The sequence below is a fragment of the Arachis hypogaea genome, chromosome 20 (assembly GCF_003086295.3).
Source record: "Arachis hypogaea cultivar Tifrunner chromosome 20, arahy.Tifrunner.gnm2.J5K5, whole genome shotgun sequence".
NCBI lineage: Eukaryota > Viridiplantae > Streptophyta > Magnoliopsida > Fabales > Fabaceae > Arachis > Arachis hypogaea.
The window spans coordinates 136,708,988-136,781,076 of record NC_092055.1 but is presented as its reverse complement, the minus strand read 5'-3'; the positions used below and the strand labels follow the sequence as shown (position 1 = coordinate 136,781,076).

At 33.3% G+C, this 72,089-nt stretch overlaps 4 protein-coding genes and 1 non-coding gene across 7 annotated transcripts; 2 read left to right on the top strand and 3 right to left on the bottom strand.

Moving 5' to 3' along the window:
* Nucleotides 1-43: 43 nt before the first annotated feature.
* On the bottom strand, nt 44-3,016 carry LOC112783158 (protein SPIRAL1-like 1). 2 transcript variants are annotated; one of them, XM_025825955.2, is made up of 3 exons: nt 2,721-3,016; nt 1,384-1,715; nt 44-403 (listed from the first exon to the last, which is right to left on the bottom strand). In XM_025825955.2, exons 2-3 carry the CDS (start codon nt 1,681-1,683, stop codon nt 314-316), a joined length of 390 nt encoding a protein of 129 aa, XP_025681740.1. In that variant the 5' UTR covers nt 1,684-1,715; nt 2,721-3,016; the 3' UTR covers nt 44-313. The 2 variants fall into 2 exon arrangements, with proteins under 2 accessions (XP_025681740.1, XP_072086849.1); XM_072230748.1 differs by having other exon boundaries at nt 1,384-1,884; nt 2,721-2,833.
* An 18,213-nt stretch (nt 3,017-21,229) lies between these two features.
* LOC112786738 (uncharacterized FCP1 homology domain-containing protein C1271.03c) lies at nt 21,230-26,629 on the top strand. 2 transcript variants are annotated; one of them, XM_072230243.1, is made up of 8 exons: nt 21,230-21,332; nt 23,177-23,250; nt 23,432-23,717; nt 23,818-23,899; nt 24,129-24,195; nt 24,852-25,037; nt 25,132-25,192; nt 26,241-26,555. In XM_072230243.1, exons 3-8 carry the CDS (start codon nt 23,453-23,455, stop codon nt 26,399-26,401), a joined length of 822 nt encoding a protein of 273 aa, XP_072086344.1. In that variant the 5' UTR covers nt 21,230-21,332; nt 23,177-23,250; nt 23,432-23,452; the 3' UTR covers nt 26,402-26,555. The 2 variants fall into 2 exon arrangements, with proteins under 2 accessions (XP_072086344.1, XP_025685894.1); XM_025830109.3 differs by having other exon boundaries at nt 21,239-21,332; nt 23,426-23,717; nt 26,241-26,629.
* Nucleotides 26,630-29,164: 2,535 nt separating this feature from the next.
* On the top strand, nt 29,165-29,238 carry TRNAI-AAU (transfer RNA isoleucine (anticodon AAU)). The gene has a single exon. It is a non-coding gene; the product is annotated as a tRNA-Ile (tRNA).
* A 13,639-nt stretch (nt 29,239-42,877) lies between these two features.
* LOC112784224 (receptor-like protein kinase FERONIA) lies at nt 42,878-45,998 on the bottom strand. The gene has a single exon (XM_025827363.3). It carries the CDS (start codon nt 45,508-45,510, stop codon nt 43,054-43,056), a length of 2,457 nt encoding a protein of 818 aa, XP_025683148.1. The 5' UTR covers nt 45,511-45,998; the 3' UTR covers nt 42,878-43,053.
* Nucleotides 45,999-59,869: 13,871 nt separating this feature from the next.
* On the bottom strand, nt 59,870-63,370 carry LOC112784222 (receptor-like protein kinase FERONIA). The gene has a single exon (XM_025827362.3). It carries the CDS (start codon nt 62,451-62,453, stop codon nt 59,988-59,990), a length of 2,466 nt encoding a protein of 821 aa, XP_025683147.1. The 5' UTR covers nt 62,454-63,370; the 3' UTR covers nt 59,870-59,987.
* Nucleotides 63,371-72,089: the final 8,719 nt, after the last annotated feature.

Genomic DNA, 72,089 nt, shown 5'->3' with positions numbered 1-72,089 from the left:
CATGAAACTTTAAGATAGCCAAATAAAGATGAAGTTATAGAAGTAGGACAACAATTAGGGGATACTATTTGCTCATAGGCAGAGTATTTTACATTAAATGACACACACATAATTGCACATCACAATAAACCTATGAATCACCATAGTTCGGGCCATTGGCCACTCCAACATTTTCAAGGAAATGGGTTTATTGTTGCACAAGAAACAACTCCATGAGTCTAAACATAGGGAAATACTATCTATTTCACAAAAGGGTAAGTCACATATGAAGGACTTTAACTCTTGAATGAAAAGCATTCTTCACAGTGATGAATTACTTGTTCTCAGGAGGAGGACCACCAAAGAGGTAATTCAAGGAAGACCCTCCACCTGGAGCCGCATGAACCTTGGTAGATGGTCGATCCTGCAACCAAAGGAATCCATGATTAACAATAGATGATAACTCAGCATATCGAACAAAGCTTATAACCAAGGAAGACAATGTTCACTGGTATGGAAATTATCAATCTTCACTCCTAAAGATAATAAAATGAGATGTAATATTACTCATTTTGGCCAAATTCACTGAGCTGACCTCCACCATTAGGTGGAATGTGAAACTTATATCGGTGTATGAGATAACCTATCTCATATATAACTTATTGCATAAAAATGAAGAAAGAATTGGGGACATGACAAGGCAGGAAGAATTGCTGTATGGTGCAAAAGTTACTACTAATATGTCAGTAATAGTGAAAACTATAATTGCAAATGCACCTTCAAACACATTGGCTGAGATCTTGAAACACATTAAGTGATAAAGTGTGTTTGAAGTCAGCAGACAGCATCATACACAAATAATTCAGTGAAATACCATAAAATTTTATGGAAATGATATAATATCAAGAAAAGCACCATATGAAATTGCTAGTACAAAGATATATCACTATCAGAAAACTTCTTTATCATGTGCCACAAAGTGTAAGATACAACTCAAGCTCATGTACTGAGAAAGAAAGTTAAAACAATGCCTTATCTTATGAGGTGGGGTCGACTATGAGAAAGAAAGTTAAAAATAAAATAAAGGAAACACAATACATATAAAGCTAAAGATGGTCAAGGATAGAGAGCAAGAAATGCCAATCCTTAATATGGATAATTCAGAATTGCATGATCAGATATCTGTCAATCGAAATCCCATAATTAGGATTAACGAAACAGCATAATTTTAAGAAAATTCTACAGCAGTTGGAAGTGAAACACCCCCCTCTTGGCCTTTGAAATACTAGAAAAGGCTAAAGGATATAGCAACAATATTGAGAGCATAAACAACAAGGAGCGCAAGTATGCAGTACAAATCAAATGACCACATCGACAACAAGAGATGTTAACATGGGTTAATACCGTGAGGAAGTTGCCACAGTTTTGTCCATCAGCACGATGGTAATTGTTTTTGAGATTCCCAGGAATTCCAGCTGGAATTTGCTTATCAATCGGTGATGTAACAGTAGCATTTTCGGTATGACCACCATCTGCAGGCTGACGTTCACGGCTTGCAGCTGGTGCAGCTGGTGCAGCTGGGGCATTGTTTACAGCCGGGGCATTGGCTGCAGCTGGAGCTGGGGCATTGTTGGCAGGTTCATTAGTGCCAAAGAGATAGCCCAAAGAACTCTGACCTCCACCGGCACTGACACCACGACCCATTATCTGTCAGTTTAGAACTTGTGCGGCTAAACCTACATTGCAGCATTGCATGTAGCTTTAGTGGAATGACAAGAAGATAACTTCAAAGCAAATTGGATAACAGAAACCAACAATAATAAACAACGGATTTGATAATCAAACCATTAGAATGTGTACGCAGTCCAATAAATAAGTTGATTACCTCTTAGTGCGTGCAGATAACTGTTTTAACATAAGAAAAATATGAAAAACATCAATCGTATATAGCTAACACCGACAATGGAATCTTTTGCGGGCCAGCAAATTCTTATTCATATTTATAGAGGCCACCATAAAAGTTTAAAAGCTTTTCACTCTCGTTAACTAGAACATAACCAACAGAAGTTCCTCTTCAATTATCATTTCTTATGCATGAATCTTATGAGCAATTTCTGGAAATATACTTTAATTATGTAAAGAAATCTATCAAAAATTCATCTCTTTTGCTACTATCTTTAGACACTGTTCACAATACAGATCTAAAGAAAACGAAACAATTTCAGAGCCTGTAAACCACATCACACTCAAAGTACTTGCAATCAATGATAAAAGGTATCAAATGGAATTAAAAAAAATCTAAAAGCAAGTGACCCCATGAACAAATCAAAGCTAAATAAACCAGTAGCCAGTAATTTTTTATATTTCCTTTTGTGAATCAGAAACCAAAAACACAGAAAATAGCAAGCCACGAGAGTAACTTTGCAATGTGATTTCAATAATAGTTAATCTAAATCTCCAACCCCACATTCACACAATTAACACCGATTGGCCATAACAAAAGCAAAAATTATAAGCAATGCCTTTTAATTATAAAAAAAATACTGATCAAGTAGAATTTTACAACATGTAATCAAGAAAAAAATAATAATCATGAACAATGTGAAACTTCACATCAAACTCAAAAACAACACATAAGATTCCATATTCGATTTGGAAACTCAGAAAGGGGAATTAAGCTCGTTCACTGTGCGGATCGAAATGGAGAAACAGAAACAAGTGAGATCAGAGATTTTGCTTACCTTTCTTTTTCCCGAGATCGCTTCACCGGAAGATGGTAACAGAGTCGGTGAGGTAGTAAGAACTAAGAAGAGAGGCACACACTGTGACTTGAAGATAAAATGAATATGGAAATGGAATATTTAAAATGGAGCCTTTTTTTTTTTTTAAACCTCCGAAAAATAATATAGTAAATATTAAGTTATTTCTTATTGTTATTTTGTTAACGTCTCAATTTATTTATGGATTCTAAATGGAGGAAAAAGGCCAAAAAAGGTCAGTGAAGGGAGCTGGCCAATGGGTCCCACATTGTGTATATGGATTCATTGGCCCATGCCGGCCAGTTACTAAATAATTGCGCTCACGTGCATATGCATCGCTTGTTGTTAACGCATTTTACATTTTTTTTTATTTAATATTCAAAGTGGTCTCTCAACTTGCAGTCGAACTTTAAAATCGTCTCTAAACTGATAGTGACCTCAATATTATCTCTGAATTTAACAAAAGTGATTTATAGTTGTCTCTAAAATATTTTTCAACGAAAAGATGATTTGAATTGACGGAAATCACGCTGAACTTCTAAAACGACGTCGTTTTTTATTTGGCATCCAAATAGGATAGAAACGTCGTCGTTTAGTATATATAGAGGGGATTTAACATGCTGAATAACTATTCTTCTCTCAATCCAACGCAATCTCTTTTTTTTTTCCTTATTTTCTTGAATGCACCACTTTGAGAGGAATTTTCTCTAGCGTTCTCTCTCAAAAAAAACAACCACATTGTAATTGTCTCATCTCTATTGCATACATAGTGGTCTAACGAAAAGCATTTTGGTTGTTAGAAGTAACTAAAATAAAAAGGAGAAACAAAATAGCCGCCGTCTACTTCTCTGTTTTTCTTGATCATGACTTTTTTCTATATTGTTAAGTCGATATTCATTCGTTCATCCCTTTTATAATGTTGTGTTTTTTCTAAAAATTTTTGTTAAGATTTTATTTGTATGTTGTTGTTTCATTTTTATTGTTTATTTTTGTCCGTATGATAGTAGTTATGGTTAGAATGTGCTGAAAATAGAAGTATGTATGTAGTTTATGTACGTAGTTTATGTGTTTTCATGGTGGGTTAAGGTTTGGATTTATTGTGCCTTCCTGGTTGACGATAATTTTAATGATCATTTGTTGTTTGCAGATGACTCTCATTACTATTGGTGTCACCATGGAGATCCTTTTGTGACGAGTGAAAACGGTATCGTCTCATACATCAAGAACCATATTTCAGAGATTCCGAAACTTGACCTAGATCGGTTAGATATATTTTTCATCAGGGAGTACTACAAAGAGTTTGGATATGATAAGGTGGAACACTATTAGTGGTTGGTTCCAAAGAGGCCCTTAGAGACTAGTCTAAGGGAACTAAATTCTGATGCTGAGCTCTTGGAAATGTACTTCTATGCTGAAAGAAACCACGGAAAGGTGCATGTGTACTAGGAGGATGGAATATCTGTTCCAACGTATTTGGACGAACTACCATCCAAAAAAAGTAAGGAGGTGGTGGTTGAAGTCTCTACCCAACCAGTTTTACTGAGAACAGGACCAAGCTCCAGGGCCATTCCTCCTAACCCAGTTCCAAACTCATGTATCAATCAACCTAAAACTACTGAAATTTTAAAACCTACCCAGCAGCCAACCTCTACCATTATGAACCCAATTTCTATGGCTGATACTCTTGCTCCACCCAACCAAGTTATGAACCATATTCATGTACCACCTCCAACCACCAATTCAACCCTAATTTCTAAATATACTCCAATATTAGTGCCTAATTCAATTATTGTTCTCTTTTTTTGTTGCTTTATATATTTTTTCCATCTAATTAAATATTGTCCTACAGGTTACAACAGCTGTTGTGCAACCCCAGGCAAGACCAGCAAAGCTCCCACAAAAAAGAAGATAACCTCATCCTTCAACTGTTTCACCATCACCAACTGTACAAGCTTCAATCCTCTACCAGCTAGGGCTGGCAATGGGTAGGGTATGGTAGGGTTTGGAGCCTACCCTAACCCTACCCGCAGGTTGAAAATTTTATTAAAACTCTACCATATCCTATCCACGGATTGAGAATCTCTCAACCCTAACCCTACCCGCACCCTAAAATTCTAAACCCTACCCTACCCGCAGAAATATCAAATTTTTTCAAAGTAAATATAAAATTCAATCATTTCGAATTTTATACATATTAATAACATAAAAAATAAAAAAATAATGCTCTAAATTACTAAATTAACTAACTAGTTTTAGTGGTTGTTTACTTATTGTAAGTCATTGCATAAGGGAGGTTGTGGGTTCAACTCTCACTTCTTTCACTATATACCTAATTTTTATAAAATATGTTTTATATATGAGGTACGAGTAGGGTAGGGTAGGGTACACCCTAAACTCGTACCCTACCCTACCCGCAGGCATACTCGGACTGTACCCTACCCTACCCGAACGGGTTGGACCGGGTTGGGTACCCGCGGGTAGGGTATGTTGGGAATAAGACACCATTCCCCCTTGAGAAAACACCTTTGACAGAGAAATAAAATAGACACAATCACAACACAAGAATTTAACGTGGAAACTCCAATTACCGGAGAAAAACCACGGCCGTTGTCAAATGACAACAAGAGAATATCACTATGTGAAAATTGTTACAACACATAGACTTCTTTCTCTCTAACACCGGCACCCCAGTACACCCACACTCTCTCAAAGCAAATATCTAACTACGCCTCACAACACTCTCTAATCAAAGAGTACAGAGGAAAAGAAAAATCAGATACAAGCTTAAAGTGTTTCTGACTGGTGTAAAAACAAATGGAGAACTTAGCCTCATATTTATAGCCTAGGCCACCCACTCCATTTTCTATCCTAAGCAATGTGGGACTAATTCAACCAAATCCTAACAATCTCCACCTTGATTGAAATAGTCACACATCTTCAGCTTCCATTGTCAACACTGACAATTCTTTGCTGCCATTGTCTATACCGACAATCATAGTTCAGAGAACTATCATACTCCACCATGAAAGTATACTCACTTGGAATTAGACCACTCCAAGCATTTCCCCTTGGTAGAGATCGAAACCTTGCTGAAAATTCATGGTGCAACTTCCAACTTGGCTTTTCCTGGAAGTTCTTCAGCCATCGACCTAACTCCGCCACACACCTTGCATCTCAACGCCAACCAATGCCCGTGTGCAATTGTGGACCTGATTGCCACAACTTATCCTTATCCATGGCAGTGCGGTAATACCATGAGGATACTTCTTGTCTTCTAGAGAACATCATCTTCCATACCAGAGATCTTCTCCTTCAATGCCTTGTGCAAACCTGATTGTATCAACACATCCTTGACTTGTATTTGTCACAAGCCAAAATTGATTCTTCCATCAAATTTCTCTATTTCAAGCTTCACAGCACTTGAATATCCTGACATTGTTGCAACCGTATACTGGAATAGTATAACTCAACTGTAGACCGTGCACTAGGAAGGGTCCCCAGGAAAAAGAGGTGGGTCACAATGGACACACTTAAATACCAGGTCTTTTCTTAGTCAGAACCTTTCCAAACTGCACTCTCACAGTGTCATACTGCCTTCCAGCAACAACAACAGCAACCAAAGATCAACCTCAAGCCACAGGACAAAATTCTTTTCTGATGTGGAAGGTCAGACTAGGCTGCAACCACAGAGCATACTAAGAATAAATCACACCGAACCGAAGCTCTGATACCACTTGTTGGGAATAAGACACCATTCTCCCTTGAGAAAACACCTTTGACAGAGAAATAAAATAGACACAATCACAACACAAGAATTTAACGTGGAAACTCCAATTACCGGAGAAAAAACCACGGCCGTTGTCAAATGACAACCAGAGAATATCACTATGTGAAAATTGTTACAACACATAGACTTCTTTCTCTCTAACACCGGCACCCCAGTACACCCACACTCTCTCAAAGCAAATATCTAACTACACCTCACAACACTCTCTAATCAAAGAGTACAGAGGAAAAGAAAAATCAGATACAAGCTTAAAGTGTTTCTGACTGGTGCAAAAATAAATGGAGAACTTAGCCTCATATTTATAGCCTAGGCCACCCACTCCATTTGCTATCCTAAACAATGTGGGACTAATTCAACCAAATCCTAACAGGGTATGAATTGCCAGCCCTACTACCAGCCACTAGTGCTCCTCCACGCTCCTCCACCACTCACTATTCCAGTTTCAAATACTCCACCACCAACAACTACTCGTATTGATCTAATGGTTGGTGCATCTGCAGCTATAGCTTCAAGGTTGCGTAACGTTCTGCGATTTGTACCAACCCTGGAGTTCAAACTACCAAGAAAATTCAATAATTGAACATTTAGATTTTTTCATTGAGATATTTTGGTTTTAAACATTGAACTTTATAATTTCTGAGTTCCATGTATCAGGATGTATGTGTTTTGGTTTGAGTTAAATACTTTATGTTGTTTTTTGATATTGTCTAGTTTGACACAGATAAATTTAAAAACAATTAACGTATGCTAAATGTTATAATTGAATGTTTAAAATTTTATTATTGTTCCTTACTTTCATATTCCTTCATTTCTAAATTACAATTAGCAACAACAATGACAAAATAAAATATTGTGTTATCATTTCTATTCATTTGTTCATAGGGTACAATAATCACAACCATCACATTTCTGTTTTTCTATTACACAATATCCAAATGGCCTTTACTACTTTCATGCTACACAAACAACAATCACAATTACTAACATAACAATAACCAACAATAAACAAAAAGCCAGTTTTAGTGTAAGACCCAAAAAATTTATAAAATGATTAATTAGATAATTAATCATTAAATTAAAATAGTTAAAATGCGGCCGGATAGGGTCAAAAATTAAAACTTAGGAATTTGAAAATTTAACGATGATAATTGGATTCGAAAAATTTTTCTGAGTGGGAACATATAATATATTTCGAAAAAATACGTAAAAACGCATATTGGTAATTTAACCGGCAGTACTAGCTCTTAAGTCTATCTAACACTACAATTGAGACAATTAATTATGAGTGAAGAAGGTTAAGAAACTAGAATTTATAATTTAGAAAGTAAAAATAATTGGAATACGAATTAAAGCGCCAATTTTAAAAATTTTGGCCCAAAATTAAGTCAATTGATTAAAACAAGTGAATCGGGCCCAAGGCCCACAAGCCAACCCTTATAACTCTCACCCAAAGAGTCATCAGCTCATTTTAGCAAGGAGAGAGAGAGAGAGAGAGAGAGAGAGAGAGAGAGAGAGAGAGAGAGAGAGAGAGAGAGAGAGAGAGAGAGCATGCGTTAGTGAGAAGAGAGTGAAAAGAAACAATTTTTACTATTCATCATCTTCTTCTTTGGCCCATAACTTTCTCTCTGAAACTTTGATTGATAAGTCGTTTGTGGCCACACGTTCATCTCAAAATCCTCTTCAATTTTATCTAAACAAAGTAGTAAGAAATTTCAAATTCTGTGCTCAGTTTCTTATTCTTTCTAATTTCGTATTTTTGGGGTTAAATATTAAAGGATTTGGTTTTTGGTGTTTAGGTCCAACCTTGAGTGCTATTGAGGTTTCAGCCCAAGGTTAAGTGAAGCAAGGTAAGAAATCTCAATTCCTCCTATTTTTTTCATTTTATGCGAAAATCTTAGGTTGAGACTATGTGAAATTATGTAATTAGATGGATTAGAACTTGTTGGATTGATTTTGGGCGTAAGGCAGAGCTTGCTCGGCGTGATATTGGTGCGGGAGTAATTACAAGGCTCCGAGAGTTTGGAAATTGCGGACATTAAGGTATGATTTAAATTTCATTTAAATACCATGTACTGTGATATGAAGTCCTAGGTTAGGTGCCCCTAGGATTAAGTTTCAATTGTGTAATTGGATGGAATTGATATGTTGTAATTGATGCATTATTGAAATTGACTTTGGATGGTGATTGTGTATTTATAATTTACGAGTTAAATTGATGAATGTTGGGTCGGAGGCCGTGAATTTTGGGCCTGAGACCATAACCGGGTAAGTGTGATAGATTGGAATGTGTGATTTATGTTTGGATTGGTAATTATTAAAATTGGTATTGAATATGTAAAAAGTTTTTGGAATTTTGAATTGTTGATTGAAATGGTTTGGAAGGAATGATTAGGCTTGGAATTGGATGAAAATGGGTGATTTAGGACATAAATTATTTTGATATAATTTGAGAATGATGATGGGTCATTCAGGAGGTTTAAAATGTGGTTTGAATTGATTTTTGAAATGAATAAGTTGATAAAATGCATTGAATAATAAGGCATGAAATTAAGGTGTGAAAATGATGATTTAGAGTTGTAATATGTAAATTAAGTAAGCTTGAACTTGGTTGATAGTAAAGGAGTGAATTGAAATATTTGAGAGGTATTATATTGATGAAGAAACTCATATGGCTTATGAACCTCTTGGAAATTGATAAATTCTACTTTTGGGTAAAAATTGGTTTTTGGCCAACTTCGGTGGGCCGTAATTCGATCCTCGGAGTTGAAAATTCAATGAAATAGATTTTTATAAAAATTATTTAATGATCTTTTCAATAGTTCAAGAATGGTTGAAAATGAGGTTTGTATAAAAAGTTATGAAAGTTCAAAGTTTGGATTGAAAAATTGAATTTCTGCATCATAGCAGCTTTTATGAAAAATCCGAATTTGTGTGTATGCGGCATGTCATGCGTACGCGAGCAACAGGTTCTGCCAAGTGCTCTCGCGTACATGAACGTGGTCCGCGTACGCGACAATGCCATTTTGAAACTCATGCTTACGCGGAAGGCATACGCATGACTACCTTAGCTTGTTTTGCTGAAAATAAATTTTTAAGTTCTCATCCATTCTTCTAACTTTCTAAACCTCTATAAACCGGTGTAATAAAGGGTGGATGAGTTAGGAATGAGATCTAATAAGGCGAGACAATAAATTAGAGAAAGATAGATTAAATGTAATGAGAGATATGATGAGGATGATTATGATAAGGCGAAATGATGATGATTGATTTTGATTGAGGATGATTATGATAATGGTAAAGCATTATGATTGATTTTGATTGAGGATGATGAGCATGATTAAGATAATAAGAGATAACGATGATTGAGTTTGAATATGATTTTGAATGAAGTGAAATGAGATTGAGGGTGAATTTGATAAAGAAATTGACTATGATTGAGATATACCTGCTTGGGTAGATGCAGTGGCATTGTTCTACTTGCTCTGGGTTAGGGTTTGAGCTCCCAGGATAAATGCAAGGGTGTGGTTCGCCCCACTTGCTCCTGGTTGAGAATGATACCTCTGAGGTAGAGGCAAGGAATTATGGTTTTCTCTCGCTTGTTCCCAGTTGGTAATTGAGATCCTAGGATAGATGCAAGGATTGTGATTTTGTCCCGCTTGCTCCCAATTGATGTTTGAGATCCTGGGATAGACGAATGATTGTGGTTTTATCCCGCTTGCTCTCAGTTGATGTTTGAGCTTCTGGAGTAGACGCAAGGATGGTGGTTTTGTCCCAATTGCTCCTAGTTGGAATGTTGACCCTCCGTCGTAAGATGTGGTCAGACACTTAGACCTTTCCGGATGTTTTTTCATGATATTGATATATGATTATGAGCTCGGGGAAGCGCACATGCAGGGACATCCAAGGTTAGCTACCAGACATGTTGGGTTTGACTGTATAACTGACAAATGATATCATTGGCCATAGGGCAGGCATACATCATTTGCATTTGATTAGATTGTTTGGATATGCTACTTGTCTTGGCTTGTTTAACTGTACAGATTATTTGACTAAGTGCTAATTACTTTACCTGAATTTACTTGTGGATTATTTGTTTGTCTTGTTTGTGTTTGAATATCTGAGAGGTGCGTCATGCTAGTGTCGGTTGACATCGAGGGTTGTTCTATTTGGAGTTTGGAGAATTGTGGAACTTTGAAAAAGATGAAGTAGATTAGAATCCCCTATGATAGCTACCTAATTACAGATTAATGAGAACTTAGGATGGAACGACTGATGTATGGGAGTTTAAGATTGTTTAGAGCATTCCTGTTAACTTATATTGTATATAATTGGCATTTGTACCGTACTGAGAACCCATGGGTCGGGGGTTCTCATTCCGTATATATTCCTTGTTTTTCAGATGCAAGTCCTGATATTCCGCAGTAAGCTGGAGTTCGTCTAGAGGATGGCAAAGTTTAGTTTGAATTTTGTTTTGTATTTTGCTTATAGGGACTTTGATGTATATTTGGGAGAGATAGGAAATGTTATCAACTATTTTTGTTGCTGTAACCCTAGTCGACCTAAACTTCGCAGGTCGTGACTAGTGGCTATATATATATATATATATATATATATATATATATATATATATATATGTATGTATGTATTGTCTTTACTCTATCTTCCTTTAAGTTTTAAGTTTTTATTTTATCTCGCTTTTCCGAACGCGCTATATTCGATACATATGTGTTTTTGCTCGTGATTTTCTTTAATTCCTTTTCAAGCTTCTCGTTTAATAATTTCTTCTAACTATGTATATATTACAACTCCACCTTGAGTCATACCACCTTATCATTGACTTATGACTCGAGCATAATAATATGAAGAGTAGGGTGTTACATTTAGAGCCCTAACTCCAGACTCCAAGCTTCCAATCTTTCAGGCAAATTTCATTCTCCACTCCTCTATTTCAAATCTAGGATTATCTCTGACATTTACTTCTTCTTCATCTGGAACTTTGTTAGCCCACATAAAGAGACTACATCACCTCTTGCCAACACTCTGCAAGCACATTTCATGCCCATGGAGATGAAATATTACAAATTGAATGAGCAATGACACCAGCTATATACATTAACAAAAATTACCTACATTACAGTTAGGACAACCATAAAATGGTCTTCCTGGATTCGCCTCTGTTCCTGACCATTTGAGGACGGGTTGGCTACCACACCCACACCTATCTAGAAGTTGTTCGTGACTACTTCTGGTGGTTCTCCTCCAACAGCTTCCCTTGGATCGTCGGTTACTGGAGCTACCAATAAGGTTGCTGCCTCCACCCATCATGACCCATTCAAACCACGCTTAACAACGGTAGATAAGTAGAAGGAGAGCAGAGAAGAAGAAAGAGAGTGGCTTCTAATGGTGGACACAACTATCTGGAACTCAAATTGGGAATTAGGTTATAAACCACTTTAGAGATTAAATTGAGTTAAATAGCGATAACAACCATGTCATATAGTCGTTACCTATCCACTATAGCGTCTCCCCATACATGTCATCACACCGTTAAGGAAAATACTTCAAGGACGACTGTGAGTCACGTTTGTTAAATTCAGGGACAATATTGGGGTCAATGTTAGTTTAGGGATGACTTTGAGGTTCGATTGCAAGTTCAGGAACCACTTTGAGTATTAAATCTATTTTTTTGCCCATGGTATCCCCGACCTGACAGGACAATGATTAATCCGTCGCAGATTTGAGCTCCATTTAAGGGTCTACCGTTGATCAATAAGTTACTCTATACACAAAGCGGAATTCGAAATCTCGACACTTGTTTAAACGAACAAGTGAGCTGACTATTCGACCAACCCAAATTACGCACTAACCCGCCCCATTTAAGCCCATTTGTTATGTATGTTTCCCGTTTGTCTTTGGGTTAGACTCTGCTTGGCCCAAACTCTGACAAAAAATAGGCGGGCCGATGCAGTAAGGCTTTCGTCTAATAGTGATTATTTTTGTCTTGCAATATGTGTATTCAAGTTTGAGATTCAGCTAAAGTTAAGTAGATGAAAATTCTTAGTGTTGTGTGTGTGAATGGGACTAATGGTTGGAGTTATCCAATTCGTTATTCTGACACAAAAAAAAAGGATGAACCAATTATATATTTATATATCTATTTTGTACTAGGTTCAAACCCATAAAATGAAGTCATAATCAATTTTGATCCCAAAAATATTTGAGAAACAATATTCGGAGATTTGCATTAGTATGCAAGAATCATGGAAAATATCATAACAACTACATAATGTCTATACGTATAACCGATATACGTTGATTGCTAGTAAAAGCCTCATTGAATATGACAAACTGTTAAGTGTTAACTATGAAATTGACCGTGTAAGAAGAAATAAAAAAATGACTAAGGGAGTATGCTTTCTTCTTTGAAATATTTTTACACTCTATTGATCTATTATTCCTCATTTAAGCATTAAAGTATCGTTGGAGAAGTCGGGATGTTCGGATAATGACGTTGACAGTGAGCCGTACCAAGTAGAGCAAGGTGGTAGTTGGGTTGCAGACTTGGAGGAAAATAGAGTAGCTTGGGATTTGGCGATGGAATCAGGAGCTGTTCCTTATGATGAAGAAGATGATATTATGGTTGCTCTTCAAACCCAGAATGAACTTATTGCACAGAAAAGAAAGCAAGCAAAACAAAAAGAGAAAGCAAGAAGGAGTCGTCCTAAAAATCGGAACAAGGTGTGTAATACAATTTTTAAATGATTTTAGTTTTTGAATGTGAGGGGCTTAGGGGGTGTTGGAAGCTTGAGTATGGTAAAAAATTTAAGACAAAATATAGTTTGAACATGTTAGGATTAATAGAGACGAAAAAGCAGGTGGATACAAAGTTGATGCAGTGTAATTTTGGAAAAATGATGCAGTGGGTTGGGTTCTTGTGAGTTCTGGACGGTGCTTTTAGAGATTTTTTGTTGTTGTGGGACATACTGATATTTGACTTGTGTAACTGCTATAAAGGGGATAGATGGTTGTGTGTGGAAGGGGTGTTGACGAACAAGAATTTTAATTTTGCGTCCTGCTGGTTGAGTTTTATCTATGGTTTGTTTCAAGTCCCTATTTGCTACATGGGTGACTTTAATAAGGTTGTGCAAGTGGAAGAAAAGAAATGAGCTAGTATGTTTGCAGTATCAGCAGTAGTTTTTAAAACATGGATACAAGATATGGAGCTGGTGGTTCTAGAGCTGAATGATCGGAAGTTTACGTGGTTCCGAGGTCAATCGTGCAGTCGCTTTGATCGGGTATTGGTTAGCGTAGGATGGATTGAAGAGTTTTCTGAGACGATACTGAAAGGCGGACAAAGAGGTTTATCTGATCATTGTCCTTTGATTGTGGATAATAGTAGATTGCTAGGGAGTCTGAGGCTATTCCGGAGTTAAATTCTTGGATCACTCATGAGGGTTTCTCAAAATGGTAAAGGAGGACTGGTGGGGGTTAGGGAATTTCTCAGGTGTTGCGAAATTTTTCAACAAATCAATTAGGAGCTACAAGAGTGGACTAAGTTTGATCTTTTAGTTGTTGACGACATTGCTAGATATGACTATGGAGGGATGTCTATTTGTTTGATTAGCATTTGTTTTTTGTTTATTTGTTTTGTTTAGTTCCTCCACCTTGTTGTGTTGAACTCTTTCCTTAAAAAAAAAAAGTATCGTTGGAAATACAAACCTCCACTTGAGAATAAGATCAAAATTTGTTGTGAAGGTATGAACAACTTTTCCTCGAAAAAGATCATATATATATATATGGGTCTTTAAAATACAAATTTGGCTTATTTTGGAAAAAAATAAAATTTTACGTTTAAGCAAAATACTTAACTAAGTCTAACCAAGTTGTTATAACCGCTTTTTAAATCACGTACCTTCTTTTCTATTTCTTTCTCTTTCTCCTCCTCTTTCTTTTTTCTCTTCTTCTTACAAACATCTCAGTTGCTATTTTTCTTTTTCTTTTTTTTTTTAATTTTTCTTTCATCATCGTTGTCACCACCACCATCACTACCTTTTCTTCCTTCTTTTTTATTTTTTTCATTTGATTTCTTCTCTTCATTCATTTTTCTCTTCCTCCTTCTCCATCATCATCATCATCATCATTATCATTATATCGTCATCGTCATCTTTATCGCTATCGTCGTTATTATTATCGTTATCGTTGAACTTTTGTCATATTAATGACGTTGTCTGATCCAAAATTAATTTCGATGTGTTTTTATTCATAATTTAGTCTTGTTTTAAACTGAGTTTGCGTATCGCAATCATTAAGTAATTTTGGTGTAAAAACTAAAAAATTTATATGTATTTGTTATGAAATTTCGGTGTCTTTTATTCTTATAAGTTCTTCATAATGCAAAATTCAACACAACGATAAGGAATCTAACCATTCCTTCTTCAAGGTAAAGGAGAAATTATCTACAATCCGATCAAAAAATACACAATTTATTCGATTATTCCAATACATTAACTTGCTAATGAGATGTCGCAGCACTAAAGTGTTAATCATTTCATAACTACTTGCGTTAGGCCATGATAAATTACTCTAGGTCTTGCAAAAAAAAAAATACAGCATTAAATAAGATATTTTTTTGCTTTTGTAACAAAATTTTGGTGTAAAAATTAAGAAATTTATGTGTATATAAATTTCGGTGTATTTTTATTTTGATAAGTTCTGCATAATTCAAAACTCTTCCTCTTCCTATTCATCATCTTCTACTGCTTCTTCTTCTTATTTTTCATCATCATCTTGTTTTCTTATTTTCTTTTCTTTCTTGTTTTACCTTCTCAAGTTTCTTCTTGTTTAAATCTCTTAACAAGAATAAAAATAATGAACCTACATTCATTCAACTAAAAGAAAGAAATAAATAAAAAAAAGAAGAAGAAAAAAAAAGCATTAAAGAAGACATTTTTGTGTCTTTATAGCAAAGTTTCAGTATAAAAACTAAAAAATATATGTGTATTTGTTAAGAAATTTCGATGTATTTTTATTCTGATAAGTTCTGTATAATTCAAAACTCTTCCTCTTTCTCCTCCTCATCTTCTACTTCTTCTTCTTTTTCTTCTTTTTCATCATTATCTTCTTTTTTTTTCTTATTCATCTTTTTCTTCTTGTTTTACATTCTCAAGTTCTTCTTGTTTTACTCTCTTAACAAGAATAAAAACAAAAAAATCAAACAAAGAAGAAGAAGAAACACATAATGCTGCAAAATTACTAGGAAGAGAATGGACCTACATTTATTCAACTAAATGAAAGAAAGAAATAAAGAAAAAAAAAAAGAAGAAGAAAAAATGTAGCATTAAAGAAGATATTTTTATACTTTTATGACAAAATTTCGGTATAAAAACTAAAAAATTTATGTGTATTTATTAAGAAATTTCGGTATATTTTTATTCTGATAAGTTCTGCATAATTCAAAACTCTTCCTCTTCTTCTTCCTCATATTCTGATGCTTCCTCTTCATCATCTTCTTCTTCTTATTTCATTTTCTCATAATTCTTCTTCTTTCACTCTCTTAAGCGGAATAAAAAAAAAAATCAATGCTGCAAAATTACTAAGAAGAAAAGGAGGAAAAAAAAAGCGTAGCAACAACAATAGCAATAAAAGAACGACGATGAAGAGAAAACACACAAAAAAAAGAAGGAATGCGACGAAAAAGAAGGAAAGAAACGAAGAAGAAGAAGAAAGAACGCGAAGAAGAAAAAATGTGAAGACTTGCATTAGTGAAGCGCGCGTATGTATATACGCTGCGTGTAATGAAAATGATTTTTGTTAGGTTTGTGCCAACTTGATTAAACTTAATTACAAAAAAATTTAAATATGTAACAAAACTAATAAAAATCCATGAGACTAAATGAAATAGTTTTTTTTTGTATTTTATAATTTTATTTAAATATAGTCTTTATAAACAGTGACGTACTGAAATATTAAGGGCTGCTTAAATTAATAACAGAAACTTTTTATTTGAATAATTTAATTAGAATCCGTTAAAAATTTTAAAATTGTAATAATTACCTTGTCTTTCAACAAATAATCAGAGATCAACAAAATATTTACTCTTATAAAATATATATAAAATATATTGAAGCAGTGATGTCCATAGACAATATAGAACATTCTTCAATTTCTCTGAGATTAACTAATTAAGAATATGCTATTATGACGATTATAAGAGATCGAGAATTCAAGTCGCCGCAGTAGTTTCGATGCAGGTGAAAGATAACGAGGAAATGGAAATTAAGTAGTAGAATATGCTTGCTCGCTGGTTATAACTTATGTGTGTTGTTATTCTCTCTATTATAGTATTATTCCAAGTTGGCGATAACACAAGCCTTTATCTAGCTAATCAAATTTAAAAGAGAAAATTCCACTCCTCTTTTTCTAAGATGTTAAAATGACACTCTTCTTTTCTTTATTTTATAAATGTATATTCCCCTCTTTTCTAACTTTTAAAAGATTTTCTCTTTAATCTATTTTAAACTTTTTGTATTAACTAATGTTAACTTTATCCATTTTTTAAGAAAAAAAATTATTTTTTAAGAAAAAAAATTATTTTTTAAAAAAATATCCATTAACAACAATTTTATTTTTTATCATTAAATTTTGCTTACCAAAATATCCTTTAATAAATTATTCTTTTATTGATTAATTATATTTTTAAAAAAATTTAATAATTATATTATTTTTTCTAAAATACCCTTCAATAATTTTTTAATTATTAAATTATAATTTTACCAAAATTTTCGTTAACAATTTTTTTATATTTTACTATTAATTTTTCGATATCTATATATATATTATTTTAACACTAAATAAAAAATTTTAGTAAGATTATTTTTCAATATCAATATATATTAATTGTTATACATATTAACAGTGGTAAGATTTTTTTATTTAATGTTAAAATAATATATATTGATATCAAAAAATTAATAGTAAATATAAAAATAATTGTTAAAAAATATTTAGTAAAATCATAATTTAATAATTAAAAAATTATTGAAGAGTGGGTATCTTAGAAAAAAATAATTTAATTATTAATTTTTTTAAAAATATTTTAGTAAAAATACAATTTAATCAATAAAAGAATAATTTATTAAAGGGTATTTTGATAAGCAAAATTTAATGATAAAAAATAAAATTTTTGTTAATGGATATTTTTTCAAAAAATAATTTTTTTTTTAAAATGGATAAAGTTAACATTAGTTAACACAAAAAATTTAAAATGGATTAAAGAAGAGGTTTTTTAAAAGTTAGAAGGAAGGGGAATGTATATTTATAAAATAGAGGGGAGGAGAGTGTCATTTTAGCATCTCACAGGAGAGGAGAGTGAAATTTTCTCAGTTTAAAATGATAATTTGAGTTATTATAAAATTGCATGTTATTTTGAAAGTGTTTCTTTTGTTAAAACTTGTTGTCTTTTTTTTTATATAAAGATTTTTGTGTTTGTGTTTTATATTATTTTTACAGAATTTAATTTTTATATTATATATATGTCTTTTTTTTTTTTTTGTGTGTTATTGTATTGTTAGGTATAAATTTTCGTGCTATTTTTAAAGAATTTCTCTAAAGAAAGAAGAAGAAGAAAAATCTTTATCTTTTAGCACTTAATTGAAAACACTAATGAAAATAAAAATATTAATAGATTTGGATAAATAGAAAACAATTTACATTGTGTTTGTTCCTACCTGTTTCGTCTTTACACTTAGTGGACATTATTTTTCCTTTGAGAAATTCTCGGTCATTCGCTCATTATAACCACGCTTCAGTTTTAGGGTTTTTTTTTTTTTTTTTTATAAAAATAGTATTTGTATATTAAAATTAAGCACTAAAATTAATTATTAATGTATTTATGTATAAATATATATATATATATATAATTTAATTTATTTTTAATATATATATTTATATTTTAACATATATTTTATATTAGTAATTAATTTTAAAAACTAATTTTAATTTACACGTAGTATAATTTTTTTTAACATATTGACAAAATTTTGGAGTAATTTTTTATTATTGGATGTTATGGTGTTTCTCGAAAATATATATGGAGGCAGGACCATTCGTAGGCAAATTGTTTTTGCAGAATTTTTTTTAAAGCTATCCAAAAATAATTAAAAAAATAAGCGTATTGTATTATTTTAGAATAGTGCTATATGTATATTAAAATTAGTTACTAAAGTCAGCCATTAGTATAAAATATATATTAAAATATAAATATATATATTAAAAATAAATTAAACTATATATATATATATTTATACACAAATACATTAGTAACTGATTTTAATAATTAATTTTAATGTACAAATAACATTTTTTATTATTTTAATATTAATACCACAATATTTGGGAGAGTATTGACAATAGTATAATACAGGAGGATATATTGACAATACACGAAAAATGTATTGTATTTTTTTTTTATTTAAAAATATAAGTAGAGTACTATAAAAGAAAGAATGGATTTTTTTATTTACGTTGAGAGTGAATATGAAAGTGTTTTATTTTTTTTGAGAGCGTAAGAATATAAAAATAGAAAAATGTGTTACTTTAAAAATATATTATAATGATTAATTTTTTTTCTAAATATTTGAGGGTATCACACTACAAGAAAATAGAGTTATTTTAACACTTTATTTTTTAACACTATAATTAAATGTCAAAATTAATATATATTTTTGACAAATATTATAAATGTCAAATTTTCTATGTTTTCTTGATGAATAATTTGACCGTAGAAAATTACTCATCAATTTTGACACTCATTTGTTTTCAATTTACTCCACTATTTTTTTTCTTCTCTGACTCTGTTAATTTTGACATCACACTGCTCTCAGTTTAGGATTATACTACTCATTCTTTATCTTCAAAATCTCAAGTTATTCTTTAGTTTCAAGATCTCATCTCATTCTCTGTTAAAATTTTTTGTTGAGAATATTTTATAGTCAATAAGTGTCAAAATAAATAGTATTTTTGACAATTAATAAGTATCACAGAAAATATGTTCTCAAAATTTTCCTAACAAATTATTTTTGACAGTCAATATTTATCAAAATATGATTTAAATTTTTTTCACAATCACTTATATGTTAAAAATACTATTTTTGACAAAACTTTTATTAACATATTTTCATAGTTAAAATAGTGTCAAAATTTATTTTTTTGACAAATTTTAATTTTCTTTTACACATTATAACCCTCAAAAATAATTTATATTGTTGTAGTGTCAGTTTTTTATACAAAAATCTATGTGATATTGTTATTTTTTTTGTAATAACATATAAAAATTTTAAAATTTTATTTTGTCAATATATTAATAATTAAGTATTAAAAAAATTATAAATATTTTTTATAAATAGCCTGTATTAATATTTGGTAGTTTAGTTCAATTTTACATATATATAGTTGACGAACTAATTAAATATGCAATTTTCGTTCTATCAGCAAACACAGATATAAGTATTAATTACCGAGTTATATATTAAATTTGAAGAATTAGTTGAGGTTGATTTACTAGAATCTAACATCGACGGAACGATATTTATAACATCAAATCTAGTAACACAGAACCCTAAATTAAATAATAACTAATAAGTATAGAACAAAACCACATACATATTCTAATAGGTCTGCAATTACTATACAGCTTCCCATGCATCTTTTTCTTGGTGTGTAGATCATGTTGCGTTGTCATTTATTCATAATGAGTAATATGACAGTTTTCAGTTGTGTGGTTTCTTGGGGGCATCATGGTATCTTCATGGCACCGTGGAGTAGTGTTCACGTAACTAATCTGTTTTATAGAAATTTTACTTGTAAAATAATTTTTAAAAAAAGTTGTTTAGACTTATATAAATATTATGTTATTTTAATGTTAAACTTCGTTTTTTTTTTTGTCACTAATTAGTCTAAAAGTATATCATGATCTCAGTGAAATAATCAATTTAAAATTTACGTAAATTTTATTTATATGAAAATTTAAAATTTCTAACTCTAATGAATAGAGTTCATTATAATATTTTAAAATAAAACTAGTGGACAATTTTTAAATTTTAATTATAAAAAAGTTGGTGATTTGCTTAATCCGAAATATGCTACTGATGAGCTACGTATATGGTTTGGCACTTTCCACAATCATGGTTCGTGGATGCAATGTTGCTGCAACTTCTTGCCATTATAAAAATATATATTATTGAATTAATAAATTAAAAAAATTAAATTAATAACTAAAAATATTAACCAAAAAAAAATTTGCTGATTTTTTAACTATTCTCTTATTTAATTATATTAAATAAAGACCTACCTTGCATGAGTCACGATGACAATGATATTATATTTTAGAATTTTTGGTACACGAAATCGATATATATATAGTTAAACTCCAAAATAATATTTAAAATTGGATACATGCATTACAATAATTCTGGAGATTCTAATTACACTAATCTTAAGGATTATTTTATAACTTAAGTCTATTTTACAACACAAGTTGAAAAACTTAAATTTTATAAATAAATTTTTTTACAGAATATATTAAATAAATGATGAAAAGTAATGTGATTCTCGTTTAAGTTGAATTTCAATTTTTGGTTTTTATTAATTCTTTATTATTATTATTATTATTATTATTTGGATTCCACATCATTTGTGTTCTCATACATATGGATATATAAACCCGTAAGAAGTTGCATCTTTTTGCAACTATATATGAGTCTTGCTTAAGCTTACCTACTGGGCGTGTTCGAAGTGTTCATACGCTCCTAGTAATTCTTTTACACTCTTATATATTTATTCCATTTAATTATCTGCTCTAATTTATTTTTCCCTTATCTTCGATTATTCTTCAATATATATCTTATATATTTGTGGTTTTTCCTCATCTAATTTTATTTGAGTAATTCTAAGTTATTTGGAAATCTTTGTTTTTCTTTTTTATTTTTGGACTTTAATTTTCTTATGTCTTAATTTATTATTACTTTAATTTTCTTATGATCTTAATTTATGCCCCTCTTAATTTATGAACAAATATTTGTAAATATAAAGCTCTTAATTATTAACAGTATGATACTTTTATCCATCAAAAACAATATTTGATATGTACTTTGATATTTACGAATTTTTGGTATGTACTTTTATCAATTCCAAACTATTTCACGTGTATTTTTATCTATTTATTCTTATTTTATTTTATTTGTTTATTTATTTATGGTTTGAACTAAAGTTTGAGTCGAAGAATATATAAACTGTGAGCAATGCTTCATCGTCTAATGGCTTCACTTTAATTTAGAGAATAAAATAATTCAAACTTTGAATCCACCGCAACAAACAGCACTTTTGTGATTTTTTTTTTTTTCAATGGTTGTAAATTGTGATGATTTTTTTTTCAGTGGTTTTAAATACCCGTTAGTAAAAACAACACTAAATAAATTGTGATGATTTTAGAAGTATCAAATTGTCGTTAATTTACAATATTTTACTGGACTGATTTTTTATTGTATTTCAAACTGTCGTTATATTATTAGTTGTGGTTACAATTTTTTGTTATATTTAGTAATAATTTTAAACCGTCGCTAAAATAACGAAACACAATCTTTTCAATAAATGAAGGTGATTTTTACTTTTAATTTTATTATTCCAATAATAAATACTTTTTTACTTTTTCTGAAATTTATAATAAATATCATCCATCTTAAATAAGTCTTTTCTTCTCAAGTTTGAAGAATAGATTATAGGATTTTATTCGTATTTTATGTTAAAATTGTATTGTATTTAAGAACTCGAAATAATAAAAATTAAATTTTATAAAAAAAATTTGTCATAAAAAATTTAAAATTATACTCTTAATCATCTCTCCTAATAACTTAAGCGGTCTAACAAAATCAAATTTGGAAATCATAAACTTAACTGAATACAATTTCTTCAATTTACAGTGCTGATAGAACCATTACCTTATAAGATATAACAACCCTGTGACTAAAGTCAAATAATTAATGTCAGTTAATGTTTCTCACGCCTTAAACAAACAAGCACTAGAAATAAACAAGTGCCAACAATTTTAACCATAAGATTATAAAGACTTTGGTATTTTAAGTTGACTTTCATATACGGAGTAGGTAATTCCACCCAAATAATTATATTATAGCTGGAAGCTTAAGATTGAAAGCATTGATTATTATTATTAATTTTTATTTGGTCTTCATTGATTATTATTATTATTTAGTTGAGTGCAGGCTGGAGACTAAGTCCTGCTCTGCTTTAAATTAAAGGGGAATGCTAGGGGGACAATAATGATTTTATTGAATAATATGAACAACTATCAATCAAATAAAAATACACTACACCTCTAAATTAATCCTCTAAATTTTAATATTAAAATAACCATCCATACACTAGTAAAATGAACATCCGATATATCTATTATTTATATTGTTTAATATTTTCATTGTTTACCTATACTTTTCCTAAACTAAAACATTGAAGAGTCATGAACAATTTTTTGGTCCTATTTTAATCCGAGCAGTAGTCATATTTTATTTATATAGATAACTTGTATTATGTAACTTGTTACCCTTTTTTGAATCTTTTTGTTGCTTACATTTATTTGCAGGGTACTTTATTTGATATCACAATTATAGTGTCCCTCTGTTCCTAGAAATCTCCGGTTCTGTCTTAGTGACCAAGGTGTGTTTTTTTTTTAATTATTTCTTTTTAATTTCATAATTTTGTGAAATGAAAAAAATTAAAATAAAAATGATTTTCTTTGTGCTTGCTTTTTTTTTTCTTTTTTACAAAATTTAAAAAATAAAAATATTAAAAATAAAAACAGAAAATATTTTGGCTAATATTTTATTTGCAGATTCAGGTGGATAAAGTGATAAATAAGATGGGATGCCATGCAGCACAAAGCAACAATACAGATTGTGATTCTCCAAAAGAATGTGCGGCAGATGAAATAAAAAGTGACAAAGAATTTTCCTCTAATGAAGAGGCCAGTTCAGAAATCTTGAGAATTTGTTCTTGTGTTGGGTGCAAAGTTGGAATTTTGAAAAAAAAGCTTCTTGTTCTTGATATTAATGGATTGCTTGTGGATTTGGTTTATCCTCCTCCAAATGATCAAAATCCAGATACAATTATTAGAGGGGTAGCAGGTGACATAATAATAAGATTAGTGTTATTCTACAATTTTAATTAATTAATGAACACTAATTCATATTTTTTTCTGATTAATAATTTTTGCTTTATCTTCAGTATTCAAGAGGCCTTTTTATCTGGATTTTCTTAAATTCTGCTTTGAGAGATTTGAAGTTAGTATATGGTCTTCAAGATCAAGGTAAATGATCTTCAACTATGTTCAATTAATAAATTAAATATTATCTCATCTAGCACAATAACTTTTTTAATGTAAGAGTTCTTTTTTTTAAAGCATTTATTTTGAGACGAAAAACGTGTAACTTAATTTAATTTGTGTCATGTTTTTTGTTTAAAAAATATTATATTTTAACAAGCAAGAAGATGCAGTATAAAGTGTAAACTTCTGATTTTTTTTTTTTCTTTTGTAGGAGAAATGTTGAACCAATTGTTGAGTATTTGATGGGAGAAATGAAAAATAAGTTGTTGTTCTGTTGGGTAAGTACTTGTTGATCTTATCTTGTCACTTTCACACCCAAAAAGGTTCCAAATATTTAGATACCAATTATATTTTATGTTATTTTATTAATTATTGTAATTTTTTATTTTAATTTATTATTTTTTCACTGTTAAATTTAAAAAATGTTTAAAATAGATATCAATTTAGATGTACAAATGTCAATGAACTATAACTCAAATGACATAGTCTCTCTATACTCATCTAAGAGATCGCGGGTTTGAGTCTCTCTATTTTTTATAAAAAAAATTAGATGTACAAACAGTATTTTTATTAGGAATTAAATTTAATAAATAATAATTAGTTAGAAATAATCATATTAACTTTTATAAATTAAACTTATATATTCATTTTTTGAATGAATTTCCATGATCACAAGAAACAACATAAAAAAACTAATTTCTTATTACGTTATTTCGGAATATAAATTATAAGGTGCAAACTTAGGTGTAGTTAATTTCATATAAAGTTGACACATGAGAGTCGTTAAATTAATCGACAGATTTGATTAAATTGTTATCTAACGACTCTTAACTATTAACTTCATATGAAGTTAACGACACCTGAGTTTCCATCAAATTATAAACCCAGTATGTTAAATTTCCATGTAATTATGTACATATTCTTATTTATTCAGGACTATTCTCATTGTACTGGAACAAGCTTCAAAACATTTGAAGATAGTCACAAGGAGCTGCAGTTTAAGGATATGAAGAAAGTTTGGGATAAGCAGTTCCCTAATCTTCCTTGGGATAAAGGATATTACAATGAATCAAATACATTATTATTGGATGATTCTCCCTGCAAAGCGTTGCTTAATCCTGTAAATAAACAAACTCTTTATAATTAAGCAGACTTTCTTTATAATAATGTCAAAATCTTATTTAACATTTGAAACTTTTGTTCAATTTTTTCAGCCATACACTACACTCTTCCCTCATACATTCACTTACAAGAATAAGAGTGACAATTCATTAGGTATGGTATATATATTTTTGTAAATACATACCATTCTTTTTTTATACATTGATTTATAAAGGATAAATTGTTATTTTTTATATTTTACTATAAAAGATTTTAGATAATTTTAAAGTGAAAATAAAAATGAACAAATTTAATATTCATAAAAAATTTAGATTTGTTTGACTTTTTTTTAACTATATCAAGTTAATTTATATATTTTATTATTTGAATTGTCGATATTCATCAGATTTTTTTTTTTCAAAAATAGTATTTTATTCGATTAATAAATAATATAGGCTTTGGCCTTTGAGGCTTGGCAAGATATTGCTTAATTTTGTTCACACTTATACATATACTCGATCTTTTAGTTCTTTTATTTTGGTTAAAAGTTTGTCCTAGAAATATGATTGAAAAATAATAATTTATCTTTTTTTTTCCGTGAGATGCATGAGCTGTTTTCTATAAAATTTCCAACAAAATGTGACAATTACATGTGACGTCAGCTTATGTGATCCGATTTTCACTTGTCTTACATAGAAGATAATCATTTGATTAGAACTGTTTATCGCTTATACAGTCATCCAAACAATATTGTAGAGAGATGATAACCATTTGATTGGAACAATATTTTTATAATTACGTAAGAGTTAAACAATCTCAATAAAATGTTATTATTCAAGTGGGATTGATGAAGACCATGTCATGTAAATGATGTCACATGTAAACATCTTCTTTATCCTTTATTGAAAATTTTCAAAAAAAAAAAAAAAAGCTTATGCATCTAATGAAAAAGAAGAATAAGAGACGAATGGTCATTTTTCAATCGTTAAAGTGTAAGTTATCTAAATTAAAAAAGAATAGGAATCGAAAAGAAATTTTACTCTTATATTTTTATACTTTTATTTATGTTTTCTTTATAAAGATAAATTTAATTTTATTATATTATTAAAAAATTTTAATTATAAATATAATGTGATTATTTCGTATTTCTATACATAATATATAATTGACAAAGTGTTTACCTAATGTGATTGATCCAAAAATTGTGATTTATGCATGGCAGGTGCTGGTGGTGACCTTCGAGAATATATAGGTGAATTGGTAAACGTGGAAAATGTCCCAAAGTATGTTGAGGAACACCCATTTGGCCAAGAACCAATCACCAAAACAAGTCAATCTTGGAACTTCTACATCCAAATTATTGATAGTCTTTCTGCCTCTTGAAACAACCAGACACGTTCAATCAATTATTGTTTTAAACATAATTGAGATCAGATATGAAAGCTAAGGCGTTGTTATTGTTGTTAAATTTACACTCTGTTTGTTTAGAAGGAATATGGAGAAAAAGAAAATATAGAGAAAAAAAATAGGTGGAAAATCATCTTTTTCATTGTTTAGACCACTAGAGAAAATGGAAAGGAAAAGAAAAAGTGAAGTGGGGTCCAGGTAAAACTTTTCTCCTTATCTTTGCGATGAAAACTAACATGGCAGAGAAAATAACGAGGCAATTACAAATTTGTCCTTTATTTAATAAAAAAAAAATCAAATTCTTCATTTTACTTTTTTCTAAATCTGAAAACCCATTTTGTGTTTTTTCCAGTTTTATAGCGCCATTAAACTTCATTTTTTTTAAATATAATTAATGAAATTAATGATATAATGTATAAGTAATTTTTATTTGTTTTTTATAAAATTATTTATTTGTATATATTTAAAAAATAATAAGACATCTTTTTATTTACCACATTTAAAGACAATAAAAGAGGATAACTTCAAAAAAGTGTTGTTATTAACAAAAATAATAGAAGAATGTTAGGGGGCAGTAACTTTTGTGTTTTGTAACTATTAATTGGTTGTCAATAGTCTTTTTAATGGTATGAGATTACATCCAATGGTAAGAGATCACTCACTTTTCTTTTGATAGTTAAGTGCTGGCCACAAAACACAAAAGTTGCCAGCCCTCTAAACTTTTCTAAAATAATATATTAAAATCTTAAAATACAATTTGAATGATTTTTTATTAAAAAAATAATTTAAATACATTAATAAATTATAATTTATATATAATATAGATAAGGATATTAATGTAATTTTATTTTGGTATAGTTTTCTTTCTTCTTATTTTTCTTTTCGTTCAAACAAAAGAAAAAATTTCTTCTATTTTCTTTCCATTCATTTTCTCTTCCTCCAAACAACAAACAAAAAAAATTAACTTTTCCATCCATTTTCTTTCTTTTCATTTTCTTTCCTTCTATTTTCTTTTCTCTTATTTTCCATTTTGCATCTAAACAATACCTTAATGATTAAAACTTTTTAGAATATAGGTGTATAAATTAAAAGAATACAACAGGGTGCATTTTTTTGTCACTATATTTCTAAAATCCAAGAATGCTAACAACAGGGTGCATTTTTTTTGTCACTATATTTCTCAATCCAAGAATGCTATTTACATATTAAAATTAGTTATTATATATTTATATATAAATATATATTTTAATTTAGTTTTAATATGTATTTTATATTTTAATGTATATTTTATACTAATAATTAATTTTGATGACTGATTTTAATATACACCTAATATGTTTATTCTCAATCCCTCATATTAAAGAATAAATTATAAATATTTTAGTATACACCTAATATATTAATTCCTAGTATGTACATTCAATAATAAATTAAAAAAATAATTATAAATATTTTCTATAAATTATTAAAATTTTTATTATAAATTAAAAATAATTATAAAATTTAAGATTTAGAATTTAGCCTTTAATATTTAAAATTAGTGAAATATTTGTCAAAAATATTATATTTTGTTGGTCAATTAGTATTATTGAATCTATTGACCACGATAATATTCAGATCATTGATTGATTTTCATATAAAAATATTTTTATTCTATTTAGTATTTAATTTTGGTAAAATATTAATTAATTTTAAATTTAGTTATTATGAATTCTAAATTTTAAAAATACATGTTAAGATTGTTATTAATAAAAATTTTAAATTTTTTATTTTAATAAATACTCAACAAATCATTAAAAATTTAATTTTATAACTTTACCAAAAAAAACTTGTTTAATTCTAAATTTAACTTTACCAAATTTATCTTATTTAATATTTATTAATTATAATGATAATTAATAATTATTAAATAAAATAATTATTAAATATAACGATAATTAATAATTTAGATATTACCGTGGTTAATAAATTCAATAATGCCAACTGACCAATAAAATATAATATGTTTAACAAATATTTCACTAATTTTAAATATTAAAGACTAAATTCTTAATCTTAAATTTTATAATTATTTATAATTTATAATAAAATTTTTTAATAATTTATAAAAAATATTTATAATTATTATTTTTTTTAATTTATTATTAAATGTACTGCTTATTGTATTCATTATGGTATTATTAAATGTACTTTATATATATATATATATATATATATATATATATATATATATATATATATATCTTGATAAATCGATTTGTGCACATAGCTCATACTAATTCGACCTTGTCTGTTTTGATTTATCCTGCGCCATTTTTGTTTATAAATCGAACTTGTCTCGTTCGATTTACTAAGAACACGAACTTCTAATTAATTATCGTTGTGCCATATAATTTGAATCAATCACGTTCAATTTACTGCTTTCTTTAGTAAATCAAATTGAAGTTTAATTCGATTTATGCAAAAAAATAACATTCTCATGTAATTCGAATATCACCAATTCGATTTATATAGAAATATGGTTTGGGAGATCAACGTAACATTTTTTTATTTAGGTGAATCACGTAATATTGGACTAACTTTAATTTATTTATGTGTTTTCTCCAAAAATTTATGTATACCTTTAAAATATAAAATAAATAAATTTTTACTCTTAAGTTGATAGCTTATGATTTAAAACAAAAAAAAAAAACTGTCTACATGAAACACAATAGACGTATTGATGATTAATGCACAACTGGCCTATTAGCTCAGTTGGTTAGAGCGTCGTGCTAATAACGCGAAGGTCGCAGGTTCGAAACCTGCATGGGCCATTTTATTGTTTTAATATTTCTACTTTGATTTGGTTATTATTTCATAATTAAGGAACTAAGTTGCCTTATTTCATAATTAAGGAACTAAGTTGCCTGGTTTGGTCAGTGACAGTCATGAGAAAATAAAATAATAATAATTTTTTCAGAAATTCTAATTTAAAAGTTATTAGATTTTATTTCGTGTAATACTTAAATTGTTTTAATATTTCTACTTTGATTTGGTTATTATTTCATAATTAAGGAACTAAGTTGCCTGGTAATTAGTCAGTGACAGTTATGAGAAAATAAAATAATAATAATTTTTTCAGAAATTCTAATTTAAAAGTTATTAGATTTTATCTCGTGTAATACTTAAATTTTGCGCTATTAAACTCAAATAATAATACAATACAAAAATGAAACACAGAAATTTTATTATTGTAAGGTTAAAAATTTTTTTTATTCTGATTAGAGAGAACAAATTATTTATTCTATAAACACTTAAGAATAATTTAATTTTTTAGAATTTTTCTTATCATCATCTAGTTGAAAATAAATAATGAAAAAACTCTTATAACGATGGAAAAAAAATATTTTATAATCGTTTACATAGAGGATGATTTTGAAGTCGTATCTGTTCTATATAATATATATTAATGCATACGTATAGAAAGGAGCAATGTAAATAAATTAGATAAAGTCACCGGTAAAAAGTGAATGCATAAGTAAATCGAAATATATATATAATTAATTATTAATAAGCCCTCATATACAATATACGATGCATGTCCATTATTTATTAGCTATAGCTTTGCTTTGATTTGATGCATCAAGGGCTTGTATTATTAAAATGGCGTGCCAGGTGTGGTCGGTGGAATTGGATTATGGCGATGGCTTGGTCCTGATGGTGGCGTTATTTGTCCCTTCATTAGAACACCGAATGCACCTTTATTATTACCTGACGAACCCCTTAACAACGTAGAAGCTCCACCACCTATTCCCTTATTTTCTTGTTCCATAGAAGTAAATAATTTTTCTCGACTTGCTGAGACTCCTTCCCCCAGCAACATTAGTAAGATTATGAAACAACAAAGTGATTGGATTGTGGCACCTAATTTAGCCATATCAGTATATCACTATTACGACCAAATTTGAGAAAGCTGTGTGTTTATCGTGAAAAACATGATCCAACATATAATCTATTTATAGGTGAAAAATAAATGATAGGACAATCAAAATAATAAATACCTAATATTTTATTATTAATAACAAGAGATAATAATATATGGGTAATGCTAGGTAAACAAAAAAAAAATAATCAGAATTTACTTAATTTAGTATTAATTAATTGTCGCAACAATTAGTGAATGCTAAATAAGGCAAATTATGGTTGTTTTTGGCTGATTTTCTTTAGTTATCAAACATTTCCGATAATATATAATATTATCTTTTAACCATTTACTTAAGCTACAATTCGACTTGATCCATTGTATATGCATTATGAGAATAATTTGAATTTTTATTCTACATGAGTAATAATTTGATTTTATTTATTTTAATTCTAAGTTTGTAATAGACAAGTTTAATGATTATCATGACTAATTTAATTATCAAACGGTCATAATATTAATATTGTAAATTATGTGAAATTAATAAATAATTAGTCAATAAATTAATTATTATTTAAAGAAATTAGGAGAATCAATTTTTAAAATTTAGAAGACTAAAAATATTAAAAATATGAATTTTAACATTAATTTTAAATATTTTGGTTCAAAATTGAATCAACAAATTTTACTAGTTAAACTGAATCCAAACCAAACCCAAAGCCCAACCTGTTAAATACCAATGGAGAGCTTTTTGTCTTTCATTTCTACCTTGGAGTCACGTTGCAGAAGAGAGAATTGGGAAGGAAAATCCCAAACCCTCGTCAAACATTTTAATTCCACATAACTTTTAATCTGGAGTTCCGATTGACTAGCTGTTAGTGGCCAAGTGTTCGTCTCAAAATTCTCTTAAATTTTATCCTAATAAAGTGGTAAGAAATTTATATTTCTCACCCAGTTCTCCCTCTCTTCAATTTTGTGATTTTAGAATTTGGGTATTGAGGAATTGAATGGTTTTGATAGTTTAGGTGAACTTTAGCAGCGGATAATCACTGGGTTTTGTCCAATTGATTCGTGGGTAAGGTAAGGAACTGTTGAACCCTTGTGAATTATTGAATTAGTGAACCCTATGATGATTATAGTGATATTGTGTGAATTAGATTGTGTTCTTGTTGATTTGGAGTTTAATTGGACCGTTTGGAACGAAATCCATGTGATTAAGCTTGAGAAATTGACGTTTGGAAGCTTGGAGCTTGTGAAAGAAGAGGTTTTTGAGGTGTTTCGAGCTTAGAGAGAAATCGGCCAAGGTATAGTTTTGGTTTCTCGTAGTTAATGTTTAATGTCACGTGAAAACTTAGGTTAGAAGACCTTAAGATAGGAATGAACTGAACGAATTATTGATGGGTTATGTATATGGTATATGGTGTGTGGTTTGGTTGTTGTAAATGATTTGCTACTGGAGTTGGTTGGTTTTGGAAAAAGATTTAATATTGATATTTGTTTGATTTTGAAATAATTTGATACTGGAAATTATTTGAATGATCAAGAGGTGTTTGGTTTGGTGGTTGGGACCCTTGAAGGGTGGCAAAAATTCGAGTTTTAGAGGAGATACTGTCGAAATTTCTATAAGAATTGGAGTTTTGATTTGAAATGTTATTTTTAAAAAGAAAAAGATTATTATGTGGCTTGTATATTTGAGACTATTTGTTGACCATCTGTCGCAAGATGTGACCGGACATTTTAACTCCCCGGTTTCCCCATATATATATATATATATATATATATTGAATATTATATTATTGAGTTTGGAGTTTGACTCCATGAAATATTATATTTGAGTTTAGAGTTTGACTCCATGGATATTATTTTTGCGCTTAGGGATGCATGCACAGCGGGACTATCCGACTATCCAATGGTAAACTACCAGGACATGTCGAGTTTGCTATATAACCGACAGATGAGACTCATCAACCATAGGACAGGCATACATCATGTGCATTTGTATGTTTTGCTTGGGTGTGCATTATTTTGCTTTGCTTTGCTTAATTGCTTAACTCTGCTAATTTGCTATTTGTTCTATTTGCAGTAATTACACATTTGTCTATGTTTTTCTTATTTGAATTGTTTGTGTATGTTTTCTGAGAGACCCCTCTTGGTGGAGGTGTGAGGGGGGTTGTTTCACCGGTGATTTGAAGGATTGGAGACAGAAAGCGAAGTGCTAAGTTAAAGTTAGATTTAGAATTTGAATACCTTAGATGACTTACTTAATTTCTGGTTTAGTTAGATCTTTAAGTTGAAATATGAGTGCCGAAGTTCTAGGAATGTCTCTAACTTTCTCGGGACCTTTTATATTAACTATGCGGACACCTTTACCATGCTGAGAACATCTGGTTCTCATTTCATACATATTTCTGTTGTTTTTCGGATGCAGGTCGAGAAGTACCTCGCTGAACGTCTAGAGTTTTCTGTGCAAGCAAAATGTGGTTATTTTGGGATATATATATATATATATATATATATATATATACACTATGTTTGTCCTTCTTAGAGTTTGATTTGAAGAAATAGGTATTTATTTTTTTTCTGTATTTTCTTTCCTTTTAACTTCTTTTGATTCAAACACACATATTAATATAAAATATAAAATGAACAAATATTACATCGAATTCAAAATCCTTAAGACATTAAATATACTAATCTCTTGTCTTGTAAACTTTTATTTCTTTTTATTTCTTTCATTGCAAAACTAACTATTCAATAACGGAAGCTTTTAGGATGGAGAAGGTATTTTCTGGTCATTCAATGACCTAGTTAAAAATTTAAATTGTAAAAAAATTTGAGATTTTTTGAAACTTTACAATTGAACATTAAGTTCTATTTGGTGGTGATGTGTCATAGAAATTATAATATTAATTACAATCTGGAGTGTAACTTTAACCCTAACGGAATATGTATCTGTTAATTTTTTCCATGACTCTCTCAGAACAACTCATGAAAATGTTATGCATACTGAGTCAAAGTCAGAAATTTTTTTATGCTATGGTAAGATCTGTCTGTCATGTCATACTTACCTATTAAAGAATGACTATAACAAAATTCACTATATATTTCGTCAAAGTCAATGTCAAACTACTAAAAAAATTTGTACTCCCTAAAATTGCCAATTCAAGTTTGTAAACATTAATATCGTCCACCACTTCTTTAAAAAATAATTTTATAATTCGATAAAAAACTTATGTATTTTCAATAAATGTGATTATAATTAGATCGGTGTTTTTTTTTAATTAGTCTTTCTGTAATCTAATTTATATTAATATAAAGAATAATTATGTGCAAACAAAATTTGGGACATTTTATTATGTGCGTAACTAACTTGAATTAATAATATTAAATTTTAAAAAAATATATAAAAATATAATATTATATAAATTAATATAAACGCATAAATGACAAATTATAATTTTAATGTTTACAAACGGACTAACAAATTAACAATTAAATCAAATGGTGTTCGGAGTTACTTAATAATTAAGTTCTCGATTTAAAAGAAATAAAACTACAATTAACATTTAAATTAGAGTGATAAAGTAAAGTTTAAATTTTTTAAATTCTGCATAATATAAAAAAGCTCAATCAAAATAAATAAAAATTTAACATAAATAGTCTCCAAAAATAGAAACATCTTTAGTATCCATACCATATGCACATATTGATTCTTAATTTTTTTTGGACGTGCATAGAATTTAATTGAATTTAGTTACTTCACTTACCAACATTTCTTATCTTTCAAGGATGTGGCATACATGTACACCCATCTTAACACTTTAAAACTAATTAAAGTCTTTTTTTTTTTTATGAAAAACCTATCAAACTCCACCCAATTGGGCCCAGCCCATCTAATCTAAAGCTCCAATAGCGTTAAACTTTTTTTTCTCATTCAGTTCATTTCAAAAGCAACTGCCGCTTCAAATAAATGTCCAACCCGCTTCAACTTTTCAACCAAAATCCAATATCTCCACTCTCCACACTAACACCATCCAGGCTAGAAGCGAGTCAAGCCAGTTCATGAGCCAGTTCGAGCTCGACTCATTAATAGTTCGATAAACTGAACTCGTGAGCTGGTGAGACGAGTTTGAACTTAGATTTGAGTTCATAAATTAAATGAGCCAATCTTAAACTTGGATAAGCTCAGCTCATTAACTCGTGAGTTGGCTCGATTATATATATAATATTAAAAGTATCGATTAAATGCATATAAGATATGCGTATTAATAATATATATATAATAGTAATATATAATTTTGCGTATATAATAATGTTCTTAATTGTTTAAAATTTTATAGTTATTTTTTATATATAATTTTGATGGAGGACATAAATAAAAAATTTATAATTGATAGATAGACAATATATTAAATTTATTTTTTTTAAATATTTTTAATATATATAAGTTATAATTTATTGATATAGAATTATAGATTATGTTCCTATTATTTGAGCCAGCTCGTGAGCTCGAGCCAACTCGTAAACTTTCGTTGAGTCGAGCTTGAGCTTACGAAATAGACTCGATTATTAATGAGTCGAGTCGTAAGTCAAGCTTAATTTTTGTGAGTCGAGCTTGAACTTGGTCTAACTCAACTCAACTTGACTCACTTCCAACCCTAGTTATACTTGATTTCTTGGACACGCTTCCAATTATTAAAAAAAAGGAGTACAATGGAAATCCAATCTTTCTAATGTACGGTTCTCATCTTCACCATATAATAGACATCTTCTAACAAAGATCTTGCAGCATCATGTTCAACTTTCTCCACTATAGTCAATTCCTTCGATAACACTTACCCAATAGAATAGCAACTTTTTTTTGTTGTCTCCTAACAAATGATCAACAATTCCTTCAACATGTTTACTAGAAAACATAAAACCCAAAGTGATTGTTGAAATGTAATAATAATAATAATAAATTAATAATACTTCTTTTGAAACAAAATTGAAGAATACTACAAATAAATTAAAAAAAAGTCATATTTATTTGTTGAAAAGGTAGTTGAAGAGTACTCTTTTCCTGAAGACCAAATACCGACTTCAAAATTCTGAAAGCAGAAATTGAGAAACTCATGATAAAAGGGTCTCTTGAATACTGAAAATGAAATGTAACACAATCTCATAAGCAATGGATCAATGATTCTAGAATTGGTAGAATATGTAATAACATAACCTTTATAGGTTCACTCGTCTCTCAACTATTGCATCTGCTTTTTCATCACTTAGGGGAGGCAAAACAGAATCTATATATAAGGACTCCATTTAAGTCAAGAACCACAACTTTTTTCTCCAAACATTCAACTTTAACACTTTCCTTTCGAATATCAAAAACTGGATCGTTATTGCTTTCCACTGCATAGAAATAATTCAAAAGGTTGCAATTAATAATAATAAAAAAAGAAATACAGCAACTAGGCATATTTTTCGTGTGATATTCCGGATACAACAACAATGCAGTCTAGGTTTAAAAAGAAAAACTAGGAAAACCAAACAAGATCAAGAAGGCAAGAAGCTACAGGTTAACTGTTTATGATGATTTGATAATGATAAAAATTTATAAAGACTTGATATTGTTAAAGAAGCATACTATTGGAATGCTAGAGAAGTGGGGAATCAAAACGAAACAAATAAGTTTATGCGCAAGGAAAAATTACTTTGCATTTGTTGTTTTGAAAATGATATAAGGAGGGTTGTCACGGTTTCTACATAGATATCATATCAGGAGACACGTTTTCTAATTAACAAAGACAAGATTAATTAATGGAAAGTCTTGGGGAAGGTCTTTGTATTTTAATATTTAATAACAATTTAAAAATTGAAAAGATGAAGAGAGAGTGAAGTTGTTGCAGAAAAATGGCACCAGACAATAAAAATGCTATTTGTATATTAATATTAACTACTAAAATTAGTCATCATATATGTTTGTGTATAAATACATGTATTGTATAGCTTATTTTTAATATGTATTTTATACTAGTAACTAATTTTGGTGGATGATTTTAGTATACACGTAGCATAGTCTATATACAATAGTCGACAGACAAGTTTGGTTTCGCCGAGATTACGAGCTATAGTTTCACAAGTTCAATTTGGAAAGGGTTGGTTCCACTGAAAATTGAGTTTTTTAGATGGTTTGTTCTAGTCGATAGGGTGAATACTAAAGAGAGGTGTAGTAGATTAGGCGTTATTTATCAGAATGATAATATATGTGTCTTGTGTAAAAAGGAGATGAAATTTGTTCATCATTTGTTTCTTTTATGTGAATTTACGTGGCAAGTGTGGTGCGCTTAGTTGAAATGTTTTCATAAAGCTTGGGCTGTCCCAAGAACTATTAAAGGTCTATTTGAGAGTTGGACTGACATGCGTAATAAAAAAGAGGAGCAGAAGATGCGGCTGGTTGGGTTCTTTGCAGTGATTTGGAACATTTGGGTGGAACGCAATGACAGAATTTTCAACAAACATTTAATTTTCTTACAACATTGCCACAATTTCATTTTATACCTTTATTTGATTGAATACCTAAATGTCTTTTAAGATTTTCGAAAAATTGTTTTGGCCTTAACCCAATTGACTTTCCCTTTTCAAACCTCACTTATTTTGTCTTTAACTTGCAAATTATTTTGACAAGAAGGCAATTTGATTTCCTTCCGAATTTTATGTCTACTTTTGGTTAAGTGGTGCACCTAACTATTTTTCTCAAATATTTGAGAGAATATTTTTGTTCTTAGCCAAATCGGTGTTCATTTTCTTTTAAAACTCTACATAATCTATTTCAACATGGAATTGTATTAGTGTAATGCCACAAATATACTTTATTATTTCTTTTACAAAGTGTTTGATGCGCACTTTTCCTTTGAAAACATGAAATAATTTTTTAAATGTTTTTCATTCTCTATGAGCAATTCATTTGAAAGTATTCTTAATTCTACTTGAAACTTATGAGCTTTGTCTTTGGTCCTAAACATTCTTTTTCTGGAAACCTCATATTCCTTGACTTAACTTAATTTTGTTTCAAACTACTGCACTATTTTTTCTTTTGTTATTCCTATCGGGTTTTGTTGATTCGGAAATCATTCTTGAGATTACCAAACTAATTTTCTGTTTGACACTCTTCGTTTCTTATGCATTTTTGATTACTTGTGATTTCAACAATCCTTTCAAGCCCTGGCGAATTTTGTCGCTTGTCTTTTTCGAAGGTCTTGTATTCTTTTGAATAAACTCGAGGATTGCCTTAGAATCATATATGACTTTTAGGAATAGCAAATGAAACTTTAAAAATGATGTTCGTAAACGTGAAAGATGGATTGGTAAATGTGCAATGTTATGAGGAGTATAGCAGTTTGTTCCTCGTAAAAGTTTGTGGATGTTAGGATTGTGATGGGTTATGGAATTATGAAGTGATTGATGGAGTTGGGGAGTTGAAGTTCTGAAATGAGTAAGAGATCTGTGAGTGAGCGTTATATCCGTTGTTTTATACCAACCTGCTTTGTAGCCCTTTTGCCACACTAGCTACCATTTTGTTTTGTGAACGCCTATCTTAATTTGCACCCTATTTTGTTCCTTTGAGCTTTTGTAAAGTTTTGAACATTTATATATGCATACTAAGATTTCATACTTTTCTATAAGGTGTTTAAAAAATAGAGTGCAAAGACTATGTATTACCTTATATATTACTTTAATTTTCGAGAACGAAAATTTTTATAAGGTGGGTAGGATGTAAGATTCATAATTTTCGAAAAAATATTATTATGAGTTAATTTCAATTTAATTATTCATAAGGACTTTATTTTCAGAAATTATTTTATTAAAATAATTAAATCAAGTTTTGATAATTAAATAATATTTTTAAAGTAATTTTGAGGGATTAAACAGATTTCAAAATTGATACAATATAACCTAATTTGATTTAGAATTTGCTAAACTCTAATTTTGTCCTAATTTCAAATTGCCCCAAATCAAACCCTAATCCTAAAAATTAAACACAAAACCCTAACCCTAACTTTCCCATCTCCTTCAGCCGCGATACCCCTTTCGCTTTTCTTTCAAAATCAAACTCACCAACACAACACATAGCAATAGCAAAAATTAACAGAAAGAAAGGAAAGAGAGGAGAGTGTGCGAATCAGAAGAGAGGAGAAGGGGGAGAGTGCGCCGGCGAGTCACTGCCGCTCGTCGCGCCGCCGTCATCGCCGATGATGGAGGAACAAAGAAAGTGTGTCGTTGAGTAAGGGGAGCTCGTGCGAGTGAGGAGCGTCGCCACTGCTGTCACACCGTACGCCGCCAGCTTCGTTGCACCTCGTCATCACCATCGCCGTCGGACCGCCGTGGAGTCGTTGCCGTCGCACCGGCGCTGCGAGATGCTATCGAGCCACAAGCAGGACCCAATGCGAAGAGAGAGAGACAAAACAACACAAGGAGAGAGAGAAGGCGTTGCAGGGTGGTTTCTGTCGCCGCTGCTCTCGCTGCCATCGCCGTGTGTGGAGCTCGCCGCTGCCGGAGTCACGAGCTGAGGTGGGAAAGGAGGCCATCTCCCCTGTGTTGTTGCTGTCATTGTGTTGCTACTGCTATGCTTCGTTTTCTTTTTCCTTAATTGCTGTAAGTTATTTTTGTTTCTGAACCTCCACTGCTACTGTCCTGCTATCCGTTAATCGAGAACTTTAAAGCGTTGATGTTTTAGGATTAAGCCGCTGCAGCTGTGGGATGTGATGGTTAATGCTCTTTAAGAATCGTTGCTGCTGGGGTGATTGGAATTGCTACTGCTAGTTCTAACGTTACTACCGTTGTTGTTGACTTGTCCCAATTCAAGTTCAGTGTCACTGCCCTAGGTCTAGCTTTTCTCCTGACTCTGTTTCACTTTTATACTCTGAACTACCTTGATCTCATTTATCTGTTTGTTATGGTTTTAATTCCATTTTAGTTTCGGTATTGCCTTGAATTTTCAGAGTTGTTTCTGCGTTTGATTCCATCAAATTCAATGTTGCTGCGAGTGTAATCGGAGTTGGTGATGCTGCCATCGTCTCGGTTGTGTTGGAATCACCACTGTTGTTGTGAGTTTAGGCTAAGCGGGACTGTTGCGTTAAATTATGCGATTGCGACATCGAGATAGGGGCATTTTCATTAAACTCATTTTTATCCTTAAGAATTGTTATAAATTGATATTTAAACAAATAAATATTTTTGGTGATTATGGAGTCTTATGAATTGAACTGAGTTGCCTTGAATGAATATGATTGCTTACTTGACTGTGACTATTTCTGAATATTGAGTTGGTATTGAGATAGTGAATGAAAGATTAATTTGAAAATCTGATTCGAATGTTTATCAAGTATAATTTAAGAATTGCAAAATGATTTGATGTTAGAATTAGTTTGAATTCGGAAAACGATTTGAGATTTGTGAATGACTTGGGTTTGAAAATGAATTGGAAAGAGTTTGAAAAAAAAATTAGTTGACTTTGTTGGAAATGAATTGAAATCTGGAAAAGATTATAATATTGGAAGTGAGCTTGATTTGTTGAAAAATGAATTTAAATTGAAAATGGTTTGAGATATTGAAATTGATCTGATTTTGAAATTGAGTTGAAAGGAGTTTGAGAAATGGTTATTGGAAGTGATTTGAATGATTAACAGGCGCTTGGTTTGGTTTGGTTGGGACCCGAAAAGAGTGGCAGAATCCGAGTTTAAGAGGAGATGCTGCCGCAATTTTACAAAATTAGAAGTCTCGTTTGAAGTAGTCATTTTAAAAGGTTTAGTTTTAAACATTATATGGTTTAAGATTAATTTATTTATCAAAGGAAAAATTATGTTTTGGATTGAGATTGTTAGTGAACGGAGTGGAAAGAAGGATGATGATAATTTTCTTTGAAATATGATCTTGAATGAATTTGGAAATGAGATATGAATTGATGAATGATGATGATGTTGAGAATGACTTAGACATTGATAAATGTTGAGTGGATTATTCATATGGCTTATGAATTTGAATTATCTGAGACACGAGTTTTCCTGGGTAGACGCAGTGGCTTGCCACCACTTGCTCCAGGTTGAAACTCGATACTCTGTTGACCTTACGACGTAAGGATGACCGGGCACTTATAAATTCCCGGGAATGGTACCCTATTGAGCGATTTGATATATATATATATATATATATATATATATATATGAGAAAAAGTTATGCATAGACTCATGGGGATGCGCGTCGGGGGACAGTCTAAGATTTTCGGACTTGTCGAGTTGGCTGGATAACCGACAGATGAGCTCATTAGCCATAGGACAGGCATGCATCATCTGCATTTGTATGCTTTGCTTTGGTTTGAACTTGTTTTGGTTTGCCTAATTATTAAACTGTTCTTAACTGCTACCTGAACTATTTGCTGTAACTGCTACCTAAACCTGTGCTTTCCTTGGCTGCCTGTGTTTGTCCTGGTGTGCTACATTTGAGAATAAACTTTGGTGCTGAATTGATGATTGTGTTGATTGATAGCGTGGTTGGTTTCTGATTGAGATTTTCTTATAAGAAAAGAAAGGTTTTGGATTTCTGAAAGATTAAACATTGTTTCTTTGCAAAGGTTTTGAACGATTAGCTATTGGTTTTTAAAAGGATTCATAAGGCAATGATAATCACTAAACTTGAAAACAGTTTTCTTATTAAATATCTTCTTATGACAATTCTGAAACTCCGTGGTGAGACCGTGTGGTTAGGTTCTCACCCCCTACAGCTTTACCTTTTTAGGAATCGGATGAAAAAGCATAATGAAGAGTTATACCGCGTTATTGTATTAATTAGATACTTTTTTTCTTCCCTCATCTTTGTTATTACAATTTTGTAAGAGGGATAGGAGTTGTATGTTTTATATGTATATAACATTATAAGCTATTATGTAAGAAGTCTTGTATATAAATTTTTTCCTGTTTGTTTTTTTAAGATAAAGTATTTATTTCCGAATTTCAATGAAGTCAGCGATACGATGTCGAGTCAAAGGCTCCTATTTTAATATTAAGTATATGAAGTTAGTCGTAATACTTCTTGCTATCAGAGTGGCGCAATCAGAAGCGTGACATTCTGGTAGTGAGAGTGTTACATAAAATTATAAAAAAATTAATTTATTTAGAATGAAAGTGTAAAATTATAAAAAAAAATTATACGTAATATGATTAAGTAATGAAAGTGTAAAATTTATTTATTTATCAAAAAATTACATTACTTTAAGAGTAAAATTATAAAAAAATTAATTTATTTAGAATGAAGGTAATGTGATTAACTGTAATTTACTTAGATGTGATTAAAAAATAATTGAATACTATGTACAGTAAAGAATTGATATTATTAAAGGATAAAATTAAAATTTATTTCTATGTATCGTTTTTGTCCCCAATGTTTTCGTCCTATTTAAGTCCCTAACGTTTTAAAATTGTCTCAATTTTATCCTGTCGTCAATTCTGTTAACGAATCCCTAACGGTAGGACAACATTGAGTCAATTTTGAAACATTAGGGACTTAAATAGGACGATTGAAACGTTAGGAACAACTTTAAAACTTACCCCAAACTTTAAAAACAAAAACAATACTTTACTCTATTAAAATTTATTATATAAAACACAAAAATTTTACCACAATAGATAAACACAAAATATTAGTTTATCTCCACGTTATATTATAAGATAATTTATTGTTTAAAATTTAAAAGTATACCATTCAAATTAAAAATAATTTTATTTAAGACAATTTGTGTCAAAATTCAAAATTTTCTTGCATTTAACTTAAAAATTTTGCACAATTAAAACTTCTCTTCCTCTTCTTCATTATTGTCATCATTTTTTTTCTTTATCTTCTTTTTATTTCACATTTTCATAATTTTTTTGTTTTTATTGTCTTCAAACAAAAAATGCTGCAAATAAGATATAGGAGGAGAAAAAATATAAAAAAAGCAGCAAAAACATCCGCCATAGGAGAACAACAAGAAATAAAAAAGAAACACACAGAAAAAAAAGTGCATAATTCACAAATATGTTATGTGAGTGATTTTTTGTTGAATTTAGGTTAACTAGATTGGACTTATATAGTTAACAAAAATATTTGAGTATACAGTGGAACTCTTAATTTATTTAATATTTTAAAATATTAAAAATTATTTTGTTAAAGAAATTATTAAAAATAAATTTAGAATACCACTATAATAATAATATGATAAAATATTACTAAAGTTAACTGTCTATCACTACTATTTTAAATATGAAAAAGTATTTATTTTTTTATAAGCATAGTAATTAATTATTTATATTATACATTTTAATTTTAATTTTTTTTTTAAAATTAAATTTTAAAATTAAAATTTAAAATAAAAAATAAATAAAAAATTAACTAATATTAATTAAAAAATAACTGTTTCTTATTTTAACTACTTATATAAAATGTTCTTACAATTAACAACTAGATACTATTAGACAATATTATTGTGTATTATTTTAGGATAAAAATTTATATGCAAGTGTTTTTATAGGAAGATATTAATCGAAAATTTAAAAATATTATTTATATATTAAAATCAATCACAAAATTATTAAATAATTTATATATTTAATTTATTATTTAATAATTTTTAATTATCAACTTTGTATGGATGCAATGGTAGCCTTATTTTAGATGTGGCATTATCTCCATCATTTCCATCTTACAGCTAGAGTTACACATTGCTAATTTCAAGCATTTCAGGTGCAGTAACAAGATGTTCTTGATGCGTCTCACCAGTCTCATGCAGTTTCAGTGCAAACTCCAAACACCAAACAATTTCATCCATGGAAGGTCGTTGGGAACCATCTTCATGCAAACATCTCACAGCAATGTCACCAAACTTCGTCAAGCACTCCGGTTCAATCTGACCCTCCAATGCTTTGTCCACAATCTGATCCAACGTGCCATCTTCATAACAAGATACAGCCCAATGAGCAAGTGACATCTGTTGTTTTTCCACTGTCCTCATCAAAGGCGGCCTCCCACACAGCACCTCAAACAGCACTACTCCAAAGGAGTACACGTCAGACTTCACAGTTAAACGCTGTCGTTTATAGTACTCTGGGTCTAAGTATCCAAGACTACCCTTCACTACAGTGCTAATGTGGGTTCTTGAAATGCCAGAGGGTCCTATTTTGGACAAGCCGAAATCGGAAACCTTGGCCACCCATTTCTCATCCAATAAGATGTTGGTGCTCTTTACATCGCGGTGAATGATATTGTGGACCGCACCTGCATGGAGATAATGCAACCCCTTCGCTGCTCCTACGCAGATATGCAACCGTTGCTTCCAGGAAAGGGAAGGGTTATTATTATTGTTGTAGAGATGATCTTGTAAGGTTCCTCGATCCATGAAATCATAGACCAACATCATCTCGTTGCTCTCACAGCAATAACCAATGAGGGAAACAAGGTGGAGATGGCGCAGTTGAGAGAGCATCTGAATTTCGGTCCTGAATTCCTGAACCCCTTGCTGTGAACCCGGTTTTAACCGTTTGATCGCGACTGGTGTTGAACCTTCGTTGATGTAGCCTTTGTACACGTTGCCAAAGCCTCCCACCCCGATAAGGAGGAGTTCATCGAAGTTATTGGTGCATGTTTTCATCTCAACCAAGGAAAATCGACGACAAAGAGCGGATGGCAATGGTAAGGTTTGAGTGTTGGCTACTTTGGAAGATATCTTTATGTTATTTTTCTTCTGTTTTCTAAGGAGGAAGAAGACTACACTGGAAAGAAAAATGAATACTGCCGAGACAGAGATTATTATGATTATTAGGATCCTACTGTTGTGTGAGCTTTTAACAGAGACAGAGAAGTGTGGTGGGGCAAATAGATGAGGAATAGGGTCAGGGTTGGGTCCTGCCAGGCTATTAGACACAGTGTCACTAATTTTGAAGATTTCAAGGCCGTTCAAGAAAGGATCGCCTTGTAATGTTTGACTTTGACCTTCTCGGAGAGCCTCGTGCAGTTGGAGTGAAAGGTTAAACTTATCCTGAGTAGTCCCTGAAATCGTAACTGCATAGTCTCTCTGTACAGCAATTCCCGTTTGCTTGCTCCATTTTAGAACATCCGCGCGGTCCTCCGCCAACTGGCCTGCTATGTAGATGTTGAACACTCTCTCACCGGTTTTATTAATGCTTGGGTCTAGCTCGCAAAAGTGAAGCCTGAGCATGTAGGTGAAGCCAGAATCAACAGGGAACTCCCAGGTCAAATTGGTCATTTGGTTGAGAGTTCGATTCCTGCCCATATGACGTGATGCTGTGTAGAGTTCAATGGGTGCTTCATAATCAGGACTCACAGTGATGTTCATATTTCCGGTCATATCACCGGGTAGCATATACAGAGCACTTGGCGTTCTTAAATAATCAGCATCGTCTCCTGCCCAGTTCCTGAGCATGCCAGTATCAGCTTTAGGTGTGATTGTGTTGCCGCCAGCTTTGATTCTGTATTCTGTCTGCAGGGCACTACTGTCTTGCATAGTGTATGGGACGCCTGGATGACCCACAAATACAACTTCTTGTCCACTGGGTTCAGTGAAGTAGAGATCAGTGGGCATGGCCACCACTTCAATTCCATTCACAAACGCGTAAGAATTTGGATGGGATGTGTTTGGTGTGAAGGTCAGGTTGATCCTCTGCCCATCATCCACGTTGATTATGTATTCTTTAAACATGGTGTCCCTGTTTGCAGCATCAGCGTTAAGCGAAGCATTGAAATCCTTAAGGAGTGTGAAGCCCTCGGATTTGACTGTGAAGAAGGCGTTATTACGGTCAAAGCCAGTGTAAGAAGCAGGGTAGAAGAAGAGACGAACAAATTTCCGGCCAAGTGTGACCGGGAAGGAGTAACTGAATTCAGAGTTAGACAAGCGAGCACTGTTATATGGAACTTGGTAAAGAGGAAATTGTGTGGTTGGTTGAGCAACGATGGTTTTTGTGTGTTGAAGAGTAAAGAGATTTGAGTGTATGTCTCCGTTCCATGACCTTTCACCGTCGGAGGATTTGCCACTTGAGCCACAATTGATGCTGTAGCTATCAACTGGAACATAAGCTTCAATGGATATGGCCAAGTCCGAGAGGAATAAGAAAGAAAGGTAAATGGTAGAGGTTATGCTATAACTCTTTAAGTTCATGATTGGAAAAGGAGAGTCGAGTGTTTAATTGCAATGTGGTTTGGGACAAAAGGAATCAGTGAAATTATGAAGAATTAATGTGGTGAGGCCATTGTTCCGATTGCCGGTAGTTACTAGGAAGAATGCTTGAAAGTACGGGGCAAGTAGTAAATTGTTTGTGATTGTGACCCTAGTGACCCCTGGTTCGGTTGTTTGACTTGTTCAACTTTTGAAAGATTAATGGTGATATATGTCACTTTTGGATGCACACTTATTGATTATATTAAAACGATTAATAAAATAGAGGAATGCTAGGTGCAGCAGCTTTTGTGATTTGTAGCTATCAAATCGTCATCAATAATGGTTTTAATGGTGTGAGATTGGTGTGAGATTTCATCAAATGGCTCACTTTTCTTTACTAGTTACATGCTGGCCAAAATTTAACAAAGTTGTTGGCCTCTAAACTTTTCCAATAAAATATGAGAAAAAATGTTTATCACTTAAAAAAAAGAAAATGTACATAAAGAATATATACAAACAATAATATAAATATAATTTTCTCTTTGAAAATGTGTGCAACGACTGGCTCATAAACGTGGATTGGTAGTAAAATATTAAAAGCAAGATAAAGCATATTGGTAACGTAGCTCATGTTTGATTCGATGGAGGACTAGTTCGTAGTGTTTAATTCAGAGAAAGAATATGTTTATGATGATTTGATAATGATAAAAATATATAAAGACTTGTTAAAGAAGCATACTATTGAATGCTATAGAAGTGGGGAATCAAAACTAAACAAATAAGTTTATGCGCAAGGAAAAATTACTTTGCATTTGTTTTGAAAATGATATAAGGAGGGTTGTCACGGTTTCTACATAGATATCATATAAGGAGACACGTTTTCTAATTAACGAAGACAAGATTAATTAATGGAAAGTCTTGGGGAAGGTCTTTTTATTCATACAAATCAAAGTTATGAAAACTCTGGGCTATAACTAAAATAAGGGAACCCATTCCCTTCACACAACATAGGTTATAAGAAAATGGAAAATTGCACTGTTACACATACATAATTATCACGAGAAAACAAATGAAATCTTTTGTGTCTAAATTAAATTGTCTTGAAAACAACTATTTTGGCTGAGAATTAAAGCACATAATTGGTATTCAAGCAGAATTAGAAAGACTGTGAAGAAGTTGGAGGTAATAGTTCCAAGAAGGGCTTGCTTCAGTGATTGGTTGTTTCCCAAAAGGATGCTCCTCAACAAACTTTGGAATATTTTCAACATTCTTCAAGTCATTTAGATATTCTATCAGCCATCAGGTCTCTTGGCCTCCAGCACCTGTCAAAAATAATAGCTGTGTTATTATTGTTCAAATATAATCTTCGAAAAAAACTAAATATTTTAAATTGTTTGCCCTTTACTAACTCCTCGTTTTTCTAATCTCTATTCTATCATCATCTCAACTTCTTCTTCCTTATGCTTTTTTAATTTCAAGAGGAAAGTGACAAATAAATTTTTAAGAATTTATATTTTAGATAAATTAATTTCTAAAAAAAAAGAAGTATTAATAAAATTTTTTAGGATAAAAAAAATGGACAAGTTAGTTAAAATTAAGATTTTTTATTTTAATCATAAAAGTTAATTTAAAGGTAGTAGTGTGTTCATATCTACTATTCTAAAAAATTTTACTAATATTTTTTTTTTTAAAGACTAATTTATTCGAAGTGTAAATTTTTAAAAATTTATTTATCACCTTACTTTATTTTTAACTATTATATCATCTTCTTCTCAATTTTTATTTTTTTTATTATTTTTTTTTCATTTTTATTATTGTTTCTTTCTTTTTTTTTTTCCACTTATTTTCTCTCTTTTAATTATTTCCTTTATATATCCTCATCCATGCATATTCTTCTTGTTTTTAATTTTGATTCATTTGTTTATTTAACGCTTTCAATTTCTATTTTCCTTCTTCTCCATATTTTGAAAAAAATATTTAATTCTATTTAAGATGTAAAATTGTAAATTATATAAATAAATATAAATAATATTTATATTTATCTGTCTACTTTTACCAATAATAATAGTGTTCATACCCTGACCTAATAATAAGACCCAGGTCTAAATAAAAGGCCCAATCCCAAAGGATGAGCCCCGCATTTCACCCACCTTCCTCCCAGGAAGTCGGTTCCTACCCCAACTTACTCTAAAAGAAGTTGGGGACGAGAGTTAGCTGGCAGATAAACACTTGTTTGAATGAGTAACTGCTCCTAGAATCTCTCTAACCACTTCTAGGAGCCATATCTTAACCTCCCTAAGATAAAGGGACGGTTAACACCCTAAAAAAAGTGGCACTACTTCAACGGTGATTATTGGTTCACCACTATAAGTACACTGACATCCCTCAGGTATCTCTAAGTCCCAATACTCTCTAGACTTGCTCACACCCTTGCTGACTTAGGCATCGGAGTGTCTTTACAGGTACCACCCCCCATTCGTTCATACTCACAAGTCGGACGGAGGCCCCCAAGGTGCAGACTCGCTCAAAGGCTTCCTTCCTCAGACGATTGGGCTAACCTAGCAAGTCCAGCCTACCATCTCCGGTTACCCATCGTAACATTGGCGCCGTTGCCGGGGACCCGAGAGATCAACCTGTGATGGCGGACAGATCCCCTGAGGATGGTCATGTAGAAACAGATTCCGAACAAGAGAATCTGGATACCGAAAATAACGACGCGGACTTAACCCTCCGCCAGGAAACCAACGATCAACACAGAGAGGGTACCTCCGGAGTCAAAACCCCGAAGGTGAATTCTTCTGAAGGCTGTGAATCGGAGAAGGACGGACAGTCCCACGCAACTGAACTTATGGGATTAGTTCATGTCCACCAAAGTCGCTTGGAACAACTAGAACAGGAACGAGAGCGACAAAGGGAGATAGAAAAGCACCTAAGAGAGGAGATGGATCGACGAAAAGAGTTAGAGAAAAAACTCTTAAAGTTAGAATCCTCCCTCAAAGGTCGGAACTCCCGTGACGATAGAGAAGAATCGCCCCTAGGAGGGGAAGATCCTTTTAGCGAGGACATAATGAGGGCAAAGGTTCCAAGAAACTTTAAAAGCCCCGATATGGACCTCTATGATGGAACCACAGATCCAAAGCATCACTTGAGCAACTTTAAAAGTCGGATGTATCTGGCTGATGCTTCCGACGCAACGCGTTGCAAAGCTTTTCCGACCACTTTGTCGAAAGCAGCGATGAAATGGTTCGACAGCCTCCCCCCAAGGTCGGTAACCAGTTTTGACAACCTCTCAAGGAAGTTTTTGATGAGGTTTTCTATCCAGAAAGACAAAGTGAAACATGCGCCAAGCCTCCTGGGAATAAAGCAAGAGGTCGGAGAATCCTTACGAGCCTATATGGAAAGGTTCAACAAAGCATGTTTAGAGATTCAAGACCTGCCCACAGAGGCAGTCATAATGGGGTTAGTCAATGGGCTTAGAGAAGGTCCATTCTCACAGTCCATATCTAAAAGACACCCCACCTCTCTAAGCGATGTACAGGAAAGAGCCGAAAAGTACATCAACATGGAGGAAAATGCTAAGCTGAGAGACCTAAGCTGCCGACCTGGGCACCCTCCTTCAACAAAAGAAAGGGAGAGGGAAACCAAGAAGAAGGAAGAACTCGGTCCCGATAGACCAAGGAAATATCACTATTATACTCCTCTAAAGGTCTCTATAGTGGATGTATACAGAGAGATTTGTAATACTGAAAGGCTGCCACCCCCCAGACCCATTAAAAATAAAAAAGGTGGGAGCCGCAGTGACTACTGTGAGTACCATAAGATATATGGTCACTCCACAAACGACTGCTATGACCTTAAAAATGTGATAGAAAAGCTGGCTAGAGAAGGTCGGCTTGACAGATATCTCATAGAAAGGTCAGACAGTCATGGGAAGAGAAAGTGAGATGATATGGATAGAAGAGACCCACCACCGCAGACTCCGGAGAGACATATCCACATGATCTCAGGGGGGTTTGCGGGAGGGGGACTCACCAAATCCTCTCGCAAAAGACATCTCAAGAGAGTCTACCAGGTCGGAGGAGAGTCATCCGACCTCCCTACCATTTCATTCACAAAAGAAGATGGGCAAGGAATAATCCCTGGAGACGATGATCCAGTGGTAATAACTATGATCCTAGCAAATGCCCATCTCCATAGAACCCTAGTAGACCAAGGAAGCTCAGCGGACATTCTTTTCAGGCCCGCTTTCGACAAACTAGGGTTGGATGAAAAAGAGTTAAGAGCCTACCCCGACACCTTGTACGGATTAGGCGACACGCCAATAAAGCCACTGGGATTTTTGCCCCTCTACACCACTTTTGGAAAAGGGGAAAAATCAAAAACTCTGAGTATAGACTTCATAGTCATCGATGTAGGGTCAGCATATAATGCTCTAATCGGCAGAGCTACCCTTAATCGACTCGGAGCGGTAGTATCCACTCCCCACCTTTGTATGAAATTCCCGACCTCAGCGGGGATAGCAACGGTAAGGGAAGACCAGAAATTGGCAAGGAAATGCTACAATGAAAGCCTAAACCTGAGAAGGAAAGGCCAAGAAGTCCACACAATAGAGCTCGGAGGTGCAAGGGCTAGAGAAGAGCTGCGACCACAGCCGGGAGGAAAAACCGAGGAGATACAGGTAGGCGAAGAGGAAGGGAAAAATACTCACATAGGAGCCAACCTAGGGGAAACCCTAAAACAAGGGTTGACTAAGCTCCTAAGAGATAACTCCGATCTCTTCGCCTGGAAGGCCTCCGACATGCCTGAGATAGACCCCGAGCTCATGTCCCACAAGCTTTCGGTCTACCCAGGGTCCCGACCTGTACAACAAAAAAGACTCAAGCTCGGCCCAGAACGAGCCCTAGTAGTAGAAGAGCAAGTACAAGCGCTTCTAGAAGCCGGCTTCATCAGAGAAGTCAAGTACCCAACATGGCTAGCCAATGTAGTGCTAGTCAAAAAACAAAATGGAAAATGGAGAATGTGTGTCGACTATACCGACTTAAATAAGGCCTGTCCCAAGGACCCTTATCCACTGCCAAGTATTGACACCCTAGTAGACTCCAGCTCGGGGTATCAATACTTGTCGTTCATGGACGCCTACTCGGGGTATAACCAAATCCCGATGTATGAGCCAGACCAGGAGAAGACGTCATTCATCACACCCAGAGCTAATTTCTGCTACGTGGTCATGCCATTTGGACTGAAAAATGCAGGGGCCACATATCAGAGGTTGATGAATAAGGTGTTCGACTCCCACCTTGGAGGCCTAATGGAAGTATACGTCGATGACATGCTGGTGAAAACCGAAAAAGAAGTCGACCTCTTGTCAGATCTCTCACGAGTCTTTGACACCATAAGGTTACACGGGATGAGACTAAATCCCGCAAAGTGTGCCTTCACGGTAGAGGCAGGAAAATTTCTAGGGTTTATGCTGACACAAAGAGGGATCGAAGCAAATCCCGATAAGTGTAGAGCTATCCTGGAGATGCAAAGCCCGACTTGTTTAAGAGAGGTCCAACAACTGAATGGCCGACTTGCAGCCCTCTCCAGATTTTTGGCAGGATCAGCATTAAAATCCCTTCCACTGTTCTCCTTATTGAGAAAGGGATGTCAGTTCGAATGGACTCCTGAATGCGAGGAGGCGTTCCAGGAGTTCAAAAGATTCTTGAGCCAACCTCCTATTATGACCCGACCTATAGCTGGAGAAGACCTCGTCCTATACCTATCTGTAGCAGACAAGGCCGTCTCATCGGCCCTGATAAGAGAAGACGAGGCTGGTCAGCATCCAGTATATTTCATCAGTAAAGTTCTACAAGGTCCCGAGCTAAGGTACCACAAACTAGAAAAGTTTGCCTACTCCTTAGTAGTAGCCTCACGGAGGCTACGGCCTTACTTTCAAGCTCACACAATAAGAGTTCGCACGAACCAACCCATGAAGCAAATCTTCCAAAAGACGGACGTTGCAGGGAGAATGGTTCAATGGGCAATAGAGCTTTCTGAGTTCGACTTGAAGTATGAAACCCGGACGGCGATTAAAGCCCAGTGCCTCACTGACTTCATTGCAGAATACGCGGGAGACCAAGAGGAAAAACCAACTACATGGGAACTCTATGTAGATGGATCCTCAAACAAAACAGGAAGCGGTGCAGGCATAATATTGGTGGATGAAAGAGGAACCCAGATAGAGGTTTCCCTCAAATTTGAATTCCCAGCTTCAAATAACCAGGCAGAGTATGAAGCTTTGATTGCTAGATTGAAGCTGGCGGAAGAAGTCGGTGCTACAAAGGTGATGATATACAGTGACTCGCAAGTGGTGACCTCCCAGATAAGTGGAGAGTATCAGGCAAAGGACCCAAATATGAAGAAGTACTTAGAAAAAACTCTGGAACACCTTGGGCGCTTTGCAGAAACCAAGGTCAAACACATAACTCGGGATCTAAATAGCAGAGCAGACGCCCTATCCAAGTTAGCAAGTACCAAGCCAGGAGGGAATAACAGAAGCCTGATCCAGGAAACTCTCCAGGAACCCTCCGTAGTAAAAAAAAAAGACAAACAAGAGGTCCTTGAGGTAGTCGGATTAAGCCTCGGATGGATGAAACCCTTGGTCGAATACATGAAATTTGACATCCTCCCGAAGGAGGAGAAAGAGGCCAAGAAAATTCGAAGGGAAGCACAACACTACACCTTGGTGAAAAATATTCTCTACAGGAGGGGGATATCAACACCATTGTTAAAGTGCGTACCGACCTCAAAAACCACCGAGGTGTTAGAGGAAGTCCATAGTGGGATCTGTGGAAATCATCTCGGAGCAAGGTCATTGGCTAGGAAAGTGATCCGAGCTGGATTCTACTGGCCGACCTTGCAGAAAGATGCGACCGAATTTGTGAAAAAGTGTCAACCATGCCAGATGCATGAAAATTTCCACGTGGCTCCCCCGGAGGAGCTCATCAGCATCACTTCTCCATGGCCCTTTGCAAAATGGGGAATGGATTTGCTAGGTCCTTTTTCCCAGGCGCCAGGACAAGTCAAATACCTGATCGTGGGAATAGACTACTTCACAAAATGGATAGAAGCAGAACCATTAGCCACCATCACCGCACAAAGAAGTCGGAGGTTCCTCTACAAAAATATCATCACAAGATATGGGATACCCCATTCCATTACTACAGATAATGGAACCCAGTTCACCGACTCCACCTTTAGAAGCCTAGTAGCCAGTATGAAAATCAAATACCAGTTCACCTCGGTGGAGCACCCGCAAGCCAACGGGCAAGCCGAGGCAGCCAACAAAGTCATACTGGCAGGGCTGAAGAAAAGATTACAAGATGCAAAAGGAGCCTGGGCCGAAGAGCTCCCACAAGTGCTATGGGCTTACAGGACAACCCCCCAGTCCGCCACTGGGGAAACGCCCTTCCGACTAGTCTATGGCGTAGAAGCCATGATACCAATAGAAGTCAACGAACAAAGCCCAAGAATAATCTTCCATGACCAGATCGGAAACGTACAGGGGCACAAAGAGGAGCTCGACTTGCTTCCCGAAGTCCGAGAGGAAGCCCAGATAAGAGAAGCAGCGTTGAAGCAAAGGATGACTACAAGGTACAACAAAAAAGTCATTCGAAGAGCATTCTCCCCGAACGACTTGGTCTTGATCAGAAACGACATTGGAGTCAACAAATCAGGGGAAGGAAAACTCGCTGCAAATTGGAAGGGACCATACAAAGTCAAGGAGGTCTTAGGAAAGGGTTATTATAAAGTAACCGACCTGAACGGAACCGAGTTACCGAGGTCGTGGCATGCTTGTAATATGAAAAGGTACTACAGTTAAAAGCGAACTCTACTCCCTGATGTACTCTTTTCCCAACTTCATGATTTTTTTTCCCAAAAATTAAAGGGTTTTTTCTGGAGAAGGGTTTTTAACGAGGCATCATAGTAGAGGCTAAGGGAAATAGATTGTCAAAAACCCTTAGTAGCAATAAGGTACCTCCCCCATTAATAAAGATCTTTTCCATCTTACAAAAATCTCTTATAAATTCCTTTTTGTTTTCTAAGTCTTTCTACGAAATGCGCCGACTTAAGCTCGACAAAACGTAAAAATCCCATCAACCGACCTAGATGGTCGTTAGGATAAAATGACGAGGTACAAGTCGGTGTAAAGAGGTTATAAAAGTTGATCGTAAGAAACTCGGAAACATTCCGACTCATAAGTCGAAATAAAGAACCGAGTAAAAAAGAAAACGAATCGCAAAAATAACCTAAGTCATAAAAACTCAATAAAACAAAATTGAGTACGAGGAATAAACAAAAGAGATCGAAAAAGTCCAGGGAAAGGTCAGAAAGCTGTCCTAAAAATCCTTAAAACAAAAAGGTTCAGAAAAACAGACAAGCTAAAGAAAAGATGTTTCAGAAAAAGATTAAGGGGGGTTTGAAAAATCACTGTCAAAAAGCATGCACGCATAAGATAAACTTAAACCCTTATTAAAAAAGGGTATTTTAAATATTTTGTTTACGGCCTTATAAGGCCAGAAGCAAATTGTTCAAACAGCACCAAACACAAATAAAAGTTTAAAAAAAAAAGGGGGGGGGACCCACAAGCCGGGCCCCCATATAGCCAACAAAATTATTTTTTCGAAAGAGGAATAGACGGATCACCACCACCAGAGTCAGGAAGAACACCACCAGGACCGGGGAGAGAGGCATCCATTGGAGACGAAGAGGAAGTCGGAGGGACTGCTGAAGAACTCGGAGCGTCCTTTGAGTGAGGAGGGGACTCAATGATCCTCTGCCCCCGAGTCTTCAATTCTGACTCGGAAACGATCATGGGAGCAGGGGGATCAACTATGGCACCGTCAATGACGACTTTGTCAGGATCCAAAGGAGAAAGGTCCAAGTCAGGAGCAATGACTCCAACTTGTTCCCTAAAGATCCTCCAAGCCTCCTCGGCAGCCTCAGCAATAGAGTCCTCCAACTCGGTATATGCCTTCCGAGAATTCAGCAAATCATTCTTCACAGACACAAGATCTTCAAATAAACTTTGGTAGCTGTCCTGCGCTGTCTTCCTCAAACCCACCTCCATGTTGCATTGGGCCTGCAACTTCCTCTCCCTCTCCCGAAGGCCATCTCTCTCCTCCCTCAGCTTGGCGACCTCCTCCTTCAACCCCCTCTCATGCTCTTGATATACAAGAAGCCTTCCTTCCAGCTCCTCAACCTTCGAGGTTGAACCCAAAGAGTTGAGAGGAGCCTTCTCAAAAATATCTAAGAGTTTACTGCAAACACCCGCCGCCCTGAGACTCTCCTCAACCAAAGAGGTAAGGTGATTCCGAACAGATACATCATCCATCCTCATATGAGCATGGGGGTAGATGTACTTTCGGACGAATGCAAGGGCATCCGCCTTAACCTCACCCTCAAAGGAAGAGCTAGACTCTAAAGTCTTACGCTTCCTCCTCTCGGGCTCAGGAGAAGGTCGGGCGGAGGGAGGCGGCTGAGAGAAAGCTGAAGAAGAAATCACGATAGGCTGGGAGGGAGTCCCAACGTTCCGAGGAGAAGGGGGAGGAGGAGCAGAGATAACCGCCTTGGAGCCACCAGTCCTGGCTCGAGACCTCGCTTTGACCTCCTGGACTCTCTGGTAAGATTCCTGAGCATTCTGCTTCGCCATCTCTACAAAAATAAGAAGTAACTAAAAGTTAAACAAGTGGGTACAAGAAATCATAAGTCGGAAGCAAATTAGAAAAAGCTACCTAGCTGTGCCTGGACAAAGGTCGGGGACCCCTGGAGAAACTTTTTAGTGTCCAAATATGGGGCCCTCCCCCACACTTCTCGGAGGAACCCCACAATGGCTGCTTCTACCTCGTCCAGGTCGTCCAGACCATATTTCTCGCAGGGGGAGGCCTCCAGCTAGTATAGAGGAAAGCGAGGAGAAGAACTCTCGTCCAAGAAAAAGGGGTGGTGACCTTCTACAACTTGAACTTTGAAAAAATAGTTTTTAAAGTCGTGGAAGGATTCGTCAAAAAGGGTGAAAACTCTCCGACCTTGTATGGCTCGAAAAGACACCCACTGTTGCTTGTTATTTAGCCCACTGAAGGGCTTGGTCATATGGAAGAGATAGAAAAAAAATTCTCAGAGAAGTCGGGAACTCCAAAGCCTGGCTAATAAATTGATAAATTTTCAAAAAACCCCGAGAGTTGGGATAAAGCTGAGTAGGGGCAACTCGGCAGTGACGCAACACAGACATCTCAAAATTTGAAAAAGGAAGGAAAACACCCAAACGGGTGATCATGCACTCATACATAAAGAAAAAATGAGGGGCCGCCTCATTGACCCTCCCAAAACAAACCCGGTCTTCTGGACTCGGGACTACCAATTCATACTTCGGCTCATCTTCCTCAGAAGTACAAATTCTGTGGTGAGTACGAAGATGGGTGATAAACTCAGTATCGACCGAAGGCTCCTCCCCTAGGACCGTGACATCAACCCACTGAGAAAGAACATCTACGGAAGCCATTTCTTTTCTTAAAAAGGTGACAAAAAACCTACAAGGGAAAAAGAAAAGGAAAATAAAAAACACGGTCTCTAAAGGGGGGGAATACGGAACTAAACAGAGGACTACAAACCAACCTATCTACAAAATAAAGGCATGCAAATAGAAAGCATGATTACAGAAGGAGAAAATGCTAACCTTTATCTGAAAATGAGGTTGGAGGAAGTAGAAGCCTTCGAAACACAAAAGTGCAGCACGAACAAATGAAGAAGAAATTTGAAAAATCGCAGAAACGAAACAACGAAAAAGAGGGAAAGTATTTATAAACATGTTAGGGACACAATGGTAAAAGCGAGGCAGTCATTAATGAGAATGCACCGTTACCAAGACCATCAATCCCTACGCACATCCCTAAACGGACACGACGCTTGATTAGACGTAACTGTCAGAACCAAAAGGTCACGAAAAGTCACGTCGGTTTCAGAACATCACGTCGGTCCTCCAACAAGTCGGCTACAACCCCGAGTAGAATACTCGAACCCAAATCTTAAAAAATTGGGCTCGAGTAGGGGCACTGTTCATACCCTGGCCTAATGATAAGGCCCAGGTCTAAATAAAAGGCCCAATCCCAAAGGATGAGCCCCGCATTTCACCCACCTTCCTCCCAGGAAGTCGGTTCCTACCCCGACTTACTCTAAAAGAAGTCGGGAACGAGAGTTAGCTGGCAGATAAACACTCGTTTGAATGAGTAACTGCCCCTAGAATCTCTCTAACCACTTCTAGGAGCCATATCTTAACCTCCCTAAGATAAAGGGACGGTTAACACCCTAAAAAAGTGGCACTACTTCAACGGTGGTTATTGGTTCACCACTATAAGTACACTGACATCCCTCAGGTATCTCTAAGTCCCAATACTCTCTAGACCTGCTCACACCCTTGCTGACTTAGGCATCGGAGTGTCTTTGCAGGTACCACCCCCCATTCGTTCATACTCACAAGTCGGACGGAGGCCCCCAAGGTGCAGACTCGCTCAAAGGCTTCCTTCCTCAGACGATTGGGCTAACCTAGCAAGTCCAGCCCACCATCTCCGGTTACCCATCGTAACAAATAGCATGATTTAACATATTTATAATACACGCACAACAATTAAATACAAATTGTGATGTTTATAAAATAAAATCGCAAAATATCTTCTTAAAATTAGAATACAAATGTCTAGGACAGAACCGATGATCCACTCCGGATAATAACTCATCAAAAGCTGAAACTAATCCTGCAACATTTACATAATTCACTTTTTTAGGGACATGATTAACCTAAACATAAATAGTGAGTACAATATTAAAATCGAACACATCCAAGTGAGAATAATTGAAAAATACAATATGCTCTGTTAGTATAATCGACCGTAGGATAACATTAAATTACTTTTATAAACGTTAGGAATACAAATAGGATGATTTAATCCTTAGGAATACAAATAAGATTTATCCCAAATATTAGAGATAAAAACGATACTTTACTCGTTTAATTTCTATATAAATTATCTTTTATTTCTAATTAGAGATAAGTTCTGATAATTGAATTATTTTATTATTCTCATACATTTTCGATATTGACTTGATTGCGTTGTTTAATGGCTCACATTTTTTAAAATCTAAATATAAATAAGTTATAATTTATTTTATAAATTGGAGTTCTTTATTTTTAAAAAATATTTTATTATAAGTAATTAAATTAATTTTATAACTATTTGAGTTTAATTAAATTTAAATTTTTATATATATTTTTTTATGATTGAAACTATAATTCTAACAATTTATAAGTAATGAAAATTATATGTATATTTTAATTTGAGTAATTGATATTTTTAATTTAAAAATAAAATTTAGTTAATATTATTATCAAACTCGATATCTGTCGATATAAGTAAATATCGATATTTTTTGGTGAACTTAATTTTGCTAATAATTCACTATATATCTTTTATTATTATGTTACTTATATTATTTATATTAGTAACTCATATATATTATTAGTTGTGTTTTAATATATCAAATTTTTATAATTATCCATTTAGGATATTTATTATAACTTGAACAGTTAACTCAACAGTTTATAAACGCGACACATGTCCTATAAAAAGACACCACATTATTACCATTTGATTATATTCTCTTCTTCATTCGGCCCAAGCTTAGAAATAGAAAGAGAGAACGCGAAAAATTTTCATAGAACCTGAAAGGAATTAATACTCAAAATGACCTCTAAAATTTGACTACCGACTTAATTTAACCTTTTAATTTTTAATTGATCCAATTTATACCCTGAAATTTTAAAGCGTGACTCAGATTGATCCTTTTGTCCAATTCCGTCACTGGAGTGATGATGTGGCACCCAAATCTCACCACATGTCTCTCCTTTCTCTTACCATCACCATCACCACCTCCCTTCTACTAACACTCTCTCTCCCCAACAAACAACAACATTCACAACCCATCAACACCCACACATTTCTACCGCTATAGCTTTGAAGAGCATAATACCTATACTCATCATTCCTTCATGACTGCAAGCAGACAGCAAACCAATGAATGTGACATCGTTAGAGGCAACACCATGAACCATCATTTGTGAAAAGAGCTGCAATGCTTGCTTACCATAACCATTCACCGCTATGCCGCAAATAACGGCACCCCAAGAAATAACATCCTTATGCACAATTATGTTGAAAATCTTGAACCCCGTTTTTATATAACCATACTTAGCATATATGTTGAACAATGCATTCTCAATGTTACCATCAATCACAAGGTCACACCATCCATTGCCCCAAATTCGAAACACCCTCACCCATTGCACCCATCTTTGTGGTCTTATTAAGAGGGATCTAAAGTGTGGTGTGGTGTTGTGTTTCTTTTTCTTTTTCTATTTCTCTTTAATTTGTTAATATTAGTGATTGCTAATGTTGTTTGCTGGGGAGGAAAGAAGTTAGTAGAGGAAAGATGGCGATGGTGATGGTGAGAAAGAGAAGGATCAAATAATAGAAAGGTCCTTCATAAATGGCGGTGGACATGTGTGGGTGTTGGTGGGTTGTGAATGTTGTTGTTTGTTGGGGGTGGGAGGGAGGGTGTTAGTAGAGGGGAAGTGGTGATGGCGATGGTAAGAGGAAGAAGGAGAGGCATGTGGTGAGGTTTGGGTGCCATGTCATCATTCCGGTGATGGAGTTAGATAGAAGGGCCAATCTGAGCCACGCCTTAAAATTTCAGGGTATAAATTGGATCAATTAAAAACTAGAGGATCAGATTGACTCGGTGATCAAATTTCGGGGGTCATTTTGAGTATTAACTCAACCTAAAAGCTTTCGAGTTCAATTTCTTGAGATCCGTAATTTTAATAAAAAATTTAATCCGGTAAAAGTGTTCGTATTTTCTTCTTCTATATATTGGCGTTATTTTTTTTTGGTAGAAGTTGGGGGTGATGTAGCTCTTCTTTTTCTTGAGTTCGACTAATTAGAATTCTAGAAGACAGATGATTTTTTACATTTTTTTTTTAGCAGCTTGATCAGAAAATTTTTTCAGAGTTTTCATTGTGTTGATTCTACACAGAAATAGAATTTGATAATTTTATAATAATTAAATGTAAATTTGATAAGTGAATGTTGGTTTGATTAATTATTATTTGAGTTTGAATATGTTTATGTTAAATTATTGTTATTTTCTTAAGATTTTGATTCGGTTAATTATGAGCAGTCCGGGAGTGTTTTGATTATTTTGAGAGTAAAAATGAATTTTCAAAAATTTTAAAACTTATATTAACTAATTTTAAATTAAATAATTTATATATTTAATTAAATTATTATTTAACCATTTTTAATGATCAATTTAATATGGATGCATGGATGCGACTGGTAGCCTTATTTTAGATGTGGCGTTATCCCCATCATTTCCATCTTACACAGTTACACATTGCTAATTTCAAGCATTTCAGGTGCAGTAACAAGATGTTCTTGATGCGTCTCACCACTCTCTTGCAGTTTCAATGCAAACTCCAAACACCAAACAATTTCATCCATGGAAGGTCGTTGGGAACCATCTTCATGCAAACATCTCACACCAATCTCACCAAACTTCGTCAAGCATTCCGGTGCAATCTGACCCTTCAATGCTTTGTCCACAATCTGATCCAACGTGCCATCTTCATAACAAGATACAGCCCAATGAGCAAGTGACATCTGTTGTTTTTCCACTGTCCTCATCAAAGGCGGCCTTCCACACAGCACCTCAAACAGCACTACTCCAAAGGAGTACACGTCAGACTTCACAGTTAAACGCTGTCGTTTATAGTATTCTGGGTCTAAATACCCAAGACTGCCCTTCACCACAGTGCTGATGTGGGTTATTGAAATGCCAGAGGGTCCTATTTTGGACAAGCCGAAATCAGAAACCTTGGCCACCCATTTCTCATCCAGTAAGATGTTGGTGCTCTTTACATCGCGGTGAATGATATTGTGGATCGCACCTGCATGGAGATAATGCAACCCCTTCGCTGCTCCTATGCAGATATGCAACCGTTGCTTCCACGAAAGGGAAGGGTTACTACTATTGTTGTAGAGATGATCTTGTAAGGTTCCTCGATCCATGTAATCATAGACCAAGAGCATCTCGTTGCTCTCACAGCAATAACCAATGAGGGAAACAAGGTGGAGATGCCGCAGTTGAGAGAGAATCTGAATTTCGGTCATGAATTCCTGAGCCCCTTGTTGTGAACCCGGTTTTAACCGTTTGATCGCGACTGGTGTTGAACCTTCGTCGATGTAGCCTTTATACACGTTGCCAAACCCTCCCACTCCGATAAGGAGGAGCTCATCGAAGTTGTTGGTGCCTGTTTTTATCTCAACCAAGGAAAATCGACGACAAAGAGCGGATGGCAATGGTAACGTTTGAGTGTTGGCTTCTTTGGAAGATCTCTTTCTGGTCTTTTTCTTCTGTTTTCTAAGGATGAAGAACACTAGAATGAAATGAAAAATGAATCCAGCAGGGACAACAGAGATTATTATGATTATTATGATCCTCTTGATTGAGATTTGAACAGAGACAGAGAAGTGTGGTGGGGCAAATGGATGAGGAATAGGGTCAGGGTTGGGTCCTGCCAGGTTATTAGACGCAGGGTCACTAATTTTGAAGATTTCAAGGCCGTTCAAGAAAGCGTCGCTGTACCACGTGCGTGATGCAGGATGGAATTGGAGTGAAAGGTTAAACTTGTCCTGAGTAATCCCTTGGCCTTGGATCATAACTGCGTAGTCTCTCTGTACAGCAATTCCCTCTTGCTTGCTCCATTTTAGAACATCCGCACGGTCCTCCGCCAACTGGCCTGCTATGTAGATGTTGAACACTCTGTCACCGGTTTTATTAATGCTTGGGTCTAGCTCGCAAAAGTGAAGCCTGAGCATGTAGGTGAAGCCAGAATCAACAGGGAACTCCCAGGTCAAATTGGTCATTTGGTTGAGAGTTCGATTCCTGCCCATATGACGTGATGTTGTGTAGAGTTCAATGGGTGCTTCATAATCAGGACTCACAGTGATGTTCATCTTTCCCGTCATATCAGCAGATAGCGCATACAGAGCACTTGGCGTTCTTAAATAATCAGCATCATCTCCTGCCCAGTTCCTGAGCATGCCAGTATCAGCTTTAGGTGTGATTGTGTTGCCGCCAACTTTGATTCTGTAGTCTGTCTGCAGGGCGCTACTGTTTTGCATAGTGTATGCGGCGCCTGGCTGACCCACAAATACAACTTCTTGTCCGGTGGGTTCAGTGAAGTAGAGATCACTGGGCATGGCCACCACTTCAATTCCATTCACAAACGCGTAAGAATTTGGATGGGATGTGTTTGGAGTGAAGATTAGGTTGATCCTCTGCCCATCATCCACGTTGATGATGTATTCTTTAAAGATGGTGTCGCTGTTTGCAGCATCGGCGTTAAGCGAAACGTTGAAATCCTTAAGGAGTGTGAATCCCTCGGATTTGACCGTGAAGAAGGCGTTATGACGGTCAAAGGCAGCGTAAGAAGCAGGGTAGAAGAAGAGACGAACAAATTTCCGGCCAACTGTGACCGGGAAGGAGTAACTGAATTCAGAGTTAGACAAGCGAGCACTGGTATATGGAACCTTGTTCGGAGAAGGTTGTGTGGCTGGTTGAGCAACGATGGTTTTTGTGTCTTGAAGAGTTAAGAGCTTTGAGTCTATGTCTCCGCTCCATGACCTTCCACCGTCGGAGAAATTGCCAGTTGAGCCACAGTTTATGGTGAAACTATCAACTGGAACATAAGCTTCAATAGCTATAGCTAAGTCCGAGAGGAACAGGAAAGAAACATAAAGGAGAGTGGATATGGCAGAGGTTATGCTATAAGTATAACTCTTCAAGTTCATGGTTGAACAAGGAGAGTCCGGTGTTTAATTGCAGATGAGGTTTGAAGCAAAACGAATCAGTGAAATTATGAATAATTAATGAGGTGAGGCCATTGTTCCGATTCCCGTAATTACTAGGAACTGGGCAAGTAGTAAAATGCATGATTGTGACCCTAGTGACCCCCTAGTTCCGTTATTTGACTTGTTCAACTTTTGAAAGATTAATGTTGATATATGTTTTACTTTTGGATACACTCTTATTGGTTATATTAAAAATTTAAAATGATAAAAAATTTAGGAAATTAACTATAATATAAATCAACTAGCTAGAATTTTTTATTTAATTTTAAAATTTTAAAAATTAAAATATTTTTTTTTTTAAATAATGGACTGATTTTTCAACTAATTGCCTTTATTTCTAATTGGTTGCTAACGGAACTCCAGCTCATGTTTGATTTGATGGAGTAGTACGTAGTGTTTAATTCAGAGAAAGAATATTCTTAGTACTTTGTTTTTGGTAAGAAGAAGACATTTATATCAAGACGATCATTAAACACGCTAGTATTTTTAGTCAAGTCAAGTAAGATTATTGAAACTGAAAGCTTTGTCTGGTTCGTTTGGTTCTTATGTTTGGAAGCCAGGAAACCGTAATATCATCGTCTAGAAAATTAAACTGGCGTATAGGGAAGGGTGGTGAAGAAGACTATTAATGCTATGCTAGACTGAGACCTTACACGTTCGATGTTTAAGTCTGGAAATTTCAGTGAGGGAGCGAGAAAAATAACTAATCAAAATTTTAAAAACTGAGTGTATCTAATTCAACTCCAAAATTTAGTTTAATGGTGCTTGTGCATGAATAGTATTCTTTACTTTTTTTTTTTTTGTTAATTATTCTTCTTTCTATTCTTTAGTTACATGGATATTCGGATATTACCGATGAAATGGAATAAATATATAACTTCATAATGCTCCATATAAAAAGCAGATAATATAGATTAAGTATTTTTTGTGGTTTTATCAAGTTTAGCGGTGGTATAAATTAAAAAAAAGTAAAAAAGTAATATATTAAAAATATTTTACTAAGAATTGAGCAAATAGAATAACATCCTAATTTAAAAAATACAGTCACTCATATCAAGATGGATGAAACATCTTTTTTTAAAGATGTATGAATTTTATCAATTAATATTAAACATGTGATATTGGTCGAATTAAAATATGATTTATTTTTAATCGGTTTTATTTAAATTTGATTATGAAGTTTTTTTTTTCCCTTATATGAACCAATTGGTGATATTGAACCAAATATTTTTTTAAAGAGTAAAGTATTGTTTTTGTCTCCAACGTTTGGGGTAAGTCCTAAAGTTGTCTCTAAAATTTTAATCGTCCTATTTAAGTCCCTAACGTTTTAAAATTGACTCAATGTTGTCCTGCTGTTACGGATCCGTTAACAGAATTGCCGGCGGGACAAAATTGAGACGATTTTGAAACGTTAGGGGCTTAAATAGGACGAAAACGTTAGAGACAAAAATGATACATAAAAATAAATTTTATTTTTATTTTATCTTTCAATAATATTAATTTTTTACTGTACATAGTATTCAATTATTTTTTAATTACATATGAATAAATTACACTTAATCACATTATTTTCATTTTAAATAAATTTATTTTTTTATAATTTTAAAGAATTTTGAGAGAGCGACGACAAGCTTGAGTGCGATGCTAGAGATAGTGAGAGAGACCGGAGACGAGAGAGGGAGAAAGCTTAAGTGCAAGAACCAGTGAATCACAGTGAAAAAGATAAGAGAGCTCGAGTTTCAGTGAGACATTGACGAGAGGAAGGGAATAGGGCATAAGGCTGATGAACGACGTCACATTACAAATTTACAGGAAAAAAAATTAAGCATGACCTAGCTCAAATCATATAAATCGGCCAGGTCAAATCAAACCGAATCTGTAAAATAAATTATTAATCGATTGTTTTATAAATATTACAAATCATAGTGTGACATGTCAACAACTTTAATAAAAGATGTTCTAAACATCCTTGTGTGAGTATTTCCTTAAAAAAAGTAAAAAAAATGAAATGCAAATGCATAAATGAATTTAAATTATTCAAATTTTGGTGTGACAGTTCCAGATAAAACAGGAACTAATTAATATCACAAGAGCGATATGAGCTAAATAAATTACATGCCATAATTTTAATTGTTGATACCCTTAAGCTAATAACATCATTTTAGTAAATCAGTTAGATTGACTATGTTTTAAGTTAGCTGTAACTAGCTGTAACATTATTTTAGCAAATTAGTTAGGTTAGCTATGTTGAGTTAACTTTATTATATAACAGCAACCTACCATTCCTTATTTGTGAGATTCACCACTTAAATTTGTATACCAAACTTTTTCTTTAATCTGAATCTCTTCTTTTTCTCTGAGTTCGAGTCACAAGTTTCCCGAATTTGAACATGGTGCGGTGAGCGCCTTGTAACTCCGTTCGTGTTCCTTCATCTTTCTCAACTCCAAATTCTTTCTTCTCCTTAAACAACCATGGCATACCATCAAGAGCCTCCAATTGTGGTGAATCCAGGGTCCAACAATGAAAACCTGAATTCAAATTTTCAGTTTCCACTCCCATGTGTTACAACTCTCAACTTACAAAGACTTCAGGCACTAGGCTCGAAGATACAACCAAGTATAGGCAATTCATTGGGCGCCTCATCTACCTTACCAACACACGTCCGGACATCTCTTTCGCAGTTAGCAAACTTAGTCAATATCTAGATTGTCCTACTAATGATCATTATAGAGCTGGCATGCATCTTCTTCGCTATCTCAAAGCCTCTCCAGCAGCTGGTCTTTTCTTCAGCAGCGACTCTGACCTCTCTTTATCTGGCTACACAGATTCTGATTGGGCGACCTGTGCCGATACACGTCGTTCTATCTCTGGACAATGTTTCTTTCTTGGCACTTCCCTCATCTCTTGGAAGAGTAAGAAACAAGACACGGTGGCTCGCTCCTCATCCGAGGCTGAATACAGGGCAATGGCCCTTGGTTCTATCGAAGGACAATGGCTTCTTTATCTCCTCAAGGATCTCAATGTCGATCATCCAAAGCCTTTCACAATGTACTGCGACAATCAATCCGCACTCCATATCGCTGCCAATCCTGTCTTTCATGAGCGAACCAAACATATAGAAGTGGATTGCCATATCACAAGGGAAAAGGTTCAAGTTGGGATATTCAAGCTACTGCCAATCTCTTCAGCTCACCAAACAGCTAATGTATTCACCAAAGCTTTGTCTCCTGGACCCTTCAAGCAGATGTATTTCAAGTTTGGATTAGTGAATTTTCACTATCCAGCTTGAGGGGGGATGTTGATACCCTTAAGCTAATAACATCATTTTAGCAAATCAGTTAGATTGGCTATGCTTTAAGTTAGCTGTAACTAGCTATAACATTATTTTAGCAAATTAGTTAGGTTAACTATGTTGAGTTAACTTTACTATATAACAGTAACCTCCCACTCCTGATTTGTGAGGTTCACCACTTAAATTTGTGTACCAAACCTTTTTTTTAATCTGAATCTCTTCTTTTTCTCTAAGCTCGAGTCACAATTTTTCCGAATTTGAACATTAATCTTTTAAATTTATAATTTGTAGTCATATAATGTGGTACTCTTAAATTTTATTTTCATATAATATGGAGGTATAAACTTATGTATCGAGTGCATGTGTAACAAATTAGCTCATTTTAAAACAAGACTAATTTAAAAAAAAAAAAAAAAAACCTTCATAATGCGATTATTTTTAGTATGTTGCTTTTCAATTTGTTTTTACTTCCATTTTTCGCTATCAATGTCATCCTCCAACATCATTTTTAGGTCCCGCAAAGTGGTGTTTCAACGTATAAACTCTACCTAAAAAATCTTATGATAGTGTTTGCATCGTAATTTTTTCTTTCCATATCCTTCAACAGGAATCTCATGCTCTCATCCTGCGTTATTTCTAGAGCATTCTTGGCCATTTTTTATTTCCAAAAAAACGTAACGATTCCAATGGTACTTCCAGATTGAGATTTGAGAACTCTAATTGGTACCTGAATTTTCACTAGCCGTAGCTTCAATTGGCGGCATGCCTCATTCCATTTATAATTTATATATATAAAAAATATGCAGTTAACTATAGCACCAAAAGCAATTTCAGAACATAAGAGAAATTCAATAATTCAATACAATTGCTATGTTGATATGTGTATGCTATATCAGAGTTTCAGAACATCACAAAACATCACCATGAGCAGTAGAGCACAGTAGAAAGCCATCAACAAAAACAACCATCAATATTGAATTCTTATCTTATATATAAAATTTCAAAGGGAAAGTACGAGGAGCCAATGGAATACTTGTACAATATGTACAATGGAAGTTTATGGAGTAATAGAGATATAATCATTAATGTTACATTTTCCCATCAGTTGAAATTTTTGGGATGAGTGGTATCATGATATAGTGTTAGAATGCTAGATCCAAAAGGTCAAGAGTTCAATCCTTGGTGAACCCAAAATTAATTTAATCTTTTTGAAAGATGTTTATTATCCCTAGTACTCGGATGGTTATTCTAGATAGTATGGGGATGTTCATTTTATAACTCAATAACCCATTGTACACATTGTACAAATACAAATAGTTCATTGTCTCCCTAGCGGGATCCAATTTCAAAATATTGAATAAGTTAACATCCACAATTTGTGCGTATTTATGACTCTTTCTTAAACAAATTAATTAGAATACACATAAGAGTGACAAATAAAAGCCAGAAGTGTGCGTAGCATGTAAAATGGACTCAATCAGTCCAAAAAACCCTTAGAAAAAGGAGATTGTTCAATGGATATTGCTATTTGCTAAGTCCGAGAGGAATAAGAAAGAAAGGTGAATGGTAGTGGATATGGTAGAGGTTATGCTGTAACTCTTTAAGTTCATGATTGAAAAAGGAGAGTCGAGTGTTTAATTGCAGATGTGGTTTGGATACACACTTATTGGTTATATTAAAAAGATTAATAAAATATGAGAAAAAATGTTTATCACTTAAAAAAACGAAAATGTACATAAAGAATATATACAAACAATAATATAAATATCATTTTCACTTTGAAAATGTGTGCAACTACTGGCTCATAAGCTTCATGAACGTGGATTGGTAGTAAAATATTAAAATGCAAGATAAAGCATATTGGTAACGTAGCTCGTGCTGGATTTGATGGAGGAGTATTACGTAGTGTTTAATTCAGAGAGAGAATATTATTAGTGTTATAATATTATTTATTAAGTACAGTAGATGTCTTGGTTAGTATGCCTTGTGTATCATCAAACCAATAATCATCTATAATTAGTCCATTTTAGTTACATCAATATACCTATAAATAGACTAAGAGACAATAATTCGTATATAACATAAAAAAATTTTTAGGAGTCAGCAATTTTTAATATTTTTTGTTATCATTTAACTAATATAAATATTAAATTATTTTTAACAAATAAATTTTATTAATTCATATGTGTAAATTCTGAAAAATTTGGATGCATACTGTATTTGTTATGTGCGTGAAACTCTGATAAATATAAATGTAAATTATATACTTTTTGTGTGCAAAACGTGTAAAAATGGTGTTTGAACTTATCAACAAATGAGTGACTCAAGAATAGAGATGAGAAAAATTTTAGTAATCTTCAATCATTATTACTTGTGAGAAGTTTATAAAATTAGGAAAAAAATGGTTGATCAGAGGAAATGAAATGATGTTTGTGGATGATGCATGTTGTGACTAATTTTATTTTCTATGTCAAATCGATCAGTAAATGATTGCTGGACACTCTTTGACTCTTGTAAAAAATCACAATTCAAGTGATCATATTTTTTGAATGGCATCACCCAGTCATAGAATTCCACATCGCGAGAAATAAAAATGTACCCTTTTATACCTTCTTTGTGTCCTAGTAATGCGCATTTTCTTGCTTTGGAGTCTAATTTTTTTTTCTGTGAGCAGAGATGGTTGCAATATATGCTAGGCACCCAAAAACTCTAAGGTATTTGATGTAAGGGGTTTTGTCAAAAAGTATTTCATAAGGACATTTATCCTTCAAAACTGAACTGGAGATTCTATTAATGATATGCACAGAATGGACAGCTGCATAATTCCAAAAACATTTAGGCATATTAGCATGGAACATGATTGCTCGTGTCACCCTCAGTATGTGTTGATGTTTTCTCTCAACAATTCCATTTTGTTAAGTAGTTTCAATACAACTAGTTTGATGAATGATGTCCATGGTTATGAAAAAATTGGTTAATCTGAATTCTAGGCCATTATCAGATCTAACCTTTTTAACCGTTTTGTTAAACTGAGTTTGTACAAGTTTTATGAAATTTTTCACTAAATCAGCAACTTCAGATTTGTTTTCATGAAGAACAACCATGTATATCTACTCTTATCATCCACTATCGTTAAAAAATACCTATGCCCAGCCGTGGATAGATAATTAAGAGGTCCCCGGATGTCTAAGTGTATGAGATAAAAAATTTCATTTGCTTTTGAGAGACTATAACTGAATGCTAAACGTTTTTGCTTAGAGAAATGACGAGTCACAAGGATTTATACATGCAGAATTATCAATGAATGTGTGAGTTTTTCTCATTACAGCAACACAATTAGTTGGTATGTGTCCTAACCTACAATGCCGAGTTTTTTCGCAGTGAGATTCATGCTATTTGTAGTGGCGTTGTGTGTGACTAACGCTTTCGATACTGCAGCATTTTGTGAGATGGTAGGAGTAAGATCTTCGAATGCATATAGTCCTCTTCTTTGCTCAGCTTGACCAATCATCTTCTGAATACAGCAGTCCTGAATCTTGCAACAAGTATCATTGAATATGAATTATTCACAATGAATTGAATTAGTTAGTCTAGACAATGGAATTAAATTGAATTTAAATTCAGGGATGAACAAGACATTGTTCAGGTAAAAAGACTTAAAGAAAGTGATAGTTCCTGCTATGCATGTAGTTGTGTGTGTTCCATCTAGCAATTTTACAATAACTTGTCTAATTCTGTGGTATGAATGATATGCATTTATGGAGAAAGAAACATGATCTGTTGCTCCAGAGTTAATGAGCTAAAGGGTGTGTGTAGTTGGAAGAATTATAGAACATTTTCAAGAATTTTAAAATAGGAATATAAAATTTCTATGTGTGGTTCAAAGTTAAAAATAAATATTCCAAGGTAACTTTTATTCCTTGGAATTGAATTACCACTAATTCAATTCCCATCTCTCCCTAGTTATCTTTCATTCCAATGGAAATGAAATGTAAATAATGAAACAAAAAGATTAAATTATCCCTATTATTTAATACTAGGTTTCACCTTCTTCATTTCTCTCTGAAGAATGAAATCCTAGCAGAGTGATTTTTTCCCCAAATCAATGAGCTTCACCAGCGCCATCGCCACCGGAGTCGGCACCGGCGCCGCCGTTATTCTAAACAGAAAATTCGTCTCCTCCTCTTCTCCGATTCATATTCGCACTACTTTTTTCTGTGAATTTTCTTCGAATCTCATATTAAGGTTTGAGTTTTTTTTTTCCAAATCAGTGGAGGCTTCATCACCAACGCCACCGCTGTCGGAGCTACGCCGGCGCCACCGTTACCCTAAACGGAAGATTGGTCTCCTTCTCTTCTTCGAGTTTATGTTCGCATTGCTTCTCTCTGCGAATTCTCTTTGAATTTCTCATTAAGGTTTGGGTTTTTTTTTATGCTTTCTACATCATATTACACTAAGTTTCTGCAATAGACTGCTAATTTGATTAGTTACTTTTTATTTTGCTTGATTTCTTATATGCTCTCTGTGATTATGTTGCATGCAAACATGTTTGATAATTTGCCTTAATAAAGAATTTAAGCCTGTGACATTTTTACATGCTTAATTTGGCTTGAATCTGACAAAAACATATTTTTACATGCTTAATCTTGTCTTAATTTGGCTTTTCGTACTGTGTACTTCATGAGCCATGCTACAATGCACTACTAAGCTTGCATTACTATTGCTCTTCTTCTTTTTTCTGTTGTCTTCATAAATTTTACATACTAGTAACAATGTAAAGTTGTTTTGGTGGCAATCTTATAATTTTCAGTTATTGGATCTGTGGAATCTAATTTTCCAGTTTTAAAATGTATTTTGGTGTGCATGTTCTGGTATACTTGTATGTTGTTACAGTTTCGTATGATAGTGCAAGTTTGTTCAATTATTCGATCTCTATGTTTACAGATTTTGGCATATAACAAGAAGCCCTTTAAGTTTTTGTTCGATGCTTCTTCAATTTATTTCTTCTGTTTTACTTGTTTGTTGATATATTTTAGACTGTTTGAAAATTGAATTAGCCAACTTACTTAGTGGAACAAAAATCTATTGTAATTGTATTTGTTGAGAACTGATATTTTCATACTGTTATTACTAAATTTGATATGTGATCACCGGTTCTTTTCTTTCTTATTTACAGCAACTAGAGAGTGGAATGACTCTTGTATGATTCCTTTGTGCAGTTAATGTTTTGATTCAAGTGATTTAAATAAAGTCTTAAATTAGATTGAAGGATGACTAGGTGAACGAGTCTTAGTGCATTACCATTAATGTGCATGTAAAATTCTCTAAACCACAATGAACTTCGATTTATTTTTTCTTGATTTGATAAATCTGAATGTTCGGTTATGTATAAAAAAATGAATTCAAAAAGGAAAAATGTGAATTTTGGTACTACAATCAATTTTAATACATTAATCTTTTAGTTGATTGACTTTGGATAAAAAAAAATGTAAGGTGATTCTCTTATAGTTATATTCTTTATTGAGTGAAGTCTTGAAAGGGTACAAGAGTAAATAGATTAACCGACAAGTTTGTTGTCCAAATAACAAAATTAGGTAGATTCCATTTTGTATTAAACTCCAATTTGGGTAAACAACTTAAATAAGCTCTTTTAGAAACAGAGTTTAAAGTACGTATAAGGACTTTTATTAATAGCAGCTTATAAATAAATTATTTTGTGTTTTGATTTTTAGTTATAGAAGTACTTATTTTAAAGTTGTAGTGTTTTGATAAATAACTCAAAAAATATTTTTTTTTTCACAAAAGATGAATATTAAAACAACGATGATAACAAATACTTTTCAATATTAAATGTTGATTTTCTATAACCTAATAACTAAGATTACAATTGTTTAGGCAATTAATTCTTTATTTGCTCTCTTATTAGTTTCATTTTTTAGGTAGAAACTGATTCTTTTACTTCATCTTCACCCATAACGCCAACGAATCATCCGTTCGGATTTAGGATAGTTTTTGCTTTGTTTCTTTCCTTGTTTAGACACCAAAAAAATCTTCACCCATAACAGTGTTCTTGTATGTGGTAAATAGTAATAAAATTTTAATTCACAATAATCTTGATGGTAGTGCCAAAGAAATTATTGTATAGTTAGTGTTCCGTCCGTTGGCTAAATTCAGCTCAGGTAAAACTAAAACTATAAATCGGAATCAATCTGGTTAAAACTAAATACACACGTGCAGGAGTACGTGGAGAGTAAACTTATCCTATACAATCAAAATTACGTGC

Coding starts and splice junctions, on each gene's coding strand:
- LOC112783158 (XM_025825955.2), bottom strand. CDS start 1,683: ATGGGTCGTGGTGTCAGTGCCGGTGGAGGTCAGAGTTCTTTGGGCTAT. Junction 404..1,383: donor ACTGTGGCAACTTCCTCACG/GTATTAACCCAT, acceptor CTTTGGTTGCAG/GATCGACCATCTACCAAGGT.
- LOC112786738 (XM_025830109.3), top strand. CDS start 23,453: ATGGGATGCCATGCAGCACAAAGCAACAATACAGATTGTGATTCTCCA. Junction 24,196..24,851: donor ATAAGTTGTTGTTCTGTTGG/GTAAGTACTTGT, acceptor TTATTTATTCAG/GACTATTCTCATTGTACTGG. Junction 25,193..26,240: donor TAAGAGTGACAATTCATTAG/GTATGGTATATA, acceptor TATGCATGGCAG/GTGCTGGTGGTGACCTTCGA.
- LOC112784224 (XM_025827363.3), bottom strand. CDS start 45,510: ATGAACTTAAAGAGTTATAGCATAACCTCTACCATTTACCTTTCTTTC.
- LOC112784222 (XM_025827362.3), bottom strand. CDS start 62,453: ATGAACTTGAAGAGTTATACTTATAGCATAACCTCTGCCATATCCACT.